The 72089-nt window shown below is 47.4% G+C and overlaps 2 long non-coding RNA genes across 4 annotated transcripts; both read left to right on the top strand.

Annotated features, from left to right (window-relative positions):
- The first annotated feature begins 33477 nt into the window (after positions 1–33477).
- Positions 33478–59163, top strand: LOC142924080 (uncharacterized). 3 transcript variants are annotated; one of them, XR_012941216.1, is made up of 7 exons: positions 33478–33712; positions 42873–42976; positions 44025–44413; positions 51217–51307; positions 54411–54533; positions 55389–55547; positions 58011–59163. It is a non-coding gene; the product is annotated as an uncharacterized LOC142924080 (long non-coding RNA). The 3 variants fall into 3 exon arrangements; XR_012941217.1 differs by lacking the exon at positions 42873–42976 and having other exon boundaries at positions 33480–33712; XR_012941218.1 differs by lacking the exons at positions 42873–42976; positions 44025–44413 and having other exon boundaries at positions 33488–33712.
- Positions 59164–60494: 1331 nt separating this feature from the next.
- Positions 60495–66314, top strand: LOC142924079 (uncharacterized). The gene is made up of 2 exons (XR_012941215.1): positions 60495–61101; positions 64906–66314. It is a non-coding gene; the product is annotated as an uncharacterized LOC142924079 (long non-coding RNA).
- The last annotated feature ends 5775 nt before the right edge of the window (positions 66315–72089 follow it).

Here is a 72089-nt window from a genome sequence, read left to right as displayed (position 1 = left end):
ACCTCGTCGTTACCCCTCACCTCGTTCTCACCTCATCCTCACACGGCTACCTGCACTCTACGTAGTAGACATGAATAATTGACTATAATTCAGATTGTTATTAATAACTTTATTACATGTTTTGTCACGAATTAAACATCACCTTCACCTCGTCCTCACCCCGTCCTCGCATCTCGCCTCGTCCTCCTCACCCCGTTCTCCTTCACCCCTCGTTCTCACCCCTCACCTCGTCCTCCTCGCCCCTCACCTCGTTCTTCTCATCCCTCAGCTCGTATTCCTCACCCCTCACCTCGCCCTCACTTCGTCCTCACCCCTCACCTCGTCCTCGGCTCGTCCTCACCCCTTGCCTCGTCATCTTTACCCCTTAGCTCATCCTCCTCACCCTCACTTCGTCCTTCTCTAACCCCTCGCTCTCCTCACCTCGTCCTCACCCATCACCTCGTCCTCCTCACCCATCGCCTCGTCCTCCTCAACCCTCGTTCTCACCCCTCGCCTCCTCCTCACCGCTCGCCTCGTCCTCCTCACCCCTCGTTCTCCTCACCCCTCGTTCTCCTCACCCCTCACTTCGTCCTCCTCACCCCTCACCTCGTCCTCCTCACCCCTCACCTCGTCCTCCTCACCCCTCACCTCGTCCTCCTCAGCTCGTCCTCTTCACCTCACCCCTCGCCTCGTCCTCCTCACCCCTCGTTCTCCTCACCCCTCGCCTCGTACTCACCCCTCACTTCATCCTCCTCACCCCTCACTTCGTCCTCCTCACCCCTCACCTCGTCCTCGCCTCGTCCTCCTCACCCCTTGCCTCGTCATCTTTACCCCTCAGCTCATCCTCCTCACCCTCACCTCGTCCTCCTCACCCCTCACCTCGTCCTCCTCAGCTCGTCCTCTTCACCCCTCGTCCTCCTCACCTCGTCCTCCTCACCCCTCAGCTCGTCTTCCTCACCTCGTCCTCACCCCTCAGGTCGTCCGCTTGACCTTTCACCTCGTCCACACCCCTCACATCATCCTCACCCATCACCTCGTCTTCCTCACCCCTCACCTCATCCGCTTTACCCCTCAGCTCGTCCTCCTCACCCCTCGTCCTCCTCACCCCTCAGCTCGTCTTCCTCACCCCTCACCTCATCCTTCTCACCCCTCGTCCTCCTCACCCCTCACCCCTCACCCCTCGCCTCATCTTCCTCACCCATCGCTCTCCTCACCCCTCGTCCGCCTCACCTTTTACCTCGTCCTCCTCACCCCTCGACTCGTCCTCTCACCTCAGCTCGTCCTCCTCACCCGTCGTCGTCCTCACCGCGCACCTCGTCCTCCTCACCCCTCACCTCTCCCTCGCCTCGTCCTCCTCACCCTTAGCTCGTCCTCACTCCTCGTCCTCCCCTCCCCTTGCTGTTCTCACCATTTGCCTCGTCCTCCTCACCCCACACCTCGTTCTTCTTACCCCTCATCTTGTCCTCCTCACCACTCGACTCGTCCTACTCACCCCTCACCTGACCCTCCTCACCCCTCGTCCTCCTCACCCATTGTCCTCCTCACCGCTCGTTCTCCTCACCCCTCGTTCTCCTCACCCCTCAGCTCGTCTTCCTCACCCCTCACCTCACCTCGTCCACCGCACCCTGCGCCTCGTCATCCTCACGCCTCGCCCACCTCACCCCTCACCTCGTCCTTCTCACCCACACCGTGTTCTTCTTACCCCTCACCTCTTCCTCCTCACCCCTCGACTCGTCCTTCGCACCCCTCGTCCTCCTCACCCCTCGTCCTCCTCACCCCTCGCTCTCCTCACCCCTCGCTCTCTTCACCCCTCGCTCTCCTCAACCCTCGTCCTCACCTCGTTTTTCTTCTCACCCCCCGTCCTCACCCCTCGCTCGTCCACCGCACCTTGCTCCTCACCTCCTCATCCCTCGCTCTCCTCACCCCTCGCCTCGTCCTCCTCACCCCTCGTCCTCCTCACCCCTCGTCCTCCTCACCCCTCGTTCTCCTCACCCCTCGTCCTCCTCACCCCTCGTCCTCCTCACCCCTCACCCCTCGTCCTCCTCACCCCTCGCCTCATCTTCCTCACCCATCGTCCTCACCCCTCGTCTGCCTCACCTTTTACCTCGTCCTCCTCACCCATAGACTCGTCCTCCCCTCTCACCTCAGCTCGTCCTCCTCACCCGTCGTCGTCCTCACCGCTCACCTCGTCCTCCTCACCCCTCACCTCTCCCTCGTCCTCCTCACCCGTCGTCGTCCTCACCGCTCACCTCGTCCTCCTCACCTCTCACCTCTCCCTCGTCCTCCTCACCTTTAGCTCGTCCTCCCCTCCCCTCGCTGTCCTCACCATTTGCCTCGTCCTCCTCACCCCACACCTCGTTCTTCTTACCCCTCATCTTGTCCTCCTCACCACTCGACTCGTCCTACTCACCCCTGACCTCACCCTCCTCACCCCTCGTCCTCCTCACCCATTGTCCTCCTCACCCATTGTCCTCCTCACCCCTCGTTCTCCTCACCCCTCAGCTCGTCTTCCTCACCCCTCACCTCACCTCGTCCACCCCGCGCCTCGTCATCCTCACGCCTCGCCCGCTTCACCCCTCACCTCGTCCTTCTCACCCACACCGCGTTCTTCTTACCCCTCACCTCTTCCTCCTCACCCCTCGTCCTCCTCACCCCTCGCTCTCCTCATCCCTCGTCCTCACCCCCACACCTCGTTTTTCTTCTCACCCCCCGTCCTCACCCCTCGCTCGTCCACCGCACCCTGCTCCTCACCTCCTCACCCGTCGTCCTCCTCACCCCTCGTCCTCCTCACCCCTCGTTCTCTTCACTCCTCGTTCTCCTCACCCTTCTCCTCGTCCTCATCACACCTCATCTCGTCCTCCTCACACCTCACCTCCTGACCTCGTTCTTCTTACCCTTCACCTCGTCCTCACCCCTTGCCTCGTCCTCCTCACCCGCTCCTGACACGGCCAACACACACGCCCATGGCAACCTCACTTAGGGCACGGCACACCGACTTAGCATCACCCTCATTTATACCTCCACGTTTATCGGCCTCGTTCTATCGTGACGGCCAAGACGCTGGACGTTTGTGATAAAAAAAAAACTTCGTAGCTCATCGGATTCCTCCTCCAGTGTACAAATAAATAAATATTACGGCTCTGATCTCTTTGCGGCGCCGCAGTGGCGTTCATCACTCGCCGCCTCCCCATGGCACGACTACGACGCCCTCTGTTGGACGCTGTGTGTCATCAACATTGTTGCCTGTGATTACACTCAACACAACGTTGTTGTTGTAAGTGATTACACTCAACACAACGTCGTTGTTAGTGATTACACTCAACACAACGTCGTTGTTAGTGATTACACTAAACACAACGTAGTTGTTAGTGATTACACTAAACACAACGTCGTTGTTAGTGATTACACTAAACACAACGTCGTTGTGTGTAATTACACTCAACACAACGTCGTTGTGAGTGATTACACTCAACACAACGTCGTTGTTTGTGATTACACTCAACACAACGTTGTTGTTTGTGATTACACTCAACACAACGTCGTTGCGTCTCATCAATATTTTTGTGTGTGATTACACACACAACGACGTTGTGTTTAATCACACAACAATGTTGCGTGTAATCACTCACATATTGAATGATTACACATTCGGCGTGTGTCTGTAGCAGTTGTACGTGTGCCGCTTGTCGTAGATGTTCGCGGTTTGAATCCAGCGGCCGCCCTGTTTAATGCTACAGGCGTGTTCACCGCAAAGACACCATGTGCCGTCTGCTTCAGTGGACGTTGAAGATCCCAGCGTCATGGACCAGATTAACCGAATTAAATACAATTGCCCGCAAATTACCCAGTTGGAATATACTGTGCCTAGTAATCATTGCTGGGAAATGTGGTAGAACCCTCCTGAAAAGAGCCAGTAGGGCTATCCTGGGTAAAACTGACCACCCACCTCCTCGTGTGGCATGCTAGCCTTAATAGGTGCTCGCTAACAGCACTTCTTTATCGAACAGACTGTTAAATGAAGGGACTGTGTCTTCATTTGAGTCCGTGACTGTGTAACCTGGTACATAAGGGTGGTGGGATGTTAACTCCTTCACCTGGTATGCAAGAGGTCGTGGGTTCGATCCGGACCCTGACGCCTGTATATTTGGAGTTTGCATGTCTCTCTCTCTCCCGTGGTCGCGTGGATTGTTCTCCAGGTCTTCCAGTTTTTCCCTCCATATTTAGAAACATGCGTTCAGAGCAGGAGTCTCAAACTCAACTTACCTGGGGGCCGCTGGAGGTAGAGTCTGTGTGAGGCTGGGCCGCATCAAGTATTCCAAAAAAAAGTGCAACTGATCCAATCTTCTCAATCTTTATTAATAACAGTTCAGAACATGAACGGTTCTTCAGAACATAGGCTTCTCTTACCTACTCCATGCTTCCAGAGACCTGGCAGCGCTTCCTGCTCCGGGTCCTTTCCGCTGCATTTAGAATCAACATGCCTTTTGAGGATTTGGCTGCAATAAATGTATGTGATAAGCCACTTCGTTTATCTATCATTTGTAGCCAGGCCGATTCTGAAAAGGGTCTATATAGCTCAATGGGTCTTACCTGGTGAAATAAAAAGTAGTTTACTTTAGGGGGTGGGTGGCTGGTTGGGTCGGTAGGTCGGTTAGAGGTTGAGTGGGCGGCAGGGTGAGTGGGTGGCAGGGTGAGTGGGTGAGTAGGTAAGTAGCTGGGTGAGCGGGTGGACTGTTGAGTGTGCGAGTTAGAGATTGAGTGGGTGGATGGGTGGGTGTGCAAGTGGATGCGTCGGTAAGTGGTTGAGTTGGTGGCAAGGTGCGGGTTTTTGAGTGGGTGGGTGTTTGAGTGGGTAGGTGGCTGAATGGGTGGGTGAGTGGGTGACTGAGTCAAGAAAGTGGAGCGCCATGGTGGTGACATATTAACTACCTCGCCTTTTGTACAGGAGCTTGTGGGTTCGATCTCGATTATGACGCCTGTATATTTGGAGTGTGCATGTTCTCCTTGTGGTTGCATGGATTTTTCTCCCGAGTCCTCCGGGTTTTCTCTCCATATTTAGAAACATGCATTTCGAGGTTTTGGCTGTTCTCGAACTCACCCACTCAACTACTAAAGCCACCCACCAACCCACTCACAAACCCGCTCACCCTACCATGCACTCAATTTCTAATCAACGCACTCACGCACACACCCACTCACTCAACCACTCATCCATGCACCCACCTACACACGCACTCAATAACTTACTTGAGCAGTCATTTGTGGCCGCGTCGCTTATGAAAAAAAATATATATAGCTCCGTGGGCCTTTCCTGTTAAAATTAAAATAGTTAAATTTTAGTTTACAGTTGGGTGAGTGGGCGGTGAGTGCGTCGGTCGGTGAGTGAATGGGTGGTTAAGTAAGTAGGTGAGGGGCTGGGTGAGTTGTTGGGAGATTGAGTGGGTCACAGTGTGAGTGGGTGGGTTGGAGCGTGAGTTGGTCACTGAGTGGGTGGGTGAGGTGAGTGGGTGGGTAGGTTGGGTGGGTGGGTGAGTGAGTTAGTGAGTGCATGTGTAGGTGGGTGCGTGGATGAGTGGTTGAGTGAGTGAGTGGGTGTGTGCGTGAGTGGGTTGATTAGAAATTGAGTGCATGGCAGGGTGAGCGGGTTTATGAGTGGGTTGGTGGGTGGCTTTAGTAGTTGAGTGGGTGAGTTCGAGAATTGTACGCCACTGTGGCGAGATGTTAGCTACGTCGCCTGGTATTTTGGAGTTCGTAGGTTCCATCCCAACCCTGATGCTTGTATATTTGGGGTTTGCATGTGCTCTATGGTCACGTGGATTTCGACTCCACATTTAGAAACATGCATTTATCGGATTTGGCTGCTATACATTACTATGTGATAGGCCACTTAGTGAAGCTCTCATTTGTGGCCAGGTTACTTTGGAAAAATATTTTATATAGCTCTGTGGGGCTTACCTGGTAACTTAAAAATAGTTGAATTTAGTCAGTTTGGATTAGTGAGTAGGTGGAATGTTGAGTGCGTGGGTTAGAGATTGATTTTGTATCAGGGTGAGTGGCTGGGTGAGTTTGTGATTGGTTGGGTGGGTGAGTGTGTGAGTTAGACATTGAGTTGGTGGATGGGTGGGTGTGTGAGGGAGTGAATAGGTGACCTGGTGGGTGAGTGGATTGTTGAGTGAGTGGGTTGTTGAGTTAGGGAGTGGGTGGGCTGGTAAGTGGGTTGGTGAATTAGTTTGTGGGTGTGTGGGTGAGTCAGTCGGTTAGAGATTGATTTGGTTAGTGTGTTGAGGAGTTCCCGACGACGACTCGGAGACGGCTTGAAGGTAAGGGCTTTCGCCAAAGGTTTATTAAGTATATTACAATAACACAAAGGGTGTGACAACTTCCCAGGGGTTAGGGGTCCTACACTAAGTCCTGGTCCAGCCCGGCTAGCTCCGGTCTCTCTCCCTCGAGTCGGATGGGGGAACTTGCCAACCCCACCGACCGGGAAGAGCAGCACCTCCTACGGCTACCACCGGCTTCACTCCTGACTCTTCGTCGATCCCTCTCTACCCCTGGTTCCCTCTCCACCCTTCTCACTCTACCCGTTCCCACAGTGACCCTGCTTTCGTCACGGTGTCCCCCTTAAATACTAGTGGAGACATGACGTCATCGAGCCGCCCAGCACGCATGACGCCACGTTCCGTGACGTCATCGCACTAGACTGCACACATGACGTCACGTCCCCATTTTACTCTAGAAGTGGTTTGTGTGTGGGTGGGTGGGTGTTTGAGTGGGTGGTTGAGTTAAAGAGTGGAATGTCAAGGTGGCGAAATTTTAAGAACCTTGCCTGTATATTTAGAGTTTGCACGTTCTCCCCCGTGGTTGCATGGAATTTTCTCTGGGTACTCCAGGTTGCCCCTCCACATTTAGAAATATGCATTTACAGACTTTGACTGCTATAACGTTCTATGTGAAAAGCCATTCCATTGAGCAATCATTTGTACTCCGCTTGCTTCTGAAAAAGATGTATATAGCATGGGCCTTACCTAGTAAAGTAAAAAAAGCTACATTTTTATTTGGTGTGTAGATGGGCGGTTTTGTGGGTGGGTGCGTGGATGAGTGAGTGCGACGTTCAATGGGTAGTAGGTGAGAGGCTTGGTGAGTGAGTGTGGATTAGAGATTGAGTGCGTGGCTTGGCGAGTGCGTGGCTGGGTGAGTGAGTGTGTGCAAGGCTCGGTGGTTGAATTAATGGATGGTTGAGTTAGTGGGTCGGTGTTTGAGTGTGTGGTTTCGTGGGTGGGAGAGTCAGAGAATGGAGTGTCATGGTGGCAAGATGTTAACTACCTCGCCGGGTATACAGGATGTTGTGGGTTCGATTCCACATTTAGAAACATGCATTTAGAGGAGTTGGCTGCTATAAATGTATACGTGATAAGCCACTCTGTTGAGCTATCATTTGTGGCGAAGTTGCTTCTGAAAACAATCCATATATCTCAGTAGGCCTTGCCTGGTAAAACAAACATAATTTATATTTAGGCTGTGTTGGTGAGTGGTCGGGTTGGTGAATTAGTGGGTGAGTTAGTGGGTTAGTCGGTGGGTTAATAATTGGATGGGTGAGTTCATGAGTGGGTGGGTGAGGGTGGGTCAGTGGGTGTGTTAGTGGGTACGGGTTTGAGAGGGTGGCTGGGTGAAATGGTGCGTGGGTGAGTGAGCAGGTAGGTGGGTGAGTGAGCAGGTGGGTGGGTGGGTGAGTGAATGGATGTTTGAGTTAGTGAGTGGGTGATTGGATGAGTGGGAGGTTGAAAAGGTGAGTGGATGGGTGATTTAATGCTTGGGTGGGTGAGTGGTTACGTGGGTAGTGGGTCGTGGCTGGCTGAGTTGGTGTGTGAGTGTGTCGGTGAGTGAGTTGGTGAATGGGAGTGTGGGTGAGTGATTAGAGTTAATGGGTACAAGATTGAGTGAATAAGAAGATGGGTGAGTTGGTGAGTGTTTGGGTTAGAGATTGAGTTGGTGGTTATGTGATTGAGTAGGTGAGTGGAGGGATGGGTGAGTGAATGGGTGTTTGAGTTAGTGGGTGGGTGATTGGATGACTGTGCGAGGTTGAAGGGATGAGTCGATGGGTGATTAAATGGTTGGATGAGAGGGTGGGTTGGTTAGTGGGTGGGTGAATGTGGGAGGCTCAGTGGGTGAGTTATTGGGTGAGTGTGTGGATGAGTGAAGGGTTCGGTGAGTGAGGGGGTGGGTGAGTGAATGTATGGATGGGTGAGTGAGTGGAGTGAGTGAATAGTTGGTTGAGTGAGTGGGTAGGTGGTGAGTGTGGGAGGTTGAGTCAGTGAGTTTATGCGTGAGTTTATGCGCGAGTGGTTGCTGAGTGGGTTGGCGGGTAGGTGAGTGGGTTGGCTGGTAGGTGAGTGGTTTGGCTGGTAGGTGAGTGGGTTGGCTGGTAGGTGAGTGGGTTGGCGGGTAGGTGAGTGGGTTGGCTGGTAGGCGAATGGGTTGGCTGGTAGGTGAGTGGTTTGGCTGGTAGGTGAGTGGGTTGGCTGGTAGGTGCGTGGGTTGGCGGGTAGGTGATTGGGTTGGCGGGTAGGTGAGTGGGTTGGCGGGTAGGTGAGTGGGTTGGCAGGTAGATGAGTGGGTTGCCGGGTAGGTGAGTGGGTTGCCGGGTAGGTGAGTGGGTTGGCGGGTAGATGAGTGGGTTGGCGGGTAGGTGTTGGGTTGGCGGGTAGGTGAGTGGGTTGGCGAATAGGTGAGTGGGTTGGTGGGTGAGTGAGTGAGTGGGTGGCAGTGGGTGTAATGGAGTTGTAGCCTCAGTAGTGGGTGAGTGACTGGGTGAGTATGTGGGTGGATGAGTTCGTGGCAGGAGAGTTAGTGGATGCGATAGTGAGTTAGTGCATGAGTGGGTGAGGGGATGGGTGAGTTAGTGGTTGGATGATACGGTGAGTTTGTGAGTGCGTGGGTAGGTATTTGAGTGAGTGGATTGTTGAGTGAGTAGATGGGATGTTGAGTGAGTGAGTGGTTGGGTTGGTTCGTGACATTGTGGGTTGGTGAGAAGGTGAGTTCGTGGGTGAGAGAGTGAATGAATTCCTGTTAATACGTGGGTGGATGAGTAGGTGGGTGTGGGGGTTGGTGAGTGAGTGGGTGGGTTAGAGATTGAGTGGGTGGTTGTGTGACGGAGTGGGTGGTTGTGTGATTGAGTGGGTGAGTGGATGGGTGAGTGTGTGGATATTTGTGGTTGATTAAGTCGGTGGCTGATGCGAGCAGTGTGGGAGCTTGAAGGGAGTGAGTGGTTAGGTGAGTGAGGGGTGGGTGAATGAGTTAGTAGGAGCGCTAGTGGGTGGGTGAGTGATTAAGTGAGTGAGTTGTGTGGCTGAGTGAGTGACTGGATGGGTGGATGACTGGGTGAGTGAGTGGGAGAGTGATTGAGTAAGTGAGTCAAGCGGTTGGGTGGCTGGGTGAGAAATTGAGTCAGTTGGTGGGAGAATGGGCGAGTAGTTACGTGTGTAGTGCGTCGTGGGTGAGTTGGTCAGTGCCTGGGTGAGTTTCTGAATAATGGGTGGGTTCGTGAGTTGATGGGTTGGGTCAGTGATGTGGTGCGTGGGTGATTGAGTGGATGGATGAGTGAGTGAGTGGGTGAGTGCATTGGTAAGTGTGAGGGTGTTTGAGTTAGTGGGTGGGTGATTGGATGAGTGTGCAATGTTGAAGGGGTGAGTGGGGATGAGTAATTGAATGGCTGGATGAGAGGGTGGGTTGGTGAGTGGGTGGGTGAATGTGGGGGGTTGAGTGGGTGAGTGTGTGGATGAGTGAGGGTTTGGGTGAGTGAGGGGTTTGGTGAGTGAAGGGGTCGGTCAGTTCGTGGGTGAGTGAATGGATGGAATGGGTGGGTGAGTGAATGGGTGGTTGACCGAGTGAGTGAGTGAGTGGATGGGTGGATGAGTGAGTGGGTGGGCAAGCGGGTGAGTTGTTGCATGGGTAATGGGTGAGTGGGTGGTGAGTAGGTGTATGTGGTTGACTTAGTGGGAGGGTGGGTGAGTGGATGAGTGTGGGAGGTTGAGGGTGTGAGTGAATGGGTGAGTCAGTGGCTGAATGAGAGGATGGATGGATTGGTGACTGAGTGTGTGAGTGTGGTATGTTGAGTGGATGAGTTAATGTGTCGGTGTGTAGCTGAATGTGTGGGTGGGTGAGTGAGTGGGTGGCTTATTGAGTTAGTGGGGTGAGTGAGTGAGTGAGGGTGAATAGGTGGGTGGCTGAGTGGATGGTTGGTTGAAGTGAATGAGTGTTTGGGTTAGTTAGGGAGTTTGTGGGTGGGTCAGTTGGTGAGTTATTGGGTGGGTGGGTTGGTGATTGAGTCTGTGGGTGAGTGAGTGGGAGGGTGAGTGAGTGGGTGGGTGAGTGAGTCTGTGCATAAGTGTGTGGGTGGGTGAGTGGGTGGCTGGGTGAGTGAGCTCGTGGGTACAAGATTGAGTGGGTTGCTTGATGAGTGCGTCAGGATGGGTGAGTTTGTGGGTGGGCGGGCAGGTTAGAGATTGAGTAAGTGGGTAACCTAGTGGGTGGGTTAGAGATTGAGTGGGTGAGCGGAGGGGTGAGTGAATGAGTGAGTGATTTGTGGGTGTGGTTGGATGACAGGATGGGTTTGTGATTGGGCGGGTGCAATGGCAGAGCCAGGATTTTCAGGTAGGGGGGAAACCCCTCCAGCAATGAAAAACCATAGGAGTTGTTAGTAAGTAAGAACTTGTCCCTTGCTTTTTATTCGACGCGTGTCCAGCGATGGCGCAGCCATCGATCGAGGGTCGGATTCGAACGTGTTGTGTGATCGGCATCGCGCTCACTAAAGGTGAATGCCTTGAGGGAAGTTGTGTACTATGCGCAACTTCGCACAATTCTGTGAGTTACTTATAACTGCTTTGCCGTTACTTATTGCCAATTATGGACTCAGACTATTATCCTATCATCTCATAGAGTTCCTGGCACGTAATAATATGCTACACAGTGGCAGTAGGGGTCGCAAAATGCCGATTTATTACTAATAAACCCCAATGATCCGATCGAAATTAGGGATTTTGGTCGGATCATTGGGGGGCCCACGTGCCATCACCCCCCCCCCCCCCCCACTGGCGGAGTGGATGGGTGGGTGAGTGTGGGAGGTTGAGTCGGTGAGTTTATGCGTGAGTGTGGCTGAATGAGTGGGTGGGTATGTGAGTGAGTAGTTGGGTGGGTTAGTGGGTGGGTGAATTGGTTGGTGGGTGTGTGAGTGGGTTTGTGGATGGGTTAGTGGGTTGGCGGGAAGGGGAGTGGGTTGGCGGGTGGGTGAGGGGGTTGGCGGGTGGGTTAGTGGGTTGGCAGGGAGTGGGTTGGGGGGTAGGTGAGTGGGTTGGGGGGTAGGTGAACGGGTTGGCGGGTAGGTGAGTGGGTTGGCGGGTAGGTGAGTGGGTTGGCGGGTAGGTGAGTGGGTTTGTGGGTGGGTCAGGAGTGACTAGGTGGGTGGGGGAGTAGTGGAGTGGTAGCCTGGGTAATGGGTGAGTGGGTGGGTTGTTCACTGGGTGACTACGTGCGTGGGTTCGTTAGTGACAGGCGACTTAGTGGATGCGATAGTGAAGATGCAATAGTGAGACAGAGTGGATGGGTTGTTGTTTGAGTGGGGTGAATGAATGAGTGAGTGGGTGAGTTAGTGAGTGGATTGGTGAGTGGGTGGGTGAGTGCACGAGTGAGTGGATGGGTTAGAGATTGAGTGAGTGGTTGAGTGGATTGGTGATTCAGTGGGTGAGTTAGTGGGTGTTTGAGTTAATTTGTGTGTTAGTCTGTGGGTGATGGAGTCGGTGACTGGGTGAGTCTGTGCTGGTGGCTCGGTGGATGGTTGAGTTCATGGATGGGTTTTTGAGTGAGTGGATGGGTTGTTGAGTGAGTTGATGGGTGAATGAGTGGGTGAAACGGTGCGTGGGTAGGTTAGTGAGTGAGTGGATGGGTGGGTGATTGATTGGGTGAGTGTGTTGGCAAGTGAGAGGGTGAGTGAGTGGGTGGTTAATCGGTTGGTGGGTGCGTGAAGGAGTGGTTGGGATGAGTGAGTTAGTGAGTGGATACGTCAGTGAGTGAATGGGTGGGTGAGTGGGTGAGAGGTTGCGTTGGTAGTAGGTGAGTGGGTGGTGAGTGGGTTGGTTCTTGAGTGAGTAGGTGGTTTGTTAAGTGAATGAGTGGGTGGTTGGGTTGGTTAGTGAGTGAGTGGATGGGTGGGTGATTGATTGGGTGAGTGTGTTGGCAAGTGAGAGGGTGAGTGAGTGGGTGGTTAATCGGTTGGTGGGTGCGTGAAGGAGTGGTTGGGATGAGTGAGTTAGTGAGTGGATACGTCAGTGAGTGAATGGGTGGGTGAGTGGGTGAGAGGTTGCGTTGGTAGTAGGTGAGTGGGTGGTGAGTGGGTTGGTTCTTGAGTGAGTAGGTGGTTTGTTAAGTGAATGAGTGGGTGGTTGGGTTGGTTAGTGAGTTTGTGGGTGAGTTGGTGGGTGGGTGAGTTAGTGAATGAATGCCTGTGTTAATAAGTGGGTGAGTGGGTGTGGGATTGGTGGATGAGTGGGTTGGTGAGTGAGTTAGTGAGTGGATGGGTGGGTGAGTGAGTGGGTGATTGAGTGGATGGGTGGATGACTGGGTAAATTATTGGGTAAGTTATGAGGGTGAGTAAGTGAGTTACAGGGTGAGTGGGTCGGTGGGTGATTGGGTGGGTGGGTGAGTGGGTGTGATCATCGCCATGCTCTCCATGGAGCTCTCTGTAGTGAGGGGCAGCTCACAGGGACAGCTGTTGCAGGGATTCACAACAGCTGCTTCTCCTCCTCCAGTTCTGAACCAGCTGACCAGGGTTGCCAGACGAGACCAAGCAGCTCCTCGAGTTGTTCCACAGCTTCCTTCATGCCTGCCGTGCCACGTGCAGCTTCTGCATGAGGCTACTGTGCCACGTGCGGCTTGTGCATTAGGCTGCTGTGCCGCGTGTGAGGCTGCTGCGTGAGGCTGCTGTGCCGCGTGAGATTGCTGTGCCACGTGGGTCGACGTGACATCACCGTCACTCTAGGGGGATCTTTGTATGAGTGATGGGGCAGTCGTAGAGAAAGTGGAGAAGTTTCCGTACTTATGCAGTCAGCAGAGGTCTCACGCCGAATCAGCTGATTAGCATTATTTGTTCGTCGTGTGAACCAAAATTGAGGTGAATAATTTTGAGTAAAAAAAATGATGACATTACACTGGCTATGAATATGACTATATAAAAGGTTAGGATCTTGTGTCGGATGCATATTTGCTGGACTTTATACAGTGGCTTGGGCCAAGAAACTGGCATTCAGAGGCAAACTTGTCATGGTGGGGATTTGTTTCCAGAAACACACTCAGCCACCTTTGTCTCTCAAGTGGTGATGTTTACCAACCACACCTGATACTAATTTAAGGTTAAGTCGACTTAGGGGAGGCATAGGGTCGATTAGAATATAATTCATCACTGATTTTGGCCACAACCGGGAATTATATCTCGTAAGACTGCGATCAAGAATACTTGAAATACTGTCGGGGCCTGAGGACATCCCCATCACACCCCACAGTAAACATGAGGAAATGGCTCTGACACCCGGCCATGCAGCGTTATGTGGGCCTGCCCACCATCATGGTCTTTAATGGTCGTGAACAGAGTCAGGGACCCTAAATAACACGAAGAATAATCCAAGACCATAGCCTCTTAATGGTAATGCAGGCCTCCAGCAGGTGAAGAGAGCTTCCTGATGCGTTTGTGCGTTTTTCACCGTTGCGGTGCCCCGCCATGGCATTTTGGTGATGCTTTTGTTTTCCATTTGTGGAGGCAATTGCTCGTGCCATGGCCAGGTTGGATCCGGTGTACGGTGGCCCCCCACTGCTTGCGGTGGTGGGGGGCCAGCGAGCTTCTTGATGGTTTGATCCACGATGAGGCACTTGGGGATGTTTGAGTTCTCCCAATTGTTTATCCACTCATTCGTACCGGTTGTGTGCACAAAAGCTGGAGGGATTTAAGAATCGTCCACATTGATTAAAATGGCCACGATAAATCGAACCGGCGACTTCTATATTGTGTACCAACCATTACATCATGGCAACATCCTGTGATGTCACGTTTATAAGGGTGGGGGGAAATAACAACCAGGGTACTAGGTGTTAGTGTGTTTGAGGACGCAAGTTTCAAATACAATTATTTTTTTATCTTGTCCTCTTCCCCCCCGACTGGGGTTAAAACAATCAACAATTGAGGAAAGGGTTGGTGGGACGTGTGCAGAGATCGCCAGTAATCCCAGGTGGACTCCCGCTCGCTGCACAAACGCCTCTTGTGGAATCCATCCAGCAGTTTGTCGACGGAAACGATGATGGTAGGCGACCATGGTTTTTGGAGATCGTAGCCGGGGCCGGAGCGGCAACAGTGATGAAGGAAGGGGGGGGGGGAGCGAGTGGCGGGGGCAGAACGGAAGGGGAGATGAGCGGTATCATTGGTGACGCGCGAACGCGCCTCAAACCGTTTGCGATCAGTCATGTCCATGGGTGGGACGGTGCTCGCGTCCACTTCCATGAAGGTGTCCTGCAGACACCTGAGAGTGGGCGCACACATGCACAAGAGAGAAGCCAATGTAACAATCCAGTTTGTCAACCAGGTATCTAGGCCCAGCCTGGATGCCCACGGCAGTCTCAGTGGGCGACGCCTGCCCCAAGTGGGCCACGCAGGCCCCTTAAACTGTGCCACTTGGCCCACTTTCCTATGGGAGCTGCTCGCTTTGATGTTGGCCGACCTTGGAAACGGTCGTGATGTCACGGAGTCAATGCAAAAGAGAGGCAATCGTCAAGTTAGTGCTGATTAAGGTCAAGTTTATAGCAATAAATGTAAAAAACAGATTCCAGCTGGGTATATGTGTAAGTCATCTCAACCACGTTAATAATAATTGAAAAAGAAATATTGTCGCTTTCATCTGGCTGTGGGCAAAAGGGAGGGTGGGAAGTTGTCAGAGTAATGAAAGGATTTGTGGCCATAGAGCCACAAGGCCCTCAATGTTTGAAGAATATTTGTTGCTCGTTATTGCAACGAAGCATAAAAGCGTATTGCGGAAAGTGTCGCGCATGTGTCTGTAGCGCGGTGCCCCCACATGTTCTCATTCACCTCAGCGACCATATCACAGTTCATGGTATTTGAGTGGTTCGTTTTTTTCTATTGCATAATCTTTCTGGTATCCATGAATGAACAAGACGAATCTATGAACGCATATTTGTGCCTTTAGGGATAATAATGGTTTGAGTGTCTTTCCATATGAACAGCGTTGCATAATAATCAATCGTCCTACTGTTAACGTGACAAGAATCTGCATTAAGGGTCGCATATGATCAATGACCGAATGCCGTGTTGTGTAACAATTTAAATACGAATTACATATTATAAGGTTAAGGTTTTGATAGAATAGTTTGCATGTTTTAATCTCTCTCTCAACAACAACAACATTGCGTAACGCGTCGGGAATTAACCACAGGTGCCGTTATCGAAGTGAAACAACGCAATCGTGATGTGTACCATGTTAATGCTGTGTTGAAATTCTGAAGTTGAGAGTTCTCATATTATCCAAAAATTTAAGTTTAGCTAGAAAATAAAATTGATTAAAGCAGAAGAGTTGTGTGTGATTCTTTCTGTGATTCTGCATAGAATTGTTCTGCGAATGAGATCTGAATCTCGGTTACCTATCATAAGCACACTAATCACTAATCCAGCACATAATCAATAAGCGTTAAATCGAAGATAATTGTATCCTTATTGAAAATACGGAATTAAATAACAAGTCGAGTCTACTCTCTCTCATTCACGCTCACAATACCTGCACAACTGCATACGATTAATTGCGTTGTTCCAATTAATAACCAACCTTTGTCACCGAAGCTGGACCTAATTATCATAACGACCTGCATCATAACCACGCCCACTCGCATAAATTAATTTCGATTATCTCTCGAATTAGCATAGTTTATGCACATAATTACACCAATTAATTCAGATAAATTATTTAAATTTCAAATTTAATCAAATTTTCATTATTTTCATCAAATTTTCATAACCTACATATACAACAACCTTCGAGCACCCATATCTCACAGAGCGGGCCCTAACCTATAACAGCTGGCAGTTCACCAGCATTGCTTCAAGTGAGCTGGAGCGTGCTGATGAATATAAAAAACGGACCAGAGCTTGGTTTATGTACAACCAATACTGCTGAAATGGTGCACTCCCAGAAGGAAAGCCGTGTGGCTAATGGGATGTGTACAAATACTTGTATTTTTTAAGTGGAAAGACAGATATGTGAAGGAGGGGAATCATCGTTTGCGTGTTAATTTTGTTACTCATATCCACGATGTAAGCCAGTTATTATATTGAAACTTCGCAGAGCTTTCATGAGTAAGAAAGTTGTACCAACAATAATTATTATCGGTTCTATTGCGATCGAGGGCTGCACGTTTCAACGGGCACACATGTGTCATGCTGCGATGGTGACGGTGCTCCCGGTTTTTTAAGACCGGGAGGAAGTGAGGGCTTCACCTTTCTGGAAAATTGCCCGATGATGCTGGATGTAATTACCAGCGAAACGTCGTACTCAAAAATTGTAAATGTTGTGGATTCACTCTTCAACACACCGGTGGGCTGAAGGAGTGATCTATTTCTCTTTTGTCAATGTGACACATTTTTTACTGATTGGCCGTGTCGGGTAGTGGAGGGTTACGACACATTTATGAGTAATGCGATCTAACCCAAAAACGTTTATTATGAATAATATTGGTCGTGAAAGCCTACGGCCTTTCTGGCCGTGATTTTTATTTCAGCAGCATTGGTTCAACACGAGCAAACGTCAGAATGGTTTTCAGCTCTGCAAAGCTCATGATGACTTTTTGTGAAGTATTCCACAGTTTTGCATAGAACTAGGACCTGTAACTAACAGAGAGCATCCTTGCCTGCAAATATCTGGCAGTTCACCAGCGTCGGTTTGAGACACTGAATGCTCAAACGAACGCAAATGTGGTAATGATTATTTTGTGTTATCTCCATATATAAAAGTTGTAAATATGTGTCTGTTCAAAATGTTTAGCGTACTTCCCGACATGCAACACACTTGAAATTTACCATGTGGGTACTTTCCAGACTCTACACCATGCAAAAGTTATGAAAATACACTTTTTGTGTGTGGGGGGGGGGGAGCTCAATAATGCATTTATTTTTTGTACGGCAAGTGAGCTGTGACGTCAAATCTGTCACGTGACCCGCACATGTGGAAGCGTAACGCATTGTCGTGTAGTGGTTAGCGCGCTGCGCTACGAATCCGGCAACCCGAGTTCGATTCCCGCTCACGGCCACTACCAGTGACGATTATTTTAACCGGTCCTGGGCCTCCCCTACGTCGACTCAGCCTCAAAACGAGCAACTGCTGTGGTGTGTAAACATCGCCACTGGGAAGACAAAGGCGGCCGGACGTGGTGGATCCAAGTCCCAGGAGAAGCTGGGTAGTACAGCTAGTGTATTATATGCGCTGGTACTAAAGCTGGAACGATTCGATTACCAAGTCGATTATAACCGATTCCTTGTGTATGGTCAATTACTCAGACCCCTTTAAAAATGACAGCCATCCCCACATCTTACTTCCTGTGACGCGGCTGATGTGATCAAGTCCCTCCCATCAGGTGGGACAACCACAGCAAGAAAAAACTGCTGAAGTAGGCGAGAGATCTGCCGTGGCACGAGGTTATATAGGCCTCGGCAGTAGGGGGGAGAGAGAAGGGGGGGGGAAGGAGGCGGGGCAGAAAGTGGACCCCGCAGCAGCACCCGGGTCACTGGAGTAAAGTGGGCCACCACTCATTGATCCGTACATTTAACTCGATGAGTCGATTCGATTCCGTGCCCCGTTGGGTCCTCCACCCTTTTGTGCTTTTGGGTGTGCTGGGTTTCAACATAATTCCCGATCCATTGTGAATCTTCCCTTCCCCCATTTCAGCACTCCGATCTACATCCGACAGGAGATGATAAACCGCAGGGAGGGGGAGTAAAACCTAATCGCCAGGTAATTGGAAAAGTCGCCCATTGTCTCGCGGATTTGCATGATTGTACGATGGATGGGGCAGAGGAACGTGCTACAGGGACACGCCCTGAGGAATGCAGGCATCGGCCTTTGGATGAAAAACTATTTTTCAGTAATTCAGTGGGCAGTGCTCTCACTGGCAGCTCATTCTCAATTAATGTGGGTGATTCACCACGTGTTTGTGCCACATTTTGTATCTGAGTTGAGTCCTTTTTGTTTCCTTTCCTGTTTCTCTACTCCCTCCTGGTATAGCCGGGTGGGGGTATCGAAGGGGGAATGGGCAGATTGTGTTTAACCTTGAGTTTGTCGTGGCATGGGGTGCTGGTATGATTCCGCTCTTGGCTTCCACACCTTGAGATTCCAATAATTACCTGTCTTTGTGTGCTGTGGTTGCCTCGGATTGGTGTGCCACTCTCTCGCTGGATTGCTACCTTGCCATCTCTGTGTGTAATTATGTTGGTAGTTCGTGGGTGCTTGCTCCTCTCTGTATTGTGGGGCTTGATGTGAGGTGCTGTAGCTGCTCACGTGATTTTTACTTCCCTCTAGATGGCGGGGTGCATTATCTCTCTCCCTGTGTTTTGCCCGAATGATATATATATAGCCATGCCGTGTGAACCCTATTCTGTATGTGGTGTAAGGAGGCCGTCTCTGGGTCCAAAACCATTCCCACAATTTCTGTAATCTCTGAACTCAAGGATTAAAAAAAAACAATCTTGAATATTTTGTCACCTTCGTGGTATTGATCAACATCACCTGCGTAATACACTCCTCGTTTACGCACTGGGTCATAAATTTGGCAGCATTAAACCCCTCAGTGTTGAATATTCTCCAAACTTCGTAATCACTGTTAGGCTGAGTTTTTTTTAAAATAGTTCCTAACCTTGTATGGTAGCGACTTTACCCATGGTATAGAATATTCATGTAACCTTCTTTACAGCACTTGTTTTCTCGTCCAACTTCCTCAGACCTCTAATCATTGCCTCCACTTCTACTGTTGTGATATGAGTGTATGTCTCTGTTCCTATTGTGTGGATCAAAATAGGGGATTCTGACGAGAGCTTTCTCCGTCAATTTAAGAGTCTTACTACTGAATGAGTATTCGGAAAGTTGGTCGTTGTGAGAGGAGTTAGTGTCAGATGAGCTATCACTCAAACTTTGCCGCTGCTTAACATAACTTCTGTAATGTATTTTGCGCCTGTGTTGTGGGTATGAACGTAGAGCGAGACTTCTCTTGGAGGCAATGCGTTTATTACAATAAACGATAACAACACCAATAGCCGTAACACGACTGGTGTATGTTAAAAACACTGCTGCAGTCAATCACAGTTGGTTTTGAGTGATTACATTGGGGTGGGGGGGAGGGATGGCAAGTGATGGGTGATGGGAGGAGACAAGGGACGCAACGTGACCGTCCATGTACGAGGATAAGAGTTGCCATCTGTGACGTACACAACCTGGGGACACATCATGGGAAGAAGGATCTCTCAAAACCCGAAGAGGGGAGAACTACATGGAAACGCATTGTCTTGAGCAATTAATTAGCACAAGGGGACGAACAGGGGTTGGAGTCATGTTCTTCGTATGGTCGACGTTTATGTAGAGCAACAACTATATTGGATTGAGGTGGTTGAGCCAGATCATTGTGTAAGAAGTAGAGTTGGTGCATCGCTGTGATGATGCCTCCGAATTTGTGAATTGGACATTGAGTTTTCATATATTCCATAGTCTATTCAGGCTTGGAGTTAGGGATAGGGCTACAGATTTGCTGCAGAAATATGTTTCAGAGCGTCAGTGTTTGGCACTACATGTAGGGCAGTTTCACATATTAGGCAAACATCACAATTTCAGCATCATCTTAATTTTATATATTTATATGGGATATAATATAGAAGGTAATTATTGCTTTAGAAATTACATTATTCACACAGATGATTTCTATCTGAATCTCTTGGTTGAAATACTTTGCCCAAGGTAAGATAACTGTGCGATTATGGTAATGAGTATCCACGTCCGTCTGAGACCGTGGAACTGCCCTCCAGCACTGCCGCTCACATCAGGGGACGTAGGAACGACTATGGTTGCTGGCTTCACCGTGGCCAACTAGTTTATTGATGGGCATCTCCTCCTTGCCATCCTCCTAAATTTCCACCACCATCACCACCTCCACAACCTTGTGCTTGTCGCCCCCAACTCAAACTCAGTGCAAACCCCTTGGAGGGCTGGCATTACCCAAGGGACACAGAACTCTGCCTCACATTTGGTTTCTAGAAGCTCCGCAACAGCCACACTGTGGATGTAGACAGCCCTTAGCATTATAAATGTGAGCCACTCGCGTGTCCCAAACACTCAAAAGAATTGAGACGAGGCGATAGTATTAGATACAAATATTTATTATTAAAACGCGATGCCTTGTAAAGAAGGGGAGGTGCTGGTGGGGGTGGGTGGTGCTGGAAGTGTGGGGGGCTGTGAGATGCTCAGAGGGTGTTCGAGGCCTGGGGGGGCAGGTCTTGGGAGGCTTCTTGAATGCCGGGCTCCAGTGAGCAGCCAGAGATGTCCTGTTCCTCCTCAACCGTGACAAGCTGTGGACATACTGACCCATTAGACACTACACACAACTCAGTACTTCTACCAGCTCAACTGGGATTACACACAACAATCAGCACCCCCTACTGGCAGACAAATGCCAATTGCACACCAGGTGCTGAGTCACCTTGTGCCCACAGGACATCTGTCATTGGGCGTGCCCTTTCACACGTGTTGAGATGAGATGTGATGTAAAGCGCTCTGAGATGCCCCGGTGTACAGAAAGGTGCTAAATCATTCTCATCGTTATCACTGTGTCCAGCAATAATGAAATTGTCCGTATTTGTAAACGGGGACCATGACGGCTTAACGTGATGGTTAGACCAGCTCATCATTATCATAATACACTGAATCGTGTGTGCATGAATCTATTATTTACGTTAAACGCAAATTATATACGTGTGTGTGTGTGTGCGATGCGCGAGTGCTGTGCACTCACCTCCACCTCGCTCTGCAGATGCTGCTGCTCCGAGTGTGCACTCTGCTCGTTGTCGCGGTAGGGCGCCAGCTCAGCGTGCAGCTCCGCCACTACACGTTGATACCACTGAATCTCTGCCTGCAGAGATTCCAGTTTCCAATTCCTGTCAATGAGCTGCGTGGGCCACGGGCAAATGGCGGCAGAGGGACACAGGAAAGCATTTTAACGACTGCGTGAAGTTATTCCAGAACATACAGGTATAATAACACACACAACCAGGATCTTTATTTATAATTGAGTAATGTAATGACCTACGAAGCTCTTTTACACAGATGTCCATAGACCACCTTTGACCAAATAAACCGAAATGCATCCAATCATCTCAGATCTTGGAAGAAAAGCATGGTTGAACTTCAAATGCTTGGATGGGCAACCACCATCAATACAAACCAAGATAACACCTATAAAAGCATGATGAAGACCGCTTGTGTTGCAATCGAAACGTCGTGGGTTTTTTTTAATATTATTAAAAAAAAGTACGTGACTTTACCGAAAGAATCAAGAATATGAATTCCTGCAGTCACGAAAGTTTTATGTTAAACATTTTTTAGGAATTAATTAACTCAAAATCTGGATTAAAATAATAGATTAAGATCGCTTCCCAACCAAAAAGAGGGAGGGGATGGAGATGCATGTAGCAGAGGGGAGCAGATGGTCTAGTAGTCGTAGGTACTTCTACTAGAGGTGGGATGGTGGATCGTAACGTGGTACAGTCCTTAAACAGAGAATGCTCAGTAACCTAGTGCGCATCCATTCTGTACAACCATCAGTGTGAAAAATAAGTGTATACATACAGTCCTCGACTTAGGAACACCATACTTACGGAGACCCGACTTACGGATACGCGAGTTCCGAATCTGTTTCTATGAAATGTATTAATTTTTGGATACCATTGACTTTAAAACGCGAACTTGCACTTCCAAACTAAACCACAGAACTATTTTGTTCAGTGCTGCGATCCTCCACAAGATGTCATGAGTCAGCCTCGTGCACGCGCACATGTGCGTATATGTGAAAGTGATTGTGTGGGGAGCGGTAGTGTTGCAGTTCACGCGCTGCGCTACAAACCCACCGACCCAAGTTCAATTCCAACTCACGGCCAACACCAGTGACGATTATCTGAACCATTCCTGGGCCTCCCGTAGGTCAACTCGGCCTCAAATGAGCACCTAGCGCGCTTTATAAACATCACCACTCGGGACACAAATGCAGCTGGGTGTGGTGCTGGCACACAACCCCTCGCATGCCGTGCTGGCTTTCATAGGCTATCGCTAACAGCACGTGCCCCAACAGCCTATTACAGCTACACGGTGGATCTTTGTGCGGATCGGAAGTGTAGCGGTGAGCACGCTTGTGATTTAAAAGCGGTGAGTGAAAAAAATATATTTTTACTACATTTTATGTATTACTTACGATACACTATATTTTAGTGTTAATGCAAATGTACATGATTTCTTATTTACGAGTTTAACTCTTTTGTTGAACCTTAACACATTTTATAACACTGACAATATGGGAATTTAAATATCGCACATTATTGTATTCCGACTTACGAACCGTTCCGACTTATGAATGGGCCTCAGGAACTAAATGCGTTCGTAAGTCGAGGACTGCCATATTATTGATATATTTGTCTATTATACTGTGTGTATTATTAGTTGTTTATCATGTAAAATTAGTTTACACTTGAAAAATATTCACCATAAATCCGGTATGTGGGGAAAAAATATTGATAGAGTATGTGTAGTGGCATAGCGCTGGCTGCTGGTAAAAAAGGGTAACTGCGGTGTATGGTAGTACCCACGTCAGCAGGCCACGATAGACACGAGAGGGGGACATCTAGGGGAAAGGTCACAGAGGGGGGGCCATCGGGAACCCGCTAGTAGGTTCCAGAGAGGGGGCGTGGCCGTGGCGGAGCGAGGCCACGCTGAGAGTATAAGAAGGGCCCCTGTGAGGGACCTTGTGGCTGTTGCTGGAAGTGGGATCCTCGTCGTGCTGTTCGTATATATAAGATAGTCGTCGTCACCATCTCGTCATCGTCGTTGTCGTCTCGTCGCTGTCGTCTTGTCGCCATCGTCGCTGCCGTCTTCACTCGATATTACGCTGCTAGATAGGTGTTCGCTGTCTCCGTTCAGTGCTGTCAGTGTTAGATGGTTAGTGTTTTGTATAGGCCAGCAACGGTAATAGTGTGTACCCACGTAGGGTGTCTGTATTATCCCAATGGTGCTCGTTAAATAAAAGAAGCGCCTAAAAGTCTTACTGTCTCTGAGTTAGTCACTACACATGTACACATGAAAGTGACTACTGTAGTCAGAGATGCAAACGCTTGGGCGTCATCTGGTGCCTTACTGTCGCCATCCAGCGTAAACTATTTGGGTCTTTATAGTAAAGTTCGTAAATCTCAAGTACGCTATGGCAAGGTACCACAGTACATAACATGCGATTGGCTATCAATGACTTGAGTACGTTAATAGTGAAAGTACGTACAACGGGAGGGCGTAAATAATGGTATTGCTGTATATATCTGCGTTTGTGCCATGCCGGACTTCATAGGTGCTCGCTAACAGCACTTGCTCACCTTCGCCTCACTCTGCTGGTGCAGCACTTGCAGATCCTGGAGCTGACAGTGAATGCTCTGCAGGTTTTCTTGGCATGGCGCCAGCTCAGCGTGCAGCTCTGCCACCACACGCTGGTAACCCAAAATCCCCACCTGCAGGGATCCCAGGTGCTCATTCTTTTCGATGAGCTGCATGGGCCACGGACAAACGGCAGCAGAAGGACATGGCTAAGCATTTTAACGACTGCGTGCAGTTGTTAAAGAACATACAAATCCAACAAACACATACAGAACCAGTATCTTTATTTTAAATGAAGGAATCTGATAAGCTATGAAACTCTTTTTCACAGATGTCCATACACCACACCACCTATGACCAAATGACCCGGAATGCACCCAATATTATAAGATCTTGGAAGAAAAGCAGGGTTGAACTTTTATGGTACTTGGATGGGTGACCACCATCCATACAACCCAAGATAACACCTATAAAAGCCCAGATATATGGATTAATTAACCCAAAAGCTACTTTAAAATGTCCGATTATAATTGCCTCCCAACCAAAAATAGGGAGGGGATGGAGATGCACGTAGCAGAGGGGAGCAGATGTTCTAGTAGTAGTAGGTACTTTTACTAGAGGTGGGATGGTGGATTGTAATGTGGTACAGTCCCTAAACAGAGGATACTCAGTAACCCAGTGCGCATATACACATCTGTGTGAAAAATAAGTGTATATATAGGCAGTCCTCAACTTACAAACACCTGCACTTACGAACCTGCTTCCATCAAATATATATTTTATAACATTGACTTTAAACGCGAACTCGCACTTGAAAATTGAACCGCGTCACTATTTTGTTCAGTGGAGCAATCCTCCGCGACATGTAATAATTCAGGATGGCGCTTGGAGCAAGTGTATGCCTATAAGTGTGTGTGTATGCACGCGCACGTGTCTATGTGTATGAAAGTGAATGTGTGGGGAGCAGTAGTGTAGCGATTAGCCTTCGAAAGCGGCGACCCGAGTTCGATTCCCGTTCATGGCCAACACCAGTGACGATTATGTGAACCGGTCCTGGGCGTCCCCTAGATCGACCCAGCCTCAAATGAGTACCTGGTGCGATGTGTAAACACCACCACTGGAGAGACAAAGGCAGCGAGGCATGGTGCTGGCCAATCACCCCCTTGTGTGCCATGCCGGCCTTCATAGGTGCTGCTCACTAACAGTACTTTCCCCAACAGTCTATTAAGGCTATACGGGGAGTCTTTGTCTGCGACGTGCGAATGCAGTGTACTCACCTCCGCCTCGCTCTGCTGGCGCAGCATGTCCAAATGCTGCAGCTGTGAGCGTCCGATCTGTGCGTTTTCGCGGTACTGCTCCAGCTCTGTGTGCAGCTCGGCCAGCATACGCTGATACCAAAGAATCCCCGCATGCAGGAATCCCAGCTCCTGGCTCCTTTCGAACAGCTGCTTGGGCCACAGGCAGAGGGACAGAGAAAAGCATTTTAACGACTGTGTGCGGTTATTGTAGAACATACAGATGCAACAACAGACACATTTAGAACCAGAATCTTTATTCATATTGGAGGAGTCTGATGAGCTGTGAAAATATTTTTCACAGATGTCCATACACCATGTTTGACCAAATCACCCAGGATGCACCCAATCTTGTCAGACCATCATGCACACAACCCATGATTACGCCTATAAAAGCCCACATATATGGATTAAGTAACCCAAAATCTGCATTAAAAGGTCAGATTAAAATCGCTTCCCAAACCAGGACAGGGAGGGCATGGACATGCACGTAGCAGAGGGGAGCAGATGGTCAGACCCTACACAGCCTGACGACTCAAGTGCTGTGTCACGGTCAGACCTGGGCCGTTCCGGGGCCAGGAGAGCCTGGGTTCTCAGCGGCCGTGGGAACGAGGCTGGGAGCATTACCTGACGCAGAGTGTCCTCATTCTCAGCTTGGGACGTGGTCAGCTGATCCTGCAGCGCCGACAGTCCCTGTTGGGGGGTGGAGAGCTCCGGCTGGGCACTGGCGCGCTCCGCCTCACTCGCTGCGAGCTCCTCCTTGCTCGCCTTGAGCTCCTCCCTCAGCCGAGTGATTGTGTCCTCGTCCTCCTGAGCCTTAATACAGGCAACGTTCGTTTTACCATCGTAATCATCACCATCATCATCATGAACAGCCATGATCCGTCCACCGCTGAATGTGTTTTTGTGATACTGCTGGATGAAAGTTTCCCTGAGCCATACCGGTCATGGGAATTAATTGATCATACTTCATCACACTGGTCAGCACGAAGTGGTACACCCAAGACTGGGTCAGATTTCACTGGCCACCAATGCTAGCCATGGTTGGTAATCAAACTCGGACAGCTTGGTTCAGAGTGCAGAAGGCTCATCACAGTAAATTAATACGTTGTATATCATCATAAATATTTCGCCGCACAAGGGTCTCCTCCTCTTGTGAACGCTGCCACAAATGTCTTAAAACTCAAACTTTAATTATCTTTATTTTACCAGCTAAGGCCTACTGAACTATATAGCTCTTTTTCAGAAGCGACCTGCCCACAAATGAAAGTTCAACGAAGTGGCTTATCATGTGGAAATGTATTGCAGCTATAGAATCTAAAAGCACGTTTCTAAATGTGGAGGAAGAACCGGAGGACCCGGAAAAGATCCACGTGACCACAGGGAGAACATGCAAACTCCAAATATACAGGTGTCGGGGTTGGGATCAAACCCACAACCTCCTGCATACAGGCGAGGTAGTTAACATCTCGCCACCGTGGCGCCCCTCTTCAGTGCCAATCGCGGCTTCACCACGCGTGCCCTTGCGAGCCGATACCTTCTTGGAGTTGCGCTCGAACTGCTTAAAAGCATCGGTAAGGGTGAGCCGGACCTCCTCCAGCCCTGTCGCCAGCTCGCAGGCCTCTTTCCGATGCGCGTCCTGCTGCTGCGCCTTCTCCATCCCAAGTGCCTGGACGTGCCCCTCCGACTCCTTCAGCTACAGGCACGCACACGTTCCACAATGTTGGATTCATGTCTGGGGAAGTATACTGAATATGGTGTGCAGAATGTGGAAATATTTTCTGGGTTGGAAAAGACCCAGCTGTAATTAAGCCCGGCTTGCAAACAGATAAATAATTACCACTTAAGTCATTTAAACTCTGTGGTGTGCATATAGCTGTGTGTCTGCAAGCCTATATTGTTTCTCTAACAAATGCAAGCCAATCACATTTTAGAAAAAGTCCTGTAAACTGCAGCTGACTTCATAATTAAATTGTATTCATTCTAACTGAAAGTATTAAAATGTGAGAAAATACATTCGCAACTCTGAATCATGACAAATTATGAGAGGGAGTGAATTAGTTAAAGGCCTAGTCAGGGATTGCCTTGTCTAGTGTAATTACCTCATCCAACATTCACCTATCTGCAGACAAAATTAAGAGCCATGAGGGGAGGACCGATCCTGTGGTCACAATTATACCTTTTGCCATATAGAAATGCATTATCATACTACATTCGAAAAAAAAAACATTCTGGCTGTCTGCCTTCCTGGCTGCATCCATATTACTTATATAACCACTTCAGGTTTCAGCCACCTGTGATTAAGCCAGGTTCACATGTGCAGTGAGTTAATGATCTCAGCCTGATCATCAATGACTTCACAGAAAAGCCCATGAAAACAATGTCGGCTTTACACTAAATCGAGCTAAGTTCCAGCTCTGAAAACCAAAGATCAGACTGTTTTGTGATGAACATTACTCATTACTCTCCATAGCAGGGCAGATATCAAAGTATTTCCTCCTATTGTGTGGGTACCAGAGGGCACTTAAATATTTCTCAGAAATAGTTATGTGATTTATGCTTCTGCAAACCATTCTCTAACATGAAACTTGAACCATCTTCTTTGGTTCTTTCGGTAAAGTCACGTAGAATGAGAATAAAATAATAAATTGATAAAATAAAATAACACAATAATATTCTCACGACGTTTCGGCCACAACACAAGCGGCCTTCATCAGGTTGTTGTGGCCGAAACGTCGTGAGAATATTATTGTGTTATTTTATTTTATCAATTTATTATTTTATTCTCATTCTACGTGACTTTACCGAAAGAACCAAAGAAGATGAATCATTGCAGTCACGAAAGCTTTAAATCGAAATGAAACTTGAATTTGGAGCTTTCGTGACTGCAGGAATTATTCTTTGGTGTTTTATTATTAATTTTATTATTTCTTATTTCTACGTGACTTTACCTAAAAAAACATTCTCTAACATGCGATGGTGCACTGCTCAGGCGATGAGGACAGGCCTCATGCACACACATGGAGGTGGGGGGGCTGCCGCATAAGGCTCTGGTTACCTGGTGCTGCAGCCCGGCGATCTGGCCGTGCATGCACTCCATCTCAGCATCCGTGTGCTGAAGTGTGTGCTGCAGCTGCACCACCTCCTGTGCCCTCGCGGCCTCCTCTGCCCTGGAGACTCCCAGCTCGGCCTTGAGAAAGTCCGTCTGTTGCTCCAGAGAATTGCCTGTCGGAAGGGACACAAAACCATGGCGATGAAGACAGTACAGCCACCAGTGGCAGCAGACAGAGAAGGAGCAGCAGCTCAGGAGGAAGAGTACCAGCAGCGGGAGTAGTAGCAGACAGAATAGGTCTGAGGTCCCTCAGACCTATTCACCAGCTTGCATGCAAACACAGGGTCCAGAATAATAATATATGCACAGGAAGGGCCTAGTGAGAGAGCAGTTAGTAAACCCAGTGCAGTCCTATGTTAGACAGCGGAAGTGGTCCACGTGGGAAATGAAGTAAAAACGAGGAATTACTCGTTTTAACTCGTAAAAAGAAGTTATTGGTGCACAGTGCTCGACAAAAATTAGTGTTCAATGGGTCCGTGGATTCAGAAAGATTTTGGAGCACAGGCCCCTACCCACCGGTCTCCTCGCAGCAAGCGTTAGCCTCCTGCAGTCGTTGCTGCAGCTCCAGTACTTCATGCCGCAGGTTGTCCACCTCGGTCTGCTGCACCTCTTGGTTGGTAAAGAGGTCGCGCATGTTCGCTCTCAGCTCCGCGGCCTCGGTGCCCAGCCGCTCGGTTTCAGTCCCGCGCTCTCGCGCCTCTTCCCGCGCCGCCACCAGGTCTGCCTCTGAGCGCCGCAGCAGCTCGTCACGCTCCTTCAGCGCCTGTGGGCGGAGACGGGCAGCATCTAAATTACACGTAATTACAACATGTAATTTGAATATATTAATACATTGTTTAGCATTCATCCAAAATATTGAGAAAATAAGTGGGCTTGGGCAGGACACATTGCTGTTGCAAGAAGGGGGGTGGCTGTTGCGAGAGTGGAGGCCTCACCTTCTGGAGGACCGTGATGTGCACAACGTGAGCGTCGTACTCTGAATCGTCGTGCATATGTGATGCACGATATTCGGCCAGCTCTATGTATGCCAGATGCAGAGTCGCATCGTGCTCACGCCTCAGCTGCTCCTCGCGCTCGCCCCACCGCACTGCCTCCAACTCCACCTGCAGGCTGTTGATGGCCTGCGAGTGTGCCATTAGCTGCTCACGGGCAGAAGGGCACAGTGTCACAGGCACGTGCATGCATAGGTGGGCAGCCCTTCATCACAGACACATGCAGCGTGCAGATGAGGACAGGTACAGACATACAGACACACGGAGCATGTAGTTGTACAAAGAGATAAGAGACTATAGACATGGGCAGGAGGCACAAGAAAATAAATTACAGATGCAGAGACATACACACAAAGACACAAGCAAGTCATACAAATTTGGACACATTATGGAAAGACAGTGCATGTGGAGAGAGATGTACATAGCCAAAGGCAGAACATGCAGAGGGAGACAAGATAAGAATGCGGAGACACGGGCATTGAGTACAGAGACGCACATACAGGCGCCTCGCATGCAGACGGACGCACACGTGCAGTGAATGCTTTTCAAGATGAAAATAAGAAATTGAGATTCTATTGTAAACAAATCAAGAACTACAAAAATATGCAAGGTAAACACCTGTGGTCTTATTGAACATACCACAATCACGTTTAAAATATTTAGAATGATAATAGAAAGTCAAAAAATAGAACCATGATACATTGTATACATCAATCAACGATTGGTAAGCGTGCATACAACATGGCAACGTTCTTCATCATAAGATAATGAAGAAACTCGTTGCACCCAAATGTTCATCTTCAAATTGAGTCAATATTCAAAACAAATAACTCACAACGCCTCCTCACACCATGTCGGTCATGGGAATGTGTTTGACTATACTTCCCCATGCTGGTCAGCACCGTACAGATGTATTAATCAATAAAACATAATACATGCACATTATGTGGGGAGATGCTATGATACAAAAATTTAGTTTGATCTGCTTTTATCTTTCGTTTTCAACATTATTGGGAATAAAACCATGGACCACTCGCTACAGTGAATTTAGCAAAATTTATTACGGAACCAAAATATAATTCGATGGGTTTTTTGTGCACTCATTTGCAACTAGGCTGAGACCACTATGCTTGAGAATCCGGTTTAATCACTGTGGTTGGGCAGCTGTAATCCACATTCAATCCTGGCATCTCAGCCATGCTGGCACAGCATGTCTGACCCCTGGGGCACCTAGCTACCTCCCAGAATGCACTCATTTAATGTGCCATTTCCTTGACGTTCAGATCGTAACTCTGAATAAAAACTCAACGCATGAATCAATAATGATGCACTTAATAGGGCAGAGCTTCTAAAAGGTGATGTTTCAGGCAATGGGCCTTCATCACATCAGAGAAGTCAAAGCAATATCCATTGCAGCGTTATTGACGAATATGTTGAGGTTTTGTTATCTCTGCTTGTGTGCCACGCAGCTTCACAACGTGAACACATTATTTGGGTCTTTCGGTAAGGCCATGTAGATACAAAAATAATAAAATAATAACAATATCACGACGTTTCGATCGCAACACAAGCAATCGTCATCAAGTGAAGGATATGGCAGGAGAGCTGCCGAGGCAGGAAAAAATATATGGCGGGAGCGCTGCTAAGGTAGGGAGTTAAAAAGGTTTGAGATGGGTGTAGCTCAAGGGTCAGTGGGCAGGGCTTGATGAAATTTGCATGTAAATGTAAGATCGGCGAAATCTTGACAAACGAAGTTTCACTTTAGCCGTGCTCCGTGTAACAAGGGGACAGGGGGGTTGGTGGTGGCCACAGTACCTCCTCAGCATGGTTTTTCTTGAGTTGGTGCAGCATCTCGAGGAGACTCTTCTCTGTCTGGCTCAGTGAGCCACGCAGGGTGGCGAACTGCGCTCTTGCCCTGCTCAGATTGTCCCGCAGGGTCGACACCTCCCGGGACAGGTGGTGCATTTCCTTTTCCGGCATTTCCAACTGCGACGGGAGCAAGGGCACATGGCACGGGCACGTTAGCTCCTCCCAGCGTAAATCCTGCCTTCAATCGCATCGTGACATGCCATTCGCCATCGGATGGTGGAGACAACACCATGGCACATGGCAAGTGAGGTGCCTAATACACAGGTATACACACATAGGACAGATGGGCTGACACCCACACACCCAAGCAAAGGCAACACCACGATTCCCCGCACAGCCTAAACAGAGTGGTAGAATGCGCAGCAGCGCTGGCCTAGGAAACGCACCCACATCATCTTCATTTACATTCGCTCAGCCAATGACTTACGTTTATTCGGGACCTCGGGGTCCCGCCATAAGGTTAATTTGATATTCAGTTTTATCACAGTACGCTCTGAGCCACACAGCGCTCGCCAATTTTTAAAAGACAAACTCGTCCGCCGACGTGTTTGCTCCTCCTTGGTCTCTCTGCCTTAGCCCCAAAATGTCTGGGAATGTCAACATGCCAGTGATAAGGCCGGTCGAGGTGAGTGAGCATATGGCGGTTACACTGGTGAGTACAGTACATAATACTTCCTGATGCTATTATTAAAAAAAAATTCGTTTGATGGAATGTTTACCATCTGTTTTATTACTCTTATAAAATAGCGCTGATACTCCAATGAAGCCCTCATTTATTGTTCATAAGAGATAACGCTGTCGAGAAGTCATCCCCATATATAATGGTATAACCCTTTTCGCGCTGATTTCCTGAATGCTCACTTCTCCACATAGGCATCTTGAGCGCTAAGCGAGACTGCCTGTATTCATTTCAGCCTAAGTCGACATAGGGGAGTCCCAACACTGGCTCAGATATCCCTCGCCACTGGTGTTAGCAGGTATTTGTGGTTCATGCGGACTTGCTGCCTTGTAAAAGGTGTCAATCTGGTGTTGGGGCAAAGCTTTTTTTTATCATTCCATACACGTTTGCATTTTAGCTGGTAAGTGGCAGAGTGGTGGCCTCCACTCCAGCCTAGATTTGTCTGTCCCCTACCTCTCTTACCGAGTACAACTCCTCTGACATCAAAACACAAGGGGCCGTCCATAAATGACGTCATGCGATTTTGGACCCCTCCCCCTTTGTCACACGGTGTCACAAAAAGTCAGACCCCCCCCCCCCCCAAAAAAAAAAACATGCTTCAAATCGCTTTAGTTCACAGTTCCATTTATTTGGTATAGCCCTGTGAGCCATTCAGCCCTTGAATCGGGTGCACCCGCAACAAACAAAAAACATGAACAAGAAAACATATTAAACTATTGCCATTGTAGTGCGTATTAATGTGGTGCTGCACTCTGATGTTGTAGAACATTTATTAAAAAGTATTTAATTAAGTAGAACGTGTCGTCCATTTTTATTTAAAATTGCGCATTTTGATGTGACATCACATTTCTCAAACCCCCCCCCCGTCACACATCGTCACAAATGTCTGCCAACCCCCCAAGTGCGTGACGTCATTTATGGACGGCCCCCAAGAGGTGGCACTACGCACCTACTCTGTTGACACATTCATTGTCTCATGTGTTGCTTTCTCAACTGTGGTCTGTTGAAGAATATCATGTATATTCTTGCCGACGCAGATAAAGAAACACAGGTGCTCAGATCGCTGGCTTTGCCCGAATTACAGGCCACCACGCAGCGATAAGGAGCCCGCAGCGCTGACGTAATCAAATGCAGCGATGCCGTCATCAGATGCAGCGATTACGCCATCGACTACAGCGATGACATCGATTAGTGATGACGTCATCAATTACAGTGACGACGTCAATTTCAGTGAAGAAGGCATCGAATACAGTGAGACGTCATCAATGGCAGGGATTACGTCACTGGCTTTACCCAAAAAGGGCGGAGCCAATGGCTCGGGCGTTATTGCGTCACCAAACGTCACGTGACCCCCAGGCACACCAGCTGGGAAATGGCAGTTGACACGAGATGCTATCACCTTGGCAACGCAAACAAGGACCAACTGCCCAGAGAAAGCTTTCTCCGACTAAAATCCTTGATGAAACTCTCAATCTGTGATCTTAAACTATGAACCTCGTTACCCACGCATCAAGCGCTCAATTTAAAGTAAAATTTAAATATTTTAAAAAATAATATTTTTTCTCGATGTGATCACAGTACTCTATTTGTTACTTCGTATAACTCCAACGCAAGAGGTGGCGCCACTCACCTCCACTGTTGACGAATTTGGAGTCTCCAGCGTCGCTTGCATCTGCTGCCGTCTCTTGAAGAACTTCATGGCTCCTGTTGGGGGCGCAAGAGACAAACGCAGCCGCTCAGCTCGCTCGCCCTGCCGGAGTGACGTAACGCCATTGGGGTCGGAGGTGAGAGCGCAGGAAGTGACGCACTTGGCCCCGCTTACCATGGGCGGAGCCAGATCACGTGCCCCCAGGCACCCTATGGCGGCATAGGAAGCTGCCTCCGTATCAGCCAGGGCTCAAAGTTCTCGACGCGGCTTTTGCGTCTGCGATTTGAAACTCGGAACCTCTTCACTCACGTGTCGAGAGTTCAATGTTTGAATGCAATTTAATCGAGACCACTGTCTTGGTATGGTCCTTTGACTGTTGGTGTTTTGCCATCTTGCCCAAGCTTGGATTTGATGTTGACAAATCTACAAGAAGGTATGAGCTTGCACAGTTTGATTTTACATGACATTTATTCGTGACTTGACTACATTTTCTCAATCCTTACTCGAGTATCTTTAATTGCATTTTGTTGTTGATGCAACTGGCTAACCCGACCCTTCTGGACGTGTGTGAAAGAGAACGTCAAAACTCATGTAAAATACAGATTCTGATTTATCTACACGCACACGCGGAAGGCAAACGCGGGTACCTGGCCTCTATGCAGCAGACACGAGTAATGTATTATCTTTCAGGATGTTATTTAGAACTTTATTGAATGTTATGTCACCAACCAAACATCGAGCATAGCAACAAATATCATGCAACACTCCGGAGACGGACACCTCCCTTACCGACCTCACCTCATCCTCCTCACCCCTAGCCTCGTCCTCACCCCTAGCCTCGGCCTCCTCACCCCTAACCCCTCACCTCGCCCTCCTCACCCCTCGTTCTCCTCACCCCTCATCTTCTCACCTCGTTCTCCTCACCCCTCGCCTCGTCCTCACCCCTAGCCTCGGCCTCCTCACCCCTAACCCTTCACCTCGTCCTCCTCACCCCTAGCCTCGTCCTCACCCCTAGCCTCGGCCTCCTCACCCCTCACCTCGCTCTCCTCACCCCTCATCTTCTCACCTCGTTCTCCTCACCCCTCGCCTCGTCCTCACCCCCGTTCTACTCACCTCGTCCTCACCGCTCGCCTCATCCTCACCCCTCGCCTCATCCTCACCCCTCGCCTCATCCTAACCCCTCACCTCGTCCACCTCACCCGTCGTCCTCAACCCTCACCTCGTTCTCACCCCTCGCCTCTCGTTCTACTCACCTCGTCCTTACCCCTCACCTCGTTCTCACCTCATCCTCACACGGCTACCTGCACTCTATGTAGTAGACGTGAATAATTGACTATAATTCAGATTGTTATTAATAACTTTATTACATGTTTTGTCACGAATCAAACATCACCTCCTCCTCACCCTTCACCTCGTCCTCACCCCGTCCTCGCATCTCGCCTCGTCCTCCTCACCCCGTTCTCCTTCACCCCTCGTTCTCACCCCTCGCCTCGTCCTCCTCACCCTTCACCTCGTCCTTCTCATCCCTCAGCTCGTATTCCTCACCCCTTACCTCGCCCTCACTTCGTCGTCCTCACCCCTCACCTCGTCCTCGCCTCGTCCTCACCCCTTGCCTCGTCATCTTTACCCCTTAGCTCATCCTCCTCACCCTCACCTCGTACTTCTCTAACCCCTCGCTCTCCTCACCTCGTCCTCACCCATCACCTCGTCCTCCTCACCCATCGCCTCGTCCTCCTCAACCCTCGTTCTCACCCCTCGTTCTCCTCACCCCTCACTTCGTCCTCCTCACCCCTCACCTCGTCCTCGCCTCGTCCTCCTCACCCCTTGCCTCGTCATCTTTACCCCTCAGCTCATCCTTCTCACCCTCACCTCGTCCTCCTCACCCCTCACCTCGTCCTCCTCAGCTCGTCCTCTTAACCCCTCGTCCTCCTCACCTCGTCCTCAACCCTCACGTCGTCCGCTTGACCTTTCACCTCGTCCACACCCCTCACCTCATCCTCACCCATCACTTCGTCTTCCTCACCCCTCACCTGGTCCTCCTCACCCCTCGACTCGTCCTTCTCACCCCTCATCCTCCTCACCCCTCGTCCTCCTCACCCCTCGCCTCATCTTCCTCACCCCTCGCCTCATCTTCCTCACCCATCGTCCTCCTCACCCCTCGACTCGTCCTCTCACCTCAGCTCGTCCTCCTCACCCGTCGTCGTCCTCACCGCTCACCTCGTCCTTCTCACCCCTCACCTCTCCCTCGCCTCGTCCTCCTCACCCTTAGCTCGTCCTCACTCCTCGTCCTCCCCTCCCCTCGCTGTCCTCACCATTTGCCTCGTCCTCCTCACCCCACACCTCGTTCTTCTTACCCCTCATCTTGTCCTCCTCACCACTCGACTCGTCCTACTCACCCCTCACCTCGTCCTCCTCACCCCTCGTCCTCACCTCTCCTCCTCCTCACCCATCGTCCTCCTCACACATCGTCCTCCTCACCGCTCGTTCTCCTCACCCCTCGTTCTCCTCACCCCTCAGCTCGTCTTCCTCACCCCTCACCTCACCTCGTCCACCGCACCCAGCGCCTCGTCATCCTCACGCCTCGCCCACCTCACCCCTCACCTCGTCCTTCTCACCCACACCGCGTTCTTCTTACCCCTCACCTCTACCTCCTCACCCCTCGACTCGTCGTTCGCACCCCTCACCTCCTTACCTCTCGTCCTCCTCACCCCTCGTCCTCCTCACCCCTCGCTCTCCTCACCCCTCGTCTTCCTCACCCCTCGCTCTCCTCACCCCTCGCTCTCTTCACCCCTCGCTTTCCTCAACCCTCGTCCTCACCTCGTTTTTCTTCTCACCCCCCGTCCTCACCCCTCGCTCTCCTCAGCCCTCGCCTCGTCCTCCTCACCCACACACCTCGTTCTTCTTACGTCTCACCCCCCCTCCTCCTGACTTCTCATCCTCCTCACCCCTCGCTCGTCCACCGCACCCTGCTCCTCATCCTCCTCACCCCTCACCTCGTCCTCCTTACCCCTCACGTCGTCCGCTTGACCCCTCACCTCGTCCTCTTGACCCCTCACCTCGTCCTCTTGACCCCTCACCTCGTTCTCACCCCTCACCTCGTCCACCTCACTTGTCCTCAATCCTCACCTCGTTCTCACCCCTCACCTCGTCCTCCTCACCCCCACAGCTCGTTCTTCTTACTCCTCACCCCTCACTCTCCTCACCCCTCGTCCTCCTCACTCTCGTCATCGTCACCCCTCGTCCTCCTCACCCCTCACCCCTCGTCCTCCTCACTCTCGTCCTCCTCACCCCTCGTCCTCCTCACCCATTGTCCTCCTCACCCATTGTCCTCCTCACCGCTCGTTCTCCTCACCCCTCGTTCTCCTCACCCCTCAGCTCGTCTTCCTCACCCCTCACCTCACCTCGTCCACCCCACCCCGCGCCTCGTCATCCTCACGCCTCACCCCTCACCTCGTCCTTCTCACCCACACCGCGTTCTTCTTACCCCTCACCTCTTCCTCCTCACCGCTCGACTCGTCCCCCGCACCCCTCACCTCCGCACCCCTCACCTCCTCACCCCTCGTCCTCCTCACCCCTCATTCTCCTCACCCCTCGCTCTCCTCACCCCTCGTCCTCCTCACCCCTCGCTCTCCTCACCGCTCGCTCTCCTCAAACCTCGTCCTCACCCCCACACCTCGTTTTTCTTCTCACCCCCCGTCCTCATCCCTCGCTCGTCCTCCGCGCCCTGCTCCTCACCTCCTCACCCCTCGCTGTCCTCACCCCTCGCTCTCCTCACCCCTCGCTCTCCTCACGCCTCGCTCTCCTCAGCCCTCGCCTCGTCCTCCTCACCCCTCGTCCTCCTCACCCCCACACCTCGTTCTTCTTACTTCTCACCCCCGTCCTCCTCACTTCTCGTTCTCCTCACCCTCTCGCTCGTCCACCGCACCCTGCTCCTCATCCTCCTCACCCCTCACCTCGTCCGCTTGACCCCTCACCTCGTCCTCTTGACCCCTCACCTCGTTCTCACCCCTCACCTCGTCCACCTCACTTATCCTCAACCCTCACCTCGTTCTCACCCCTCACCTTGTCCTCCTCACCCCCACAGCTCGTTCTTCTTACTCCTCACCTCTCACTCTCCTCACCCCTCACTCTCCTCACCCCTCGTCATCGTCACCCCTCGTCCTCCTCACCCCTCGTCCTCCTCACCCCTCGTCCTCCTCACCCCTCGCCTCATCTTCCTCACCCCTCGCCTCATCTTCCTCACCCCTCGCCTCATCTTCCTCACCCCTCGCCTCATCTTCCTCACCCATCGTCCTCACCCCTCGTCCGCCTCACCTTTCACCTCGTCCTCACCCCTCGACTCGTCCTCACCTCAGCTCGTCCTCCTCACCCGTCGTCGTCCTCACCGCTCACCTCGTCCTCCTCACCCTTAGCTCGTCCTCACTCCTCGTCCTCCCCTCCCCTCGCTGTCCTCACCATTTGCCTCGTCTTCCTCACCCCACACCTCGTTCTTCTTACTTCTCATCTTGTCCTCCTCACCACTCGACTCATCCTACTCACCCCTCACCTCACCCTCCTCACCCCTCACCCTCCTCACCCTTCGCCTCGTACTCACCCCTCACTTCGTCCTCCTCACCCCTCACCTCGTCCTCCTCACCCCTCACCTCGTCCTCGCCTCGTCCTCCTCACGCCTTGCCTCGTCATCTTTACCCCTCAGCTCATCCTCCTCACCCTCACCTCGTCCTCCTCACCCCTCACCTCGTCCTCCTCACCTCGTCCTCCGCACCCCTCAGCTCGTCTTCCTTACCTCGTCCTCACCCCTCACGTCGTCCGCTTGACCTTTCACCTCGTCCACACCCCTCACCTCATCCTCACCCATTACCTCGTCTTCCTCACCCCTCACCTCATCCGCTTTACCCCTCAGCTCATCCTCCTCACTCCTCAGCTCGTCCTCCTCACCCCTCGACTCGTCCTTCTCACCCCTCATCCTCCTCACCCCTCGTCCTCACCTCTCATCCTCCTCACCCCTCGTCCTCTTCACCCGTCGTCCTCCTCACCCCTCGCCTCATCTTCCTCACCCATCGTCCTCACCCCTCCGCCTCACCTTTCACCTCGTCCTCCTCACCCCTCACCTCTCCCTCGCCTCGTCCTCCTCACCCTTAGCTCGTCCTCACTCCTCGTCCTCCCCTCGCTGTCCTCACCATTTGCCTCGTCCTCCTCACCCCACACCTCGTTATTCTTACCCCTCATCTTGTCCTCCTCACCACTCGACTCGTCCTACTCACCCCTCACCTCACCCTCCTCACCCATTGTCCTCCTCACCCATTGTCCTCCTCACCCATTGTCCTCACCGCTCGTTCTCCTCACCCCTCAGCTCGTCCACCGCACCCAGCGCCTCGTCATCCTCACGCCTCGCCCGCCTCACCCCTCACCTCGTCTTTCTCACCCACACCGCGTTCTTCTTACCCCTCACCTCTTCCTCCTCACCCCTCGACTCGTCCTCCTCACCCCTCGTCCTCCTCACCCCTCGCTCTCCTCACCCCTCGCTCTCCTCACCCCTCGCTCTCCTCACCCCTCGTCCTCACCCCCACACCTCGTTCTTCTCACCCCCCCGTCCTCACCCCTCGCTCGTCCACCGCACCCTGCTCCTCACCTCCTAATTCCTCGTCCTCCTCACCCCTCGTCCTCCTCGCCCCTCGTCCTTCTCGCCCCTCGTCCTCCTCACCCCTCGCTCGTCCACCGCACCCTGCTCCTCATCCTCCTCACCCCTCACCTCGTCCGCTTGACCCCTCACCTCGTCCTCTTGACCCCTCACCTCATTCTCACCCCTCACCTCGTCCACCTCACTTGTCCTCAACCCTCACCTCGTTCTCACCCCTCACCTCGTCCTCACCCCCACAGCTCGTTCTTCTTACTCCTCACCCCTCACTCTCCTCACTCCTCGTCCTCCTCACCGCTCGTCCTCCTCACCCCTCGTCCGCCTCACCCCTCGTCCTCCTCACCCCTCGTCTTCGGCACCCCTCGTCCTCCTCACCCCTCGTCCTCCTCACCCCTCGTCCTCCTCACCCCTCGTCCTCCTCACCCCTCGTCCTCCTCACCCCTCGTCCTCCTCACCCCTCGTTCTCTTCACTCCTCGTTCTCCTCACCCCTCTCCTCGTCCTCCTCACACCTCATCTCGTCCTCCTCACACCTCATCTCGTCCTCACCCCTCACCTCCTGACCTCGTTCTTCTTACCCTTCACCTCGTCCTCCTCACCCCTTGCCTCGTCCTCCTCACCCGCTCCTGACACGGCCAACACACACGCCCATGGCAACCTCACTTAGGGCACGGCACACCGACTTAGCATCACCCTCATTTATACCTCCACGTTTATCGGCCTCGTTCTATCGTGACGGCCAAGACGCTGGACGTTTGTGATAAAGAACTTCGTAGCTCATCGGATTCCTCCTCCAGTGTACAAATAAATATCACGGCTCTGATCTCTTTGCGGCGCCGCAGTGGCGTTCATCACTCGCCGCCTCCCCATGGCACGACTACGACGCCCTCTGTTGGACGCTGTGTGTCATCAACATTGTTGCCTGTGATTACACTCAACACATCGTTGTTGTTGTAAGTGATTACACTCAACACAACGTCGTTGTGTGTAATTACACTCAACACAACGTCGTTGTGAGTGATTACACTCAACACAATGTCGTTTTGAGTGATTACACTCAACACAACGTTGTTGTTTGTGATTACACTCAACACAACGTCGTTGCGTCTCATCAATATTTTTGTATGTGATTACACACACAACAACGTTGTGTTTAATCACGCAACAATGTTGCGTGTAATCACTCACATATTGAGTGATTACACACTCGGCGTGTGTCTGTAGCAGTTGTACGTGTACCGCTTGTCGTAGATGTTCGCGGTTTGAATCCAGCGGCCGCCCTGTTTAATGCTACAGGCGTGTTCACCGCAAAGACACCATGTGCCGTCTGCTTCAGTGGACGTTGAAGATCCCAGCGTCATGGACCAGATTTACCGAATTAAATACAATTGCCCGCAAATTACCCAGTTGGAATATACTGTGCCTAGTAATCATTGCTGGGAAATGTGGTAGAACCCTCCTGAAAAGAGCCAGTAGGGCTATCCTGGCTAAAACTGACCACCCACCCCCTCGTGTGGCATGCTAGCCTTAATAGGTGCTCGCTAACAGCACTTATTTATCGAACAGACTGTTAAATGAAGGGACTGTGTCTTCATTTGAGTCCGTGACTGTGTAACCTGGTACATAAGGGTGCCGCGGTGGTGGGATGTTAACTCCTTCACAAGGTATGCAAGAGGTCGTGTGGTCGATCTGGACCCTGACGCCTGTATATTTGGAGTTTGCATGTCTCTCTCTCTCTCCCGTGGTCGCGTGGATTGTTCTCCAGGTCTTCCAGTTTTCCCCTCCATATTTAGAAACATGCGTTCAGAGCAGGAGTCTCAAACTCAACTTACCTGGGGGCCGCTGGAGGTAGAGTCTGGGTGAGGCTGGGCCGCATCAAGTATTCCAAAAAAAAGTGCAACTGATCCAATCTTCTCAATCTTTATTAATAACAGTTCAGAACATGAACGGTTCTTCAGAACATAGGCTTCTCTTACCTACTCCATGCTTCCAGAGACCTGGCAGCGCTTCCTTTTCTTGCACAGCTGAGCCACATTTGGCTTGAGGGAGGAAGCAATTGAGACCCTCAGTATGGCTTGAAATGCTCATCAGTAAGTTTGGACCTGTACTTTGACTTATTAAAGTTCATGGTGCAAAAGAGCTTTTCACACAGATATGTGCTCCCAAAAAGGCACATGGTCCGCTTGAACATCCTGGAAAGCTCAGGGAAGGTGGGGGTGATATATTTACATGTTTTTATCCCAATACCTGAGTATTTGGGATCTTATTTAGTATGCCCTTTCTATATATTCTGAGAGGTATTTGAAAACTTTATCATTGTTCATGCTTTTTTTGAGCACTTCGTTTTTCTTATCATTATTAAATTCATCAATCGTGTTCTCTCTCAGGTGTTTATACCTTTCACATTCATAAATAAAGTGATCTAGATTTTCTTCTTTTTGTTCACATCCTACATATCCTTCTGCTCTAACCAATCTCTCTGGATGCCATTGAGCTGACTCTGGTGTCCATGTTACTCCACCTGTCTTAATTCTTAACATCAAGTGCATTGTCTCATGTTTTATATCTTTTAATTTCTTGCTCTTTTTGATTAAATTGTTCTTGGTAAATTATTTTCTTTTGCGATTGCACATATCTGTCCTTTTTCCTTTTCTTTGTTTCTCTTGTAATAATAATCTATAACTTCTTTATAATATTCAGGTTCTAACCACCATTTGGCTTTTGTTCTTGCCACCCATCTCATGCTATTTGCTATCCATGTAATTATTTTCCCTTTCCTATTGCAACACTCTGTTGTCTTTATTAGGTCACTGATTACACTTGTTGAGTCCGCCCACTTCCTAAGTCCTCTGTACCTTGCACTGAGTGACAGGATATATTTTCCTTCCACTTGGTGTCACTCCGGAATCACGTTTCAACCAAGTGACTAACGTTGCTAATTCGCGTTGGCTAACTTGTCAACAAACACCGGAAGCTGTCACGAGCCTGAGCTATGGTAAAAATATATAATAATTAAAAAATAAATAATTGATGCCAAATAGTGGGCCACAAAATATCGTTCCGCGGGCCACAATTGGCCTGCGGGCCGCGAGTTTGAGACCCCTGGTTTAGAGTATTGTACTGCTATAAATTTCCACAAGATGAGCCGCTCCGTTAAAACTAACATTTGTGACCAGATCGCTTCTTAAAAAGAGCTATATGGCTCACTTACCTGGTAAAATAAAAAGTTACATTTCAAATAATCACCACGGTAATGTGTTACCCACACGACCTTGAACTTGAGGCATCGCGCAGAACGCGGCATGCAGTGTGGGGTTAGCTGGGTGGTGCAGGGAGCTGCTACTACTTGCAGAGGGGGGCGGGGCAGGGGGGGACTGAGTCCTCTTGCATAATTGACTTGCGGATTGACCGATGCATAGACGAAAAGATAGCACGTGAATGAATGAGTGTACGGCTGGACTGCAAATGAATGGACAATATTCTTCATCGCCATTTTAAAAAAACTTAACATTGTAATCCATCACCCTGTACATCTGCTGAACCAACGTATCCTACAGCAGCATATGAGTGTGTTTTCATACATTGCCTGAGTGTGTGTTTCTTGCGTATGATCGGTATGTGTTTTACGCATGATCCTTAGTTGATATCACAAGATATTTGCCTGTTTTTCTAATGATCTGCACGTGTTTCATGCATAATCTCTGGGTTTCACACATGTTCTGTGTGGGTGGCTGGGACCACCCTCAGCTGCCTTTTTCTCCCGAGTTGCGATGTGTACACATCGTACCAGATACTAATTTAAGGCTGAACCGACCTCTCAAGATCCAGGACGCACTGGTGATGGTGGCTGTAAGCGGGAATCGAGCTCGGGTCGCCGGATTCATTGTAGCGCAGCGTGCTAAACCCACACGCTCACAGACAGGACTCCAGCTCATCCACCTCGCGCACCTTTGCCAGGAACTTCCAATTGTGGAGCGACGAGCAAATGAAGCGACCCGACCTCCCCTCGGGATACGATGGCTGGCAGGTGGTTGAAGTTATCCGGCAGGAAGCGAGTGCAGGTAACGCTCACCTGAGCGTTGCGAGGCGTGCCCCGCAGGTGGTATCACGTGGGACGATGGATGTGCGACCACGCTATGGCCCTTTCACGATTCCGCTGCTGTATGGGGACCGCCACAACCTAGCGGATCGTTGCGGTGTATTTGACCATACTTCACCACGCTGGTTGGTTGCAGGTGTGGGGAGCGGCACAGTGCAAGGGTTCATGTTGCTGGACTGCCCCTTTTCTGATCATGTGACCCTTGCCAGATTAATTCTGCAAATGCGCAATCGCCGAGCCATGCGACAGCACCCCCGGTTTGCCACGTGTAGCTCTTGTAGACGATGACAACAAACACGCACCCTGCTCTACGGAGCCTGACAGCAGTCATGATGGTGGTGGTTTGCGTGGTACCTTACCATCAGACAAAAAAACTAAACAATTTTGTATTTTACCCGGTAAAGCTCACTGAGCTATATAGATGTTTCTCTGAAGCGACCTGCCTATCACAAATGATAACTCAACGAAGTGGCTTATCACGCGGAAATGTATTCTAGCCTCGATATTACAGCTGAATACAAATCCTCAGAGGGTACCCACGAGCCCGGGCAGCAAGGGGGCAGTTGGCAGATGGTAAGGGGCCAAGGAGCAAGGGGGAGAATGGAGAAGGGCAGCGGGGAGTGGAGCAGTGGTGTGGCACGTTCGAGTGATGCAAATATTAACTGATTTGTATTGAATACAACTAGAACAATTTACACCGGTGCGTTGATCGATATGATCTTGATTATAATGTTAACGATAATTATGTTGAGATTAGGATATGCAGGAGATAGTGATTATAATGATAATGTCTCTACGCATGGTGATGGTAGAGAACTATTAATCTGGTGATGATGTAATGATGATGGCTTGGCAAGTTGAAGATGGTGATGATAGTGCTCCTGCTAGTGGTGGTGGTAATTCAGATGATGATTATGATGCTGCGACTTGCTGTAGCTGCTTATAATAATAATGATGCTGCATCTGCTGCTGACGATGATGATCCCCCCCACCCTCGTCCACCCCCGCAGGTTCTGAGGATCACCGCATGGTGGTGCAAGCACTGAGCCTGCTGAAGCGCGGGAGTGCGGAGAGGCGACCCCGCAAGATGGAAACAGGAGGGACAGGGTCCTCCTGGGGGGATATCGTGAGCGGCGCAGGGGGTCCTAGCGGGGTCGAGAGGGGAGGAGACACAGCGGATGGACACCTCATTGTTCCCCCCGACGGGGACCCTAATGGGGCCCCAGTGGGCGGGGACTCGGGTGGGAGATAACGGCCGAGGTTCGCGTGGCGAGAACAAACGCGCGACCCCGTGTGCGCGTGAGCGTGCGGGGCCACGAGGGCACGTACACGGGACCCAACCTCGGCGGGTTCGAGGAGGCCCTCCTGGAGCTTGGACTGCACGAGGCTTGAGACGGAGGTAGGTGGCTGAGGGGTTGGGTGAGCGACAGGTTGGGTGAGTGAAGGAGGCATTGATTGATTGCGTGGGTAGAGGGTGAGTGGGTAATGTTGAGTGAGCGGGTGTATGTGGTTGAGTTAGTTGGTAGGTAGCCGAGTGGGTGAATGTGGGAGGTTGAGGGGGTGAATGAATGGTTGGATGAGAGAGTGGGTTGGTGAGTAGGTGGGTGAGTGTGGGAGGTCGAGTGGGTGAGTGAGGGGGGTCGAGTGGGTGAGTGAGACGGATGGTGAGTGGGTGGGGGAGTTTGAGTGGGTGAGTGGATGCGTGGGTGATTTGGTAAGTGCATTGTTAATTGTGTAAATGGCTCGGTGAGTCAGTGAGTGCGTGCATGGGTGGGTAAGTGAGAGGATGAGTGGGTTGGGGAGTGCGTGAGTGGGTTGGGGAGTGCGTAAGTGGGTGGGGGAGTGAGTGGGGGAGCGAGTGGGCGGGTTAGTGATTTAATCAATCATCGTGTGATTGAATGGTTGAACGGAGGGGTAGGTGAATGAGTGTTTGTGGTTTAGTGAGTGTGTGTGTGGATGAGTTAGTGGGTGGGTGAGTGGATGCTTGTGGGAGGTTGAGGGGGTGAGTGGATGTGTAATTTAATGGTTGTATGGGTGGGTGAGCGTGGGAAGTTAAGTGGGTGTGTGAATGAGTGAAGGGGTGGGGGAGTTGAGTGGGTAGGTTGTTGGATAATTGGGGTGAGTGAGTGGGTGAATTATTGGGTGGCTGAGTGGGTGTCCGGGTGAGTTAGGGGGTGGGTCAATATGGGTGGATGGGTGATGGAGTCGGTGATTGAGTTTGTAAATTGAGTGGGTGATTGAGTAGTAGGGTGAGAGTGGGTGGTTGGGTGGGTGGAGGTGAGAGGTTGGGTGAGTTGGTGGGTGGGTGAATGAGTGGATTGATCAGTTAGTGTGTGGTTGAGTGGGTGGTTGTCTGAGTGGGTGAGAAGATGGGTCGTTGAGTGAGTGGATGGGTTATAGATTGAGTGGGTGGTTGTGTGATTGATTGGCTGAGCAAAGGGGTGAATAAGTGGATTTGTGTGGTTGAATTACTGGTTAGGTGGGTGAGTGCATGAGTGTGGGAGGTTGAGAGTTCGTTGGTGAGTGTTTGAGTTAGATATTGAGTTGGTGGTTATGTGATTGAGTAGGTGAGTGGAGGATTGGGTGAGTGAATAGATGTTTATGTTTGAGTTAGTGGGTGGGTGATTGGATGAGTGGGAGGGTAATTGGATGAGTGGGAGATTTAAATGGTGAGTGAATGGGTGATTGAATGCTTGGATGGGGGGTGAGTGATTCAATTGGTGGATACGAGATTGAGTGGGTGGCTGGGTGAGTGGGTTAGTGAGTGGATGTGTGTGTGTGTGTAGATTAGTTTGGTATGAGATTGAGTGGGATGCTGGGTGAGTGGTTGAGAAGATAGGTGGGCAAGTTAATGAGTGAGTGGGTGGGTAAGCGGAGGGGTGAGTGACGGGTTGGGTGAGTGAGTGAATGGGTGAGTGACGGCTGGGTGGGTAATTTAACATGGGAATCTTCTTTGGTTCTTTCGGTAAAGTCACGTAGAATGAGAATAAAATAATAAATTGATAAAATAAAATAACATAACACAATAATATTCTCACGACGTTTCGGCCACAACACAAGCGGCCTTCATCAGGTGAAGGGACGAGACTGTCTGGTAGGACAGCGCCTCCAGCGCCTCCAGCGCTGTCCTACCAGACAGTCTCGTCCCTTCACCTGATGAAGGCCGCTTGTGTTGTGGCCGAAACGTCGTGAGAATATTATTGTGTTATGTTATTTTATTTTATCAATTTATTATTTTATTCTCATTCTACGTGACTTTACCGAAATAACCAAAGAAGATGAATCATTGCAGTCACGAAAGCTTTAATTCGAAATTTAACATGGGAAATTGAGTGGGTAAGTTAGCGTGTAAGTGAGTGGATGGTTGAGTCAGAGAGTGAGGCGCCAAGGTGGTGAGATGTTCACTATTTTGCCTTGTATACAGGAGGTGGTAGATTCGATCCCGACCCTGTCGCCTGTATATTTGGAGTTTGCAAGTTCTCACCCGTGGTCGCCTGGATTTTGTTCTAGATCCTCAGGGTTTTCCCTCTGCATTTAGAAGCAACATGCGTTTAGAGGATTTGGCTGCAATAAATGTATCTGTGATAAGCCACTCGTATATCTATCATTTGTAGCCAGGTCTATTCTGAAAAGGATCTATATAGCTTAATGGGCCTTGCCTGGTGAAATAAAAAGTAAATTTCAGTTTAAAGCTTTCATGACTGCAAGGATTCATCTTCTTGGTTCTTTCGGTAAAGTCACGTAGAATGGGAATAAAGTAATAAAATAAAATAAGACGATAAAATTATCACGACGTTTTGGCCACAACACAAGTGGCCTTCTTCAAGTGAAGAGACAGGTCTGTCCGGAAGACAGCTTGAATGAACGCTGACATGCAAGGACCGCGTCTATTAAGCTGTGTGGGCGGAGTTAAAATATGAATTTGCATGTTACCTGCATCACCTCCGGAGAGGAGGAGGGAGGGGGCTGGGAACACAGGCAGAGAGGAAACAAGAAAAGGGGCAAGTGCAACAGCCAAGGTGCACTGTTGTGTCCTGAGTTGCCTTATGACTATGCTGTAAACTGGACTACTATATAATACAATATTATACCTTCCAATCTAAACTACATGGTATAACATCACATCATAGACAAATTCCACTTTTGAATTATACAATGCGTTACTTTACACTACCCTATACTTTAGATTATAAACTATTAGACTTGTGATATTACACTGTCTTATTCTATGAACCCAACTATATACCACACTGATGTATATTCATTATGCAATTACGATGCTATATATTGCCTTATGAGTTATGTTAAACATTACAATGTTATACTATTAATTATTATACTACATGTTGTAAACCATACCATTGACCGTGGTGTGAGAAGTATTAAGAGGCAGTGCCAGCGAAAGGGCTGCGGTCTGAAAATCACCATAAAATACAATCAATTAAGAACCGAAATGGTTTAAAACATCTTTCCAATGGTTACTAAGCCAGAATCCATCTTCTCGGTTGAAATTGTCTCTGTGCTTGTATATGTGGATGGCCTCATGAACGAATCTCTCATGGTAGCTGGTTGGCTTGCAACGAACCTCTGTCTTGGAGAAGTCAATGTCATGTGAGCCCACTGAATTATAACAGTGATCTGCCACGGCAGAGGAGTTCGTCCTACCGTGTTTCAAGTCTGCTTTATGTTCGCGGATGGGGTCCAATATATGTCGTATGGTTTATCCAATGTAGCTGCTACCACAGAGGCACTTTAGTTTGTAAAAGCCCAGGTACTGTATGTCTGGAACCACATCCTTTACAGATGGAACCAGATCACGGATTTTTTGTACTGTGTTGAATCGGACCTGGATCTTGTGTTTATTCAGGATTTTGGAGATATTTTAGTGACCCCCGCAATGTACAGTGAGGGAAAAAAGTATTTGATCCTCTGCTGATTTTATACGTTTGCCCACTGACAAAGAAATGATCAGTCTATAATTTTAATGGTCGGTTTATTTGTGGTGAAGGTTGTTTTGAAAACGAGCTATGTAGCTCATTGGGCCTAACCTGGTAAAATAAACATAATTTAGTGTGTAGGTGAGTGAGCGGCGTGTGAGTGAGTGCATACGTGTGTAGGTGAGTGGGCGGTGGGTGAGTGAGATATTGGGTTAGAGATATAGTAGTGGATGGCTTGCTGAGTGGGTGAGTGGCTCTGTGGTTAAGTTAGTGGGTGGTTGAGGTAGTGGGTGGTTTAATTAATAGGCGATTTAGTTTGTGAGTGGTTGAATTATTGGGTGGTTGACTGATGGGTGGGTGAATAATTCCGTGGTAATGGGTGAGTAGATGAGTGGGCGGGTGGTTGGGTGAGTGGGGGATTAGAAATTGAGTGGATTGCAGGGTAAGTGGATGTGTAAGTGGGGTGGGTAAGTAGGTGAGTGGCTGAGGGAGTGGGCAGCTGGTTGGGTGAGTGGGTGGGTTAGAAATTGAGTGGGTGGCAGGGTCAGTTGATGTGTAAGTACTGGGTGAGAAGGTGAGTGGCTCATTGAGTAAGTGAGTGGATGGGCGAGTAGGTGAGTGGATGGATGAGGGAGTGAGTGGGTGGGTGAATTAGTGGGTGGGTGAGTGGATGTTTGGGTGGGTGGATGAGTGAGTGAGTGTGTGGGTGAGTGAGTGAGTGTGTGGGTAGGTGGTTAGGTGGTTAGTGTGTGGGTTAGAAGTTGAGTGGGTTAGTACCTGAGTGAGTGAGTCGGCGGGTGGGTTGGTGAGTTCGTTGTTGGATGAGTGGGTGAGTATTAGTGGGTAGGTATGTAGGTGAGTGATTGACTGTGTGGGTGGGTGAGTGAGTGAAGAGATGGGTAGGTGGGTTGGTTGGTGGGTGCGTGAGTGAGTGAGTAAGTGGGTGCGTGAGTGCATAAATGGGTAGGTGAGTGAGTTAGTGGGTATGAGATTGCGTGGGTGGTTGGGTGAGTGGTTGAGAATTAATTTTGATGAGTTAGTGGGTGGGTGATTCGGTGAGTGAGTGGTTGGGTTAGCGTATGGGTAAGTGAGCAAGTGGTTGGGTGAGTGTGTGGGGTAGTGAGTGATTGAATAAGTGGGTGAGTGAGGGGCTGGGTGGTTGGCTTGGCTAGTGAGATTGTGGGTGGGTAAGTGAATGGGTGTATTGGTCGGTGAGTGTGTGAGTAAGTTAGTCGGCACGTGATTGAGCGGGTGGCTGGCTGAGTGCGGGAGAAGATGGGTGGGTGAGTTAGTGGGTAGGTGAGTTGGTGCGTGGTTGGGTGAGTGAGGGGGTGGTTGGGTGAATGGGGGAGTGACTGGTGGGTGGGTAAGTTAATGTGGGAGGTTGAGTGGGTGAGTTAGTGTGTAATTGGGTGAGTGGGTCAGAGAGCGGGGTGCCACTATGGTGAGATATTAACTACCTCACTGAGTATACAGGAAATCGTGTATTCGATTCTGACCCTGCTGCCTGTATATTATGAGTTTTAATGTTTTGCCTGTGTCCTCGTAGATCTTTCTCCGGGTCCTCCAGATTTATCCCTCCGCATTTAGAGTCAAGATTTGTTTAGAAGAAATGTCAGCTTGATAAGACACTTCGTTCACGTATCAGTTGTAACCAGATCACTTCTAAAATGTTTTATATAGCTCTGTGGGGCTTACCTGGTAAAATACAAAATAGTTTAGTTGTAGTTTATTGGATGGGTGATTGGGTAGGTGGGTAGTTCGGTGCTTGGGTGGGTTAGAGGTTGAGTAGGTGGCAGGATGAGTGGGTGGGTGAGTAGATAAGTGGCTGGTGAGCAGGTAGGTGGGTGAGTGCATGAGTTATAGATTAAGTGGGTGAATGGGTCAGTGTGTGATTTGGGGCATGAATAGGTGATTGGGTGGGTTAGTGGAGTGTTGAGTGAGTGGGTCGTTGAGTTAGTGAGTGGGGGGTATGCAGGTGGGTTCGTAGGTAAGTGGTTAAGCGAGTGGCTGGGTGTGTTGATGAGTGAGTGGGTTTCGCGATTGAGTGGGTGCCACGGTGATTGGGTTCATGAGTGCTTGGCTGGGTGTTTGAGTGGGTGGGTGGGAGGCTGAGTCAGAGTGGAGCGCCAGGGTAGCGGAATGTTAACTCCCTCGCCATTTGTATAAGACATTGTGGGTTCGATCCCGATTGTGACGCCTGTATATTTGGAGTTTGCATGTTCTCCCTGTGGTTGCATGGATTTTTCTCTGGGACCTCCGAGTTTTTCATGCATATTTAGAAATATACATTTAGAGGCTTTGGCTGCTATAAATGTCCACGTGATAAGCCACTTCTTTGAGCTATCATTTGTTTGCCACGTCGTTTCCGACAAGGATCTATATAGCTCAGTGGGCCTTACCTGGTGAATTTTAAATAATTCAATTGTAGTTGAACTATTTTAAGTGAATAGGTGGATGAGTGGGTCGGTGGGTTGGTGAGTGGCTGGTTTAGTAAGTGAGAGGTTGGATGAGTGGGTCGGTGGGTTGGTGAGTGGCTGGTTTAGTAAGTGAGAGGTTGGATGAGTGGGTGGGTGGTTGAGTTGTTGGTTTAGAGATTCAGTACGTGGCAGGGTGAGTGAGTTTGTGGTTGAGTTGTTGGTTTAGAGATTCAGTACGTGGCACGGTGAGTGAGTGGGTGGGTGGCTTTACGAGTCGGTGGGTGGGTGGATAAGTCAGAGAATGGGGCGCCATGGTGGCTAGGAGATGTTAACTGCCTCGCCTGGTATATTGGACTTCGTAGGTTCGATCCCGACCTTGACGCCTGCTGTATATTTGAAGTTTGCATGTTCTCCCCGTGGTCGTGCAGATTTTTCTCCGGTTTCTCCAGTTTTTCCCTGCACATTTAGAAACATGAGTATTTTGAGCATTTGGCTGCTATAAATTTCCCTGTGATAAGCCACTTCGTTAGGCTATCATTTGTGGCCAGGTCGGTTCTGAAAAATAGCTCTGGTAAAATAAAAAATGGTTTCATTTATAGTCTACATAGGATTGACTTCCCAGGAAGTAACACTCATTGTATAAACCCCAGAAGAATATTGTTTTGAGTCACCCAAACCAGAATGTGAACTGATATATTCGTATTTTCAAGCGAGGTTCTCGGCCACAGACCACCTGGACAAATATGATGTAGTTTAGTTTGCATATGAATTATTACTTGGGGTTTGTTGACATGATAAAGTTAATGTTTTCTTTGACAGGTCTATTGTGTTGTACACTCTGACAGGGGCTCAGGCTTGTTGGGGCAGCATCTGGCTGAAATGCACCTTCACAACAGAAGATTGGAGAGAGGCTTCACAAGGAAGAGAAAACTATCGGTATTGAATCATGAAATTGTAAAACATGTGGAAAACTAGGCCCACCGATCCAACCCTAGCATCATGTCAACTATGTATTATGTTGACATTCCTTCGCACTGAGAGTAGGCATGCCAATGGGATCTAATGAATATGTGTTAACAGGCGATTTGTGTGTAAACAAACACACATTTCATACAGCTGTTTATTAATCGTAAAAATCAAGCGATTGAGCTAGTGAATGAGATACACACATGCTGTCATTATTTCATACATGAACACAACCAGTGAGCCAGCGGTCATGATTTTCCACACCTAATCACATTCATCTCTTTGTTTTAGCCATCTTTGTGATGAAGGGAACTGTATTGTTCATGTGTGTGCAATGTACTTTTATATGAATTATGTTGGGTAATATATGAAAGTCCATCAGGGCAAACTCTTCTGCAAAGGAGACTTAGAGAATTCAACATTGCGTCCCTTTATATTTTTGCTAATCGCAATATTTTTCGATTTAAAGCTTTCGTGACTGCAGGAATTCATATTCTTGGTTCTTTCGGTAAAGTCACGTGGAAGGGAAATAATAAAATAATACAAATAAAACATTATATAATAAAATTTTCACGAAGTTTCGGCCACAACACAAGCAGACGTCCTCAGATGAAGAAACAGAGCTGTCGGAAAGACAGCGTCTTAATGAACACTGGGCAGTGAACACTGGGCAGTGTTCATTAAGACGGTGTCTTTCCGACAGCTCTGTTTCTTCACCTGAGGACGGCTGCTTGCGTTGTGGCCGAAATGTCGTGAGAATTTTATTATATTATGTTTTATTTGTATTATTTCCCTTCTACGTGACTTTGCCGAAAGAACCAAGAATATAATCGCAATATGTTCAGGAGATTAATGTCAAGGTCTGCTAGCCAAAATAAGGCTTTAGGAGAGAGTTCATGTAGTTTTGCTATTCATTCATTAAAGGGCAATAGAGTAAATGCTCAAATAAATGTTTTCAGCTAATTTTGTATATACGCTAGATTTACAAGTCTATAATGTACAGAAAATACCATGGTTGGCCAGACCATCGCTCGGCATCTGCATGTGGCTCCTGGGCAGTTCAAGTGTGGCTCTGCAGAGGCGCTGCTAATTTGTAACTCTTCAATTTAACTTTATATGAAGTGAGAACAATCTGGTATCGGAGGCAGGCCATGAGTACTCCCAGGGCACTGAGATTTCTAAACTCAAAATTCCACAGCCAGTCGACACGAGTCAACTTCTGTATGGCTAATCTTTATCTCTTGTGGCTCCCGCGGCCATCTGAAGATTATGGTATGCTGCTGGTAGGGTCAGGAAAGTTGGTCACCCTTGGTATATATCTGTATATGGGTTGATGATTTTGTGCAATGTTCAGCTGCTCCGTCACAACAGGGGTCCCAGTCAGTTTGAGACTGCTAAATTAAGGTTCTCATGTGCTTTACAGATTTTGATAAAAATTTCAGTCTTGAATTTCTCCCAACAGGTATGGACCCTGGGCAGGAGGATGTAGAGTATGTGGGATTCATACGGCTATATGCTGTGGTTACATCCCACATGTGATCTCCGCTTTAAAGTCATGAAACTGGTTGTAGCCCATTTAAATTTTAATATACCCGTTTAACACGTAGGCTTTCGCGGCCAATATCATCCATAATATCGGTTTTTTTTGGGTTAGATCGTTGAAATATAAATTTGTCGTTAAACCCGCCACCACCGACACAGCCAATTCGTAAGGTTTGTCACATAAACAGAACATTCCAATTCGTGAAGGGCTCACAAGTGACGTAATCACATCTATCCCTCCAAGGAATGAAACAGGAGGATTTCTCTACGAATTTGGCTGTCCACCTAATGATGATAGTTGTAATTACTGGCGAAACGTCATACTCAGATTGTAAATGTTGTGGATTTTCTCTCCAACACTTCTGTTTGCTGTACAAGTAGCGGATTGGCATGTTCCGTTTACGTGACAACCTTACTAATTGGCTGTTAGGTGGTGGTGGGTTTAACGGCTCATTTATTTTTATGCGATCTAACCCAGAAAAACTATATTATAGATTTAATGTACCCTTTTGTTGAAGGACAGCCTGGGTGACCAAAGTTTTATAGGAACGGCAATAATGTTTACTTGATTAAATTAGTTTTATCATGGAGCGGTGAAATCAGCTGTTGTTCAGATGTCAGTCTAATTAGTATTACATTGTAGAAATATGAGAGTCCTTTGTGTAATAGTCTATTAACCACTGATGATGGTAACATTGGTTTAAGGTTACATTTTAAGAAGAACTAGATTGGCGTACATTTTATCTTGCATAAGTACACAAATTTATAAAACAATATATTTGATTAAAAAAATGCATATATTTTCTTCCATTGCACACAGTTGTACCATTGATAACAGGGCACACAGTTACAACTGACATCACCAGATGTCACTCAAGTTCCCTCAGAGATCGATCTTGCATAACCAGTGTTCACATAATCAGTTATGTTTTCGCTAATTACCAATTACACTCAGCCGGGTTTGACAGACTTGTATGAATGTATGTTGCACTTCCTTTCCACCGTACATAGCCAACCGTGCTAAACGGAGGTGTGGGAATTAAGTGCAGAACCTATCGTTAGGATCAATGCTGTTGTATTTTTTATGAGGATATCAATTGGTGGCTGAAATGAGATGTTCAAAGACTACACCATGATAATCGGTACATAACATGAGTGTCGAATTATGTCTTAAGAATTACCCAGCCATTTGTACGTAAATTTCAACGTTGCTGGGTGACATCTTAAGTCCGTGTTCTTCATTGCAAGGCCCGCGGGCCAGTGGCAGTCCCTGGTGTCCTTTTTACTGCGACCCCTGACGTGCAGTCCCCGACAATACACACAAGTGAAAACACCCCATCATGCTGTCAAACCCCCCAATGGTTTTAAATGTGAGGTGGCTCTTTCACTGATAATGTCTTATTCGCGAAAGTGGCCCCCCTCCGAAAATGAGTGAATATCCCTGTTTTAGGTCAAGGATTGGCCAAATAAAGTAGGTATTATTTGCTTATGTTTCTAAATGTCCGTAATAAAACTATATTTATGCCACCAGCTGAATGAGTGGCAGGAGGACTGGGTGACGTTCTTCTCACGGCAGCGACTGCAGCTTCAGCTGGACATGATAGAGAAGGACTACGGTGAACGGGAAACCCGCGAGCTCTGGTCTCGGCTTCAGGTTCGTAAGCTGTTTCACTCTCGCCCTTAACCCTTTCCTGTTCCGAGACGACTGCTCATTTCAGGATGGGTCTCGTTCACCGAATCTCGGGACGCGCAAGCGGTTCAGCGGTAATTTTATTTAGAGAGGCATAGCGCCGTTGTTTTTAAAGACATTGTACTCGCCACAGAGCACCGTAGCGACAGGACAGCACTCTGTTATAGCTGGTACCAAACTGTGCTACACACCTTCCCGCACGGCCTTGTGGGATCCTCGGTACTAATAAAGTTTTTTAATATTTACTTCCTATTACGTTCCGATGGCGTACACGAGATTCAGCGGTGAACGGGATGCACCCCGCAACTTGCAGTCATCTCGGAGCAGGAAAGAGTTAATACATGCAGCAGTGTAGCTCATCATTTGCACAGCCATATGGGAAACCCATTTGATCGCAGTGGGTTTTCGAGGTGACTTTAAAGGTAAAGTGGTGTTTCACACGCAGGCTTTCGCGACCAATATTATTCATGATAAAGTTTTTTTTGGCTTAGATCGTGTCAGTGTAAATGCGTCGTACACCCACATCCACCCAACACAGCCCATTAGTAATGTTTCTGACATGAACAGAACGTGCCATTTATGTTATTGCTTCGGCACTCTGGTGTGTTAGAGAGGAAACGCAGAACATATTCAAACGAGTACGACCTTTCGCTGGTGATTACAACCAGCATCATCAAGCAATTGCCAGAAGCGTTCTGACTTCTGGCAATTGCCTAATGGCAATTGGAGTGGGTGTACGACGCATGTAAATTTATGCGATCTAACTCGAAAACAACGTTATCATGAATAAAGTGGTGTTGTTTTTTGCGTGGTGTGCAGCTTCGGTTGGGGGATTTTTTTCCGGGATGTAGAGGTGGTTCCGGCACTGCTCCACGGTGACCTATGGACTGGGAACGCTGCAGAGATTCATGAAGGGCCCGTGATCTTTGACCCAGCCTCCTTCTATAGGCACTCGGAGTACGAGCTTGCCATCGCTGGGTAAAAAAAGCTACAAACAACCAAAACAATAGCAGCAACTGCCGTTCACTGCCCTGTCTGTGGCATGCAAGGTTCATTCGTATAACCTCTGTGGCAAGGGCTGGCTCATTAAATAAATAACAGAGACCAGGTAGAGTTGTGGTTGAGATCTCTACATGCTGAGGTCTCCACCCTCTATATTTGCTAACTTACAAAGACTCATCCTTCCTTGCTAAGGCTTTTTGGGCAAATCCTGTTAAAGCTGATACGGTGCACAAAACAATAGTGGAACGATAAAACTCTTACTTATCCACGGCACTTGAGGATGCTTGAATGTTCCAGAAACACAGTTTGTCGAACAAGGAACCCCTGGTTCAGAGACAAGTTGCCACTGATGTGCTTTACCAGGAATCCAAGCTGAAGATAATTCATTACACGTCAAATAGAATTCAAACCCTCAGAGCTGGGATATGCTTCAGTGAACAAAAACACATTTGACATTATGTTTACTGAGCAGCCATTGGTGACCAAGTTGAGAGCACAGCATTCCTGCCCTCAATTCGCAGGAACGTTTGTTGATAGATGGCTCACTGAATTTTGAACGGAGGACCTCAATGGCATTGGCTCGGTGCTCTGACATTGAAATTAACCTCGAGCCACTCAATTACCTGCATTACGTTGAATTTGTGAAAATGTTCATTTTGATTTTAAAGCTTTCGTGACTGCAGTAATTCATATTCTTAGTTTTTTCGGTAAAGTCACGTTGAAGAGAAACAACAAAATAATAAAATATATATAAAACAATAAAAAATTCTCACGACGTTTCGACCATAACTCAAACGGTCGTCTTCAGGTGTGTTGGTTCGCATAAATTAATTTTTAAACGGCGCATTTATTTATTTATAAAAACCGTTAGCGCCACGCGCAACGATTTGGCAGTTTACCCAGGACTAGTCCATCTATATTCTGAAAAGAGGAGGGGGGAGACGAAATTTTGTATAATGTTTGCTGTCTGAAAGCCACTGTAAGCGTGAACAATCAATTAAGACCTGAAATGGTTTATCAAATCTTTCCAATGATTGCTAAGATAGAATCCATCTTCTCGGTTGAAATTGTCTCTGTGCTTGTATATGTGGATAGCCTCATGAACGAATCTCTCATGGAAGCCAGATGGCTTACAAAGAACCTCTGTCTTGGAAAAGTCAATGTCATGTGAGCCTACTGAATTACAACAATGATCTGCCACGGCCGAGGTGTTGGTCCTACCGTGTTTAAGGTCTGCTTTGTGTTCACGAATGCGGTCCGAGACATGGCGTTTGGTTTCTCCAATGTAACTACTACCACAGAGGCAACTTAGTTTGTAGACACCAGGGTATTGTATGTCCGGAATCACATCTTTTACAGACGGAACCAGATCACGGATTTTATGTAATGTGTTGAAACGGACCTGGATCTTGTGTTTATTCAAGATTTTGGAGATATTTTTTGTGATCCCAGCAATGTAGGGTAATGTGATGGTTTTGAAAGGCTCCTCAAGAGGGTTCTTCTTCATGGTTTGAGTGATAGCTTTGCGGATTGTATAGTCGGAGTAACCATTAGCCCTAAGAGCTTGGTGTACGTGCTTGAGTTCACTGCTTGTGTGTTCCTGGTCGGATATGCATTGGGCTCTGTGATACAGAGTCTTGATGAGAGAATTCTTCTGTGATGGTTGGTGGTGGGAATCCGGTTTCAGATAAGCATCCGTATGGGTAGCTTTCCTGTAGACAGAGTGGCTCATTGAACCATCAGGTCTCTTTTTAATTAGGACATCCAAAAAAGGTATCTTGCCATCTATTTCGACTTCCATGGTAAATCTGATGGCTGGGTGTATGGAATTGATGTGGTCGAAGAATTGGTCTAGAGCAGGCCGGCCATGTGGCCAGATGACAAAAGTGTCATCCACGTACCTCTTCCATAAGGTTGGGCGCAGAGTGGCAGTCTGGATGGCGTCAGTCTCAAATTTCTCCATGAAAATGTTAGCTATAACTGGAGAAAGGGGGGAGCCCATTGGGGTGCCCTCTGTTTGTAGAAAGTTCCATTCCAAGTGCAGTATGTATTGGTTAAACAATGTCTCACCAGGGGGGGTACCTCAGTGTTTAGTCCTTGATGAACTAAGTCTTCAATGATTGCAATGGTGTCAGGTACAGGAACCTTGGTGAATAAGGAAACTACATCAAAACTGACAAGCAGGTCGTCTGGGGACAGGGAAATACCCTTGATTGTCGATACCAGGTGAGTAGAATTTTGTTCTGAAGATGACCGTTTGAGTTATGGTCGAAACGTCGTGAGAATTTTTTATTGTTTTATATATATTTTATTATTTTGTTGTTTCTCTTCAACGTGACTTTACCGAAAAAACTAAGAATATGTTGTTCATTGTTATGTTGTTCGTGCTGGAACAGCAGCATTGTAAGATTTTGAATGTTTGGTGTTGTTTGGGTACAGGATGTTCCAGGAGCTTTAGCTCTACGCTTCACTCATCCTACCACGCTCTCATCCCAAAGTCACAAGGCTTCGGCAAGAACCAGAAGCTCTAGCAACTCTTCCACTACCTGAACCACTGGAATCACTTTGGGACAGGATACCGAGGGTCATCCATCTCCACCATGCGCAGTCTCCTCAAGTGAATGAACGGTGCAGGAAATCGTGGGCTATGGTGTATGACTATAAAAATTCTTATCGGCCATGATATACATTGTTGAATAAAGGCCTTCCCTAAGCCACCACTCAATCTCACAAAACTAGTCCATTTAAATGCTGTGCAATGCCCTAGGCATTCCACGTGAGTGTGACCGGGGGTCCCTTTGTTCCACATCCTGGCCGTGATCTCCACGCGAAAACTGGGTCAGTTAATGTCCGAATCAGAATCTTTAATTAGGCTGGACGAATCTGATGAGCTATTAAGCTCTTTTTCACAGATGTCCAGTCGGGGCGAGTCAGAAAGTTACAACAACAAACAACAATACAAACAGATAGGAGGGCGAAGTAAAGGAACGCGAAGCAAATTTTGACTTAACTTTCGTGACTGCAGGAATTCATATTCTTGGTTCTTTCGGTAAAGTCACGTAAACACCAAACAAAAACAATAAAATAAAGACCGCTTGTGTTGCGATTGAAACGTCCTGGGTTTTTTGCTTTTATTATTTTCAATTTATTTTTTATTTGTGTTTTTATTGATTTTTTTTATTTAATTTGAATTTTATTTCTTGTTTTCTATTTACGTGACTTTACGGAAAGAACCAAGAATATGAACGCTAAGCAAGTCATGAAATAAAAATATATAAGAGTTCAAATTGCATTAGTGCATCAATTCCTGCCAAATTTTTTTTATCACCAAATGCCATTTTGGGCAAGGCAGCATAACAAAAACAATCCCAGATGTTTGACTAGTACCAGTTACAGTGTATGTTTTTGTTGTTGTTTTGCTATGGGAGTAAACCCTTGCAGAGAAAGGGACCAGAATTAGGAAAGCTAAGCCAGGCACTCCTTCAGAAGATGCCATGCACGGGCGTGACCACTGCACCACCCTGACGCCCAAACAAATGTAATTCAAATAATCTGCAATACTGGCAAATAAACCCTATTAGTATCAACCGAATGTCTGGACAATCTGACCCCCTCTACACAAGCAACAGCTGAGAGTCAACGCTGTGATGCTGTGCGATTGGTGCAAGCGACCCATCGTTGTGTTTTAATGTTGAGCGGTTAAACTTGCACTGTTGTGGGGTGAGGTCAAGGCCAATGGCTGCTTCCAGCGGTGTCAAGATCAGCGTTTTGAAGAGGCTCACGAAGGATGATACTTGGCAGTTGGCTGCAGTCTCCCTCCATTAACAACAGAGGGCAGAGGAGCGACGCTCACAACAATTGGCTGAGCACTGGGCGTATACAACGCATGAAGTCGGCAGCAAGTTTATCTCAGGGAGTTGACCCGCACACGACAACTGGGTCTGTCCCGCGTGTTCACGCTATAACGCGGTTGCCTTCATTTAGGGAACGCGCACCGCCATAAGGCGACTTGTGAGCGGTCGACGCCGAACTACTTTCTTGAGCTGCGCGGTTGAGCGAGACGAGACGGTAACGCGGCGGCGTCCCCCCAAGTTATTTGTAACCCAATTCTGACTGCGCGTGGACATTCATTACGGGGGAAATATTTTTGCTTAGCGCGGCACTTTTCAGGAACGCATCTACTGCGTTAAACGAGGACCCGTCGTCCAGGTGCTGTGCACACTGTACTGGGAATCAAAATCTGTTTTGACCCTGGAGAAATCCGAAGCGCTATCAAGCTCTCACTCACAGGTGTCCAGTAAGAGGCGGTGGGGGGGTCACCAAGTGACACGCAGCTTGACCGTGGAGTAGACCGCGAGGACGCCAGCGTCGCCTAGGCAACGCCGCCCCCCCCCCTCTGGCTCTGCCTGCCTCGCTCTGTGCACGTGAGGTGTCAACCACGTGACGCGGGCCACTGCGCGCGTTGCGTCACCGCTCACCGTGGGGGGCCCCTCCGCTACGTCCACATCGTACAGTCGCACATTCATTAATAGTCACACTCTTAATCATGTTTATGGTCATCGTCATTAAAGGTGAGTTTAATAATAATACTACTACACAATGTGTGCATTAATATATACGGCATGAATAAAATGCACCTGTAAATATTCTAAGTAAGTTTGACCTGACATTATTGCACAACAATTGCCCAGCCACCGTGGGATGTTTATCCTCCAATGTGTATCTGGCTCTGACCTGACTTATATAAAAGTGCAGCTCTGCAATTGCTTGGTCACCACCACTGGTGAAAAGACCTTCATGAGAGCGAACTCTTTACGAGTATTTGGTCTACTTTTCCATATAACAATAGGGTTTACCCTTTCTGGCAATACAACAGGTGTCAAGATGTTAAAACACCAAACAGAATCATTATTCAAGGAATCCTGTCTGCATTAACCACACGTACTTGTGGTGAACATGGAAACATGCTCTGATAATATATGCATTGTCTTTGAAACTGATTAGTCCACACCAGGAAGGTCCCATATTCTACTTTTCCACGTTGACCAGATGTGTTGGAAGAGCCGGCTGAAAGCCACACTTTGCTGCATCACACACGACTTGCCGATCAGCTAACTGTGGTGTACCCATTTAGCGACCTCTGGTCTGTGAGTTCAGTTTACTAACCATTAACAGCATGGCAGCTTTCTAAGTGGCTTTTTGTGACAATTCACCTGTGTCATTATCTCTTGCACAGCCTGAAATAAGTTTTGGCGTAAGGGAAGGAAATTATGACTCACCCACCTGCACCTGCCTTGTGCTCCCAGACACCTAAGGACCTTACTACCGCTGTGAGAAATTGACGGGCGTAGACTGCTGCATGGCGATGATGTATTCACGTCGTTCCTGCTGTTTTCCTCTTTTGCTAGGTGATGCAATTGGTGTGCCAACACCTCCAGATGCAGTTCCTGAAGGACGTGGGCATTCGGGACATGTTCGTTTTGCCTGCGAGTTTGTCCGAACACACAGGGAAGTCAGCCTGTTCATCGAGGTGCGTTTCCCATGTTTATTTAACTCGATTGGTCGTCTGTTTGCAAGGTCATGCTGTGCCCAGAGGTCACCCACTGAGTTTTTTTTACCGTAACATTACCGTCACTTGGGTTTGGTGATCGATTCAACAGGGCAAAAATATTTGTAAGAAGCGTAAACGTGGCAACGTGATCATTGTCAGGACACGGAGGACCTTCAGAATGCCGAGTATGATCTTTAAATTTATCCTGGGCTGGTTCGGGGGATATTTGAACAATTTGAATATTGGGGAGATATCGTCTTGCTACGGGTCTGAGTGAGAAGTCTCCCAGCGGTTTTTTGAGTCCATAATCGAGATTTTTGGGTTAGAGCACGTAAACATGCACTCAATGATACACTAAATATGCACTATTTATTTATATATACAGTGAGGCAAAAAAGTATTTGATCCCCTGCTGATTTTGTACGCTTGCCCACTGACAAAGAAATTATCAGTCTATAATTTTAATGGTAGGTTTATGTGAACAGTGAGAGACAGAATAACAACAACAAAATCCGGAAAAAACGCATGTCAAAAATGTTATAAATTGATTTGCATTTTAATGAGTGAAAAAAGTATTTGACCCCTCTGCAAAACATGACTTAGTATTTGGTGGCAAAACCTTTGTTGGCAATCACAGAGGTCAGACGTTTCTTGTAGTTGGCCACCAGATTTGCACACATCTCAGGAGGGATTTTGTCCCACTCTACTTTGCAGATCTTCTCCAAGTCATTAAGGTTTTGAGGCTGACTTTTGGCAACTCGAACCTTCAGCTCCCTCCAGAGATTTTCTATGGGATTAAGGTCTGGAGACTGGCTAGGCCACTCCAGGACCTTAATGGGCTTCTTCTTGAGCCACCCCTTTGTTGCCTTGGCCGTGTGTTTTGGGTCATTGTCATGCTGGAATACCCATCCATAACCCATTTTCAATGCCCTGGCTGAGAGAAGGAGGTTCTCACCCAAGATTTGACGGTACATGGCTCTGTCCATCGTCCCTTTGATGCGGTGAAGTTGTCCTGTCCCCTTAGCAGAAAAACACCCCCAAAGCATTATGTTTCCACCTCCATGTTAGACGGTGGGGATGGTGTTCTTGGGGTCATAGGCAGCATTCCTCCTCCAAACACGGCGAGTTGAATCATTCAGATGTTCATTGGCAAACTTCAGACGGGCATGTATATGTGCTTTCTTGAGCAGGGGGACCTTGCGGGCGTTGCAGGATTTCAGTCCTTCACGGCGTAGTGTGTTACCAGTTGTTTTCTTGGTGACTGTGGCCCCAGCTGCCTTGAGATCATTGACAAGATCCTCCCGTGTAGTTCTGGGCTGATTCCTCACGGTTCTCATGATCATTGCAACTCCACGAGGTGAGATCTTGCATGGAGCCCCAGGCCGAGGGAGATTTACAGTTCTTTTGTGTTTCTTCCATTTGCGAATAATCAAACCAACTGTTGTCACCTTCTCACCAAGCTGCTTGGCAATGGTATTGTAGCCCATTCCAGCCTTGTGTAGGTCTACAATCTTGTCCCTGACTTCCTTGGAGAGCTCTTTGGTCTTGGCCATGGTGGAGAGTTTGGAATCTGATTGATTGATTGCATCTGTGGACAGGTGTCTTTTATACAGGTAACAAGTTGAGATTAGGAGCACTCCCTTTAAGAGTGTGCTCCTAATCTCAGCTCGTTACCTGTATAAAAGACACCTGGGAGCCAGAAATCTTTCTGATTGAGAGGGGGTCAAATACTTATTTCCCTCTTAAAATGCAAATCAATTTATAGCATTTTTGACATGCGTTTTTCTGGATTTTTGTTGTTGTTATTCTGTCTCTCACTGTTCAAAAAAACCTACCATTAAAATTATAGACTGATAATTTCTTTGTCAGTGGGCAAACGTACAAAATCAGCAGGGGATCAAATACTTTTTTCCCTCAATGTATACTAAATTCTTCTGTTGATATGTAAACTCTGACTTTAACATAGCCACTTCCGTGACCAGTTACATGCTAATTCGTCACATTAACATTATGCTAATCTCCCAGTTACATGCTAATTTCTGACTTTAACATCCTGCTAATCTCTCACATTAACATAGCTACTTCAATGCAAAATTATTCTGTTGATATGTAAACTCCTTTGTCAAGGCGCTCTGCTCCTCCCATCCAGCTTAAAATACGCTGCCAAGCTTAGCAGTGTTCATTGGAGCGCTGTCTTTCCGACAGCTCTGTTTCTTCCCCTGAGGACGGCTGCTTGTGTTGTGGCCAAAACGTCGTGATAATTTTATTTTATTATGTTTTATTATTATTCTTTTATTATTTCCCTTTTACGTGACTTTACCGAAAAAACCAAGAAGATTAATCCCTGCAGTCACGAAAGCTTTAAATCGAAATCAACACACGTGGTAGGAAACAAGTATCGTATTTTATAATAATAATATAAACATGTAATATTCACGGCAATGGCAGTGTTGTTCAGCGTGCTCTGCTGTGGAAGCCAGCCACATGAGTTTGATAACCAGTCATGGCTAGTATCAGTGGAAAGCAAAATCTGAACTGGTTCAATGCTTCGCTGACCCAGACTGAGCAGTATGGAGTACTAATAAGTTAACCCGATGATACATTATTATTTGGCAATGCTGTTGCTGCGTTGGCAGTGGTGCCCAAGAACAATTAACTAAAAAGCTCAACACATTAGTCAGTAATGTTGTGGCCTCAATAGACACAACATTATATGCAACGTTTCGGGCAATGGTCCGTCTCCCATTTGTACAATGAAAAAGGGCCATTGCCCAAAAGTCTACATTTTTCCATTTTTATTTAATTTTAAGGTCATTGTTATTTACGAACGTGTTGAGTTCCCATGATAATTAAGAACAAATTTTGGTAAGAAAAGTCCTGTTACTATGATGAATGTATCCTATAGACAAACATACAAATTCATCACAGGGTTGCCTAAAGCTTGCCAATATAAAATAATGCCGATCAAGTTGTGGGCACCTGACATTCACTTGCCCTGCGGCCACTCCCTCAGTGACACGAGTCGCATTGACTCAGGGTCCCGCGGGTAGTTCCACGACTCGGTGGTCCAGGAGAGTGGCACGAGCGATGCGGGCATCAGCTGGGGCACCACAGGGGCAGCCACGCTTCGAGTCACTCGCACAGCTCCCAGTTCAGCACGACGTGAACGCATTCCCAGCCTTCTGATCTATGTGGCTTTTCCGAATGAAGCAAATTGTCACTGATAATTTAGCACATTTGCTAAGCTATTTAAAAGTATATATAGCGATTCATTTTATATAGCGTCGTTCATGATAATTGCATCTCAGAATTGCAGAGGAGCCAAAGACCAAGCTGGAATATTGCAAGGGAGGTGAGCCTGCGCCAATAATTGCCCTGCATTTCTATATATGTCCAGATGTTGCCAGCCAATTAGTGAGTGTATATATGTGGAAGGAAACTGGAGCACACAGATAAGTCACTGCTGAGTGCATTAATCACCCTTTGTGACATTTGTTTGTTTTTAAGTAAGAGGAGAGCGGAGTTTTAATGCCATGTCCTGAATGGGCCTTCCACAACAAAGTCCTCATTCAGGATCCCAGTCCCACAACATTTCAAGCCTGCCTCTCAGTTCTACTGCTCTTTGCACTGAACATTTAAACCTACTTATTGGACCTTCTGATATGCCTTCTTTGGTATCATGACATGCCATTTCCTATACTGGGTCATTGTAATCAGCGCTCCATCATGCCTCCTTGTCAGTCAGTAAACTTCTAACATTGGTGTCGTGTGTGTCTGTTGCAGGGATACTCTGGGGGGCCCTTTGTTTGCCAGGACTCAAACGGCCGCTGGTTCCTTTCTGGAATCGCCAGCTGGGGTGTTGGCTGTGCACGGGCTTACCAGCCAGGTGTCTAGCGCACCGTCGCCAAGTTCATGGACTGGATTCACCAGAACATGCAGTAGTCTCTTACACATTTCTGCACAAGCAGAATACTATAGACCAGGGATATAAATATTATGGGAACTATACATCAAAATAATTAATTAAGGCAATAAATATATTTTTCAAAAACTGATTTAAAGTTAATGTTTAAAGGTTAATTTAATGAGCTTAATACTATATTTTAACTGCACCATAATGCAAAAATGATTTCCAAGTGAACACGGATTTTGGGTCAAATCAGAAAAGTCTTTTTTTTACATGCGTTGTCAATAGCGTTTTTAACTTTTGGGTTTGCCACACATGTCAACGGGCCTGGCAAAGCAAACATGAGCATGATGTTGGCATTGGCAGAAGATGAAGACAGAGCTTGCTATTTTTCAATGTTGCTTAATTCTTTCAAAACTGACACAATGAATAATGAATGCACTGTCTAAATATTTGGCCCAACCTGATTATACATGATAGCAAAGTGAGTGTTGTCCAAACTACGTATGATACATTTATATTCTTGTTTTATTTTCACCTGGGTCATCAACTCGCATCTCCCATACATTATTTGCCATGGATGTTGAGCAGTCGGGGTACTCAGAGAGGGGTCTATTGGCCTTCTAGGGGACCACTGCAATGATCGGGGCATCCAGAAGGGATGATGAGTTCCACAGGGAGAACGTCCTTTACAGAGGTTGTCTTAGAGTATGTCCATGGCAAGGTTATTGTTGATTATCTTCACCTCCCCCGGTCAACACAGTCCATGAGTTTGTGAGTTTTGCTTTACTAACGACGTGAAAACAAGACTGGTTTGCACAAGGAGCCTGCAAAAAATTAATTTAGATAACCTCATGAAATGTGCTGCATGGCACTTATCTGAGACGCCCCTTATCTGAGACGCTCCTGTGTAAATGGCGTGATATCAAAACCATTATTATAGTGAACTACATGACGCATGTAAGAAAACTATATAAACATCTATTGGAAACATTTCATGAAAATATGTACAAAAATGAACACTTTAATAGTGTTTCATGGTATTCCAAAAATCATAGCATATTTGATTGGTTAAGATGGTTTACTGGTCGGGATGATAAATGGCAATGATCCTTCATCATGTAAAAGACTGTAAGCTGCTCTCAAAAATATATATATTTGAAGATCGTATTCACACTCTGCAACAGTCTATTTTCCACATCAAACCATAATGTGTCTGTCGACTGCAATTGGAAATTGATGCATGCTTAGTAGCAATCGGGTAAATAAACATTGAAATGTGTCACATGTTCGTGTCTGGTGGCTTTTTGCTTGAGATTAGGGATCTTGTGAAAACAGTTATAAGACTTTATATGAAAACCTCCTCCACAGAGGCCGATTTTGACACTGTTGGTACAAGTCATCAAAGTCCAATTAGCTCCATCCACATCCTTCTGTACCACATCATTCCATCTCTCTTCTAGCCTATGACACATCCATTTAGCCCCATCCAGCCAAACAAGCTGTATCATGGGACCTTTTTCCAGAATCAGTGTGAAAAATAACAAAAGGTTTTACCCTTTCTGGCAGTAAAACAGGAAGTGGTGTTAAAATGTTCAAACAACCAATTAGAAACCTGTTGCAATGAATCAAGTCTGCATTAACCACACACGGTACTTGTGGTGAATATGCAAACAAACATGCTCTGATAATATTTGCATTGTCTTTGAAACTGATTGGCCTACACCAGAGACAGCCTTCTTTATGACCCAGTCTCACCACCAGTGTCAGACCAGAGATCGCCAAAAGGCGAACAGTACAAAGGCAATGCCACACGTATCGGAGCATTTATAGCTAACCACCGTGCCCACCGCTCCCCACTCACTCGGTGTGCTAACCGCAGTGCCACCACTCCCCCCTCACACAATGTGCAAACCACTACGCCACCAATCTCCACATTCTCACACAGTGCGCTCACCGCTGCGCCACCGGTCCCCACTCGCATCTAGAATATGAATTAAATGTCCACAGTCATCGTTTTCTGATTTCTGGAATAATTGTGCCAGAAATAATACGAGTTGCATTCCATTCAACATTGGGAAGGGGTCTGCCCTTCGTTTAAGTGCCTGGCTGCTTACAGAATTGTCGCAGACTGTTTTGCCTCAGCAGCTTTCCTCTTTTCTCCTCCTGATGACGATCAAAACGTCGTAGTTTTTTTGTTATTTTAAAAAAATATTTTCTTTCAACTTATCTACATGACTACCGAAAGACCCAAAGAATATGATTTCATGGATATTTATGAGGTCTGTTGCTGAGGGTTTCAAAGAAGTGGAGGCCTCTCTCAGTACATAAGAGTGAGGGGTTGTAGGTTTCGGCTTGGGTCATGGGTACGGGTTATTTTTTGGCATATTTTATTTTAAAAAAAATGGAATTCCAATGTCGTGGATATTGTGATGTTTGGATTATTGACGGTAGAATTAATATTATTGCGAATATTTATTATATTCTAGTTTCATGCCACTGATTATTGATGTAAAAAATAGGTTCAAATTTAAACGGCATGCAAAGAAGGTTACAGTTAATTATGAAACAATTTGCAACTGTTGATTTATGTGTTGTAGTGTATGATTGTCTGCTCGACTCAATTTCTGAGGATCTCACGTTTATTTCTATATTATTGTACATTTTACAGTAGTGCTATAAAAATAAAATGAAAAAAAATTATGTGAGATTTTCACCACAAACTAGGCTACAATGAATTTTGATTTAAAGCTTTCGTGACTGCAGTAATTCATATTCTTAGTTTTTTCGGTAAATTCACGTTGAAGAGAAACAACGGTTATGGTTATATTACAATGGTTATGATATTGTGATAATTAGATTTTCACCACAAACAAGGCTACAATGGTTATGATATTGTGATAATTTGATTTTCACTACAAACTATGCTACAATGGTTATGATATTGTGATAATTAGATTTTCACCACAAACTAGGCTATAATGGTTATGATATTGTGATAATTTGATTTTCACCACAAACTAGGCTACAATGGTTATGATATTGTGATAATTTGATTTTCTGCCACCAAATTACAATTAGATTCGTTGCTTCGCATATTCCCTGATATTTTGTTTAGACCGCAAGCGTGTATCTATTTAAACTTTTGCTAACTAGCTTGTTTATGTCATCTAGAAAATGAATACAATTTTCACCATCATCGTTTTCTTATTTCTGGGACAATTGTGCCCTAAATAATAGGAGTTGCATTACAGTCAGATCCTGGCTGATGACGTAGTTGACTCCAGTCTGTGATGTCACAGTCATGTGGGTGGTACCTTTGACATCATGATGTCTATGACGTCATGCACCACGTGTCATTCATATTGGAAGAGCTGCGTTTATTGGTGGCTGTGTTTCTTGTCTCAGCTAAAATAAGCGTGATATTATTTAGCCTCGTGGTTATTAAAGCCTCCACTACTGTTGATGAAACTGAAATTAATCTCAGCAGTTGTCAGCCTGCACATCATTTAACCGGTGAGCCTGAAAGGGGTGGTTTAAGGATTGTTTGCGTGTTAATGGGGTTTATTATTGAAGCTTTCAAGGGTGTGGGGGTCTCACTCACTACATGAGCATGAGGGGTTTGGGGGTTTAGCTTAGCTTAAGGTAACGTGTTGTAACAAATACTCTTACATATACAATTTTAGCATATGTTATCAGAAAATCAAACTGAAAGGGGTGGTTTAAGGATTGTTTGCGTGTTAATCCGGTTTATTATTGAAGCTTTCAAGGGTGTGGGGGTCTCACTCACTACATGAGCATGAGGAGTTTGGGGGTTTAGCTTAGCTTAAGGTAACGTGTTGTAACAAATACTTTTGAATATACAATTTTAGCATATGTTATCAGAAAATCAAACTGCATTGTCGTGGATATTGTGATTCTTGGATTCTTGACGGTAGAATTAATATTGATGTGGATATTTCTGACATTGTCGTTTTATGTGACTGATTATTGATGTAAAAATTAGTTTCAAATAGAAACGGCATGCAAAAGGTGAACATTAATCATTAAGCAATTCCCAATTGTTAATTTGTGTAGCAGTGTATGATCATCTGCTTGACACAATTTATGATTTTCTCTTTTATTTCTATAATATTGTAAATGTTACAATAGTTTTTTTCATAAGGTACCATTTTAAAAATATAATTTTACATTGTCACCTCAAACTAGACTCAAATATTCATAATATTGTGGTAATTGGATTGTCTGCCATCAAATTAAAACAATTAGATTCGTAACTTGGAATATCACTTCATATTATGCTGTTTCTAACATTGTTTAGACCGTAACCGTGTAACCATTCAAAACGTTGATAACGAGCCTGTTTAAGTCATCTAGATTACAAATAAAATGTACACAATCATCATTTTCTTATTACTGGGACAATTGTGCCCGAAATAATCTGAGTTACATTACATTTAACATTAGGAAGGGGTCTGCTGTTCAGGTCAGATCCTGGCTGATGACATAGTTGTCTCCAGTCTGTGTCACAGTCATGTGGGTGGTACCTTTGACATCATTATGTCTATGACGTCATGTACCACGTGTCATTCATATTGGAAGAGCTGTGTTTATTGGTCGCTGTGTTTCTTGTCTCAGCTAAAATAAACGTGAGATTATTTAGCCTCGTGGTTATTAAAGCCTCCACTACTGTTGATGAAACTGAAATTAATCTCAGCAGTTGTCAGCCTGCACATGATTTAACCGGTGAGCCTGAAAGGGGTGGTTTGAGGATTGTTTGCGTGTTAATGGGGTTTATTATTGAGGCTTTCAAGGGTGTGGGAGTCTCACTCACTACATGAGCATGAGGGGTTTGGGGGTTTCGCTCAGCTTATGGTAACGTGTTGTAACAAATACGTTTAAATATATAATTTTAGCAAATGTTATTAGAAAATCAAACTGAAAGGGCTGGTTTAAGGATTGTTTGCGTGTTAATCGGGTTTATTATTGAAGCTTTCAAGGGTGTGGGGGTCTCACTCACTACATGAGCATGAGGGGTTTGGGGGTTTAGCTTAGCTTAAGGTAACGTGTTGTAACAAATACTTTTGAATATACAATTTTAGCATATGTTATCAGAAAATCAAACTGCAATGTCGTGGATATTGTGATTCTTGGATTCTTGACGGTAGAATTAATATTGATGTGGATATTTCTGACATCGTCGTTTTATGTGACTGATTATTGATGTAAAAATTAGTTTCAAATAGAAACGGCATGCAAAAGGTGAACATTAATCATTAAACAATGCCCAATTGTTAATTTGTAATGCAGTGTATGATCATCTGCTTGACACAATTTATGATTTTCTCTTTTATTTCTATAATATTGTAAATGTTACAATAGTTTTTTTCATAAGATGCCATTTTAAAAATATAATTTTACATTGTCACCTCAAACTAGACTCAAATAATCATAATATTGTGGTAATTGGATTGTCTGCCATCAAATTAAGACAATTAGATTCGTAACTTGGAATATCACTTCATATATTGCTGTTTCTAACATTGTTTAGACCGTAACCGTGTAACCATTCAAAACGTTGATAACGAGCCTGCTTAAGTCATCTAGATTACGAATAAAATGTACACAATCATCATTTTCTTATTACTGGGACAATTGTGCCCGAAATAATCTGAGTTACATTACATTTAACATTAGGAAGGGGTCTGCTGTTCAGGTCAGATCCTGGCTGATGACGTAGTTGTCTCCAGTCTGTGATGTCACAGTCATGTGGGTGGTACCTTTGACATCATGATATCTATGACGTCATGCACCACGTGTCATTCATATTGAAGAGCTGTGTTTATTGGTCGCTGTGTTTCTTGTCTAAGCTAAAATAAACGTGAGATTATTTAGCCTCGTGGTTATTAAAGCCTCCACTACTGTTGATGAAACTGAAATTATTCTCAGCAGTTGTCAGCCTGCACATCATTTAACCGGTGAGCCTGAAAGGGGTGGTTTAAGGATTGTTTGCGTGTTAATGGGGTTTTCATTGAGGCTTTCAAGGGTGTGGGGGTCTCACTCACTACATGAGCATGAGGGGTTTGGGGGTTTAGCTCAGCTTATGGTAACGTGTTGTAACAAATACGTTTAAATATATAATTTTAACAAATGTTATTATAAAATCAAACTACAATGTCGTGGATATTGTGATTTTTGGATTCTTGACGGTAGAATTAATATTGATGTAGATATTTCTTACATTGTTGTGAGAATTAGTTTCAAATAGAAACGGCATGCAAAAGAGGTGAACATTAATCATTAAACAATTCCCAATTGTTAATTTACGTGTTACAGTGTATGATCGTCTGCTTGACACAATTTATTATTTTCTCTTTTATTTCTATAATATTGTAAATGTTACAATAGTTTTTTCATAATAATGCAGATACTCCTGCATTTTGTCTTGTTATTCAACAATTATTTAATTGATGGAAAACATTGTTTGTAAAGCAAAATTATGTAAATGCATTTACAATTAAATAATGTGCAACTGGACGCGATTATTTCGCATTCTAGTTTTTAAAAGATGCACAACCGGTGATAAAAGTAAAGTTAATCTCGTCAGTTGTGAGCCTGGTCTTCATCACATCTGAAAAGTGAGCCCGACACGGGCGTTTGAAAAATGATCAGGGATCGTTGTTAATAATTAGGGGTGAAAAGTTGTGGTTATGGGCTACAGGCTGAGTTTTAGTGTTTGGGGATAGAGTGAAGGGTTAGAGTTCACAGTTATAATTAGAGGTTGGAGTTTGCCATACGGGCAAGTGTGATACAGTTACGGTTTAGAACTTAGAGTTACGGTTGTGTATTAGGGTTTGTGTATTAAGGGTTAGTGTTCGGTATGACGGGTTAGGGTTGCCTATCAGGTGTTCGGGTTATGCTTGAGTAATAGTATTTTGATGTTTGGGCGAGGGATATTACTCAGGTAATTCGATTGGTTGACCTCTGAATAGATTACCCGTTATGTTCCTGATTTCATCAGGTCTCAGAAGCTAAGCAGGGTCTAGCTTGGGGAGTGATT

Source organism: Petromyzon marinus, chromosome 8 (assembly GCF_048934315.1).
Source record: "Petromyzon marinus isolate PM22_M1 ecotype Great Lakes invasive population chromosome 8, UKy_Petmar_22M1.pri1.0, whole genome shotgun sequence".
NCBI classification, from domain to species: Eukaryota; Metazoa; Chordata; class Hyperoartia; order Petromyzontiformes; family Petromyzontidae; genus Petromyzon; species Petromyzon marinus.
This window is presented reverse-complemented; position numbering and strand designations above follow the sequence as displayed.